General features: G+C 43.6%; 1 protein-coding gene across 1 annotated transcript; it reads left to right on the forward strand.

Annotated features, from left to right (window-relative positions):
* The first annotated feature begins 642 nt into the window (after positions 1-642).
* Positions 643-11,640, forward strand: BARX1 (BARX homeobox 1). Its single transcript, XM_039331720.1, has 4 exons — positions 643-1,202; positions 7,903-8,191; positions 8,868-8,952; positions 10,949-11,640. The coding sequence occupies exons 1-4, from the start codon at positions 977-979 to the stop codon at positions 11,111-11,113; spliced, it is 765 nt and encodes a 254-aa protein (XP_039187654.1). The 5' UTR covers positions 643-976; the 3' UTR covers positions 11,114-11,640.
* Positions 11,641-72,089: the final 60,449 nt, after the last annotated feature.

Consider the following 72,089-nt stretch of genomic DNA (forward strand, 5'->3'; position numbering starts at 1 on the left):
CGCTCACAAATGAAGCTTCCCTTGATGGTCAATAAAGGTAGGAAAGAAGGAGAAAGGAAGAACCTCATCAGGGCGAATAGAGAGTTGTAGCCTATAAAGATTATCTTGTTTTAAAGCGCTCTCTCTAAACGCCAGTCCAAATAAATCTGCACCTCAGCCTCGTAATTCAGAGGCACTCGAGTAAAATGCCCCGTTCAAAGGGCCGGGGGTTGGGTTTTTCGCGTTTGGGACTTCGGGGACCCGAGAGGCAGTTTGTAAGACGATTCAACAAGCAGGCAGCAGATAGTGGAGACAAAGGCAGGACCGCTCGCCTTTTCATCTCTGGCCTTGGCAGTGAGGACTTGGTTATCCCCCTTCAGCTCCTCGGGATCCACCGCTGCCTCTCTCCCTTCCCCGAGACTGTCCGGGCGCTCGGCCGGCAGGCAGGGCAGACCCGGGACTTCTCTCGTTGATGGAGTTGCGAAAGGGGGCGGGCGCGCTTCAGCCGGCCAGCCCAGCCACCAATCCGCTTGGTTTCGCGCCGGTTCAAGAGGGTTTTGCCAGGTACTCCCCGCCCCTCGCCGTACGCCCCCCCCCCCGCGTCGACATCCCAAGCCCCCCGCGCTCCGAGCAGCGTCACTCTTATAATAGGCTGTTGTCTGGAGTGGCGCTGGGGTGGAGGAAGAAGCTGCTCCTCCGAGGCCGCGCCTTCGAGCAAGCCGAGGCAGCAGGCTTCCCTGCTTAGCCAGGCGACGGTGGACGAGCGGCGGCGAGGGCAACAGCAGCGGCGGCGGAATCCAGCTGGTGGCAGAGCGGTGGGTGGAGATCCCCCGGAGCATTAGCCGAAGGAGCGGCGCTCTCCAGCGGCGAGCATGGTGGCCCCGGCCTGCCCGAGGCCTCCGAGTGTCCCGGCCGAAGCGCCAGATGAGAGGCTGCTCTGAGCCGGGAGTAGCGGAGTTGACTTGGCAGAAGGAAGGGAACTCTCCCGACAGGAACAATGCAGCACCCCTTGGATCTGGGCGCCGCCGCCGCCGCCGCCGCCGCCGCCCACTATTTCCCCGCAGATCCTTTCGTTGACCACCGGTCGCATCGCTATCGGAGCTTTATGATCGAGGAGATCCTGACGGATCACCCGGATGCCAAGAGCGCGGCGCCAGCCGGGGAGCTGCTCAAATTTGGCGTGAAGGCTCTACTGTCGACCCGACCCTACCACAACCCCTTAGGTAGGTCTTTCTTCGCTTGGGCGCTGCCTCTCTTGGTGGACCTGTGTGTATGTGTGTGTGTGTGTCTGTGTGTGTGTGTCTGTGTGGATGGGAGGGGGCAAACACCAGGTCTTCTTGGAGGGAGGGGCTAAGGCGGAAATCAATCCTCACAGGGCTTGCGGGAAAGAATATTCGCCCCCCAATCAGCCGTTCCTCCTCCCACCCAGCCCTGAAACCAGTGGTTTGGCTCCCATTGATCTAGAGCAGGGGTTCTCAACCTTGGCAACTTTAAGACTGGCCAAGCTGGCTGAGGAATTCTGGGAGTTGCAGTCCACAAGTCTTAAAGTTGCCAAGGTTGAGAACCCCTGATCTAGAGAGCAATTCCGGCTCCCTTCTCCCTCTCCCACCCCACGTACCCTGCCTTTGGGGTGTCGCCCCCGAGCTTATCTTCTCTGCAGCTGGAGACAGAAGCTTCCTTCTTTTCAGGAGCCCCCCCCCTACTCAACTGGGAGGGCCGGGCTGCAGCTGCGATCCTGCAACCAGCTGAGAGTTGATCTTGGGGGAAAACGCGGGGGTCTTTAGTGCTCTGCTGGGACGGAGGATCCGGTAACACCCCTTGCGGCTTTTTAGTTTAAATTGCCTGTCGCGGTGGAACAGACAAGAAGCATGGAGTAATTCTCTGAAAAAGAGTGACAAATATGCTTAGTGGGTTTAAACGAGGACAGCCTCATTCCTCCGAGCATTCTCTTTTCCACAGAGAGTAATATTTTCCTTACCATTGATTCAAAGCCCATGGAAAATCTCAACTCTTTCACGGCCTCTCCCTCACCGCCTTAAAAAAAAAAAAAAAGGCTTCGGGCTAGTTCTGTTCGGAATAAGGCAGTATCGACGGTCTTGCATAATATCATTCTAGACCAGGGGTTCTCAACCTTGGCAACTTTAAGACTTGTGGACTTCAACTCCCAGAATTCCTCAGCCAGCTGGCTGAGGAATTCTGGGAGTTGAAGTCCACAAGTCTTAAAGTTGCCAAGGTTGAGAACCCCTGTTCTAGACTCTGTCTTAAAACTTTCGGGATAGAGCGACGGCTCCAAGTTGACAGCTTTATCCGAGCTTGCAGGGAAAAGGTTTAAAAACAAAACAAAACAGAGAAAGCTTATATAGAGGTCCAAGGACCCCAACCCAGCTGGGGAGTGGAAAGCGACCAGATTGAGCCAAGCTGCGCCAGACTTCCTTCGGATGCAACTTCGGGGAGGTCGGTCTGCCGGGGCCTTTTCTGAGACGCGAAGCTGAGAGAGGCTTCTCAGGAACGAAATCCCTTCTCAAATTGATCTGGACCAGCAGAGGGAAGGGGGTCCCCGCCCCAATTCACGTTTGGAGCAGCGGCTGGGATAGGGAAGACCGAAGAGGCTTGGGCAGTCATATTGACACCTTTGAAAGTCCTGTGATCTCCTGGACCGGGTTTTTTTTTCCCAGGGAACACCTCTTTGGCCGTCTCTCTGCTTCGAATCTCCCCAAACTGCTGCAGAAGAAGGCCCCCAGAGGCCTGCCGAGAACTGGAGGAGTCCTCGGAAGGTGGCCCTGACTTTAGGGCAAACTAGGCCATTCCCTCAAGAGCAACCGGTGGGCCCGGACAAGGCTTGGAGGAGGGGGAGGGAGAGAGAGGGAGAGGGAGAGAGAGAGAGAGGGAGAGAGAGAGTAGGTGGTGTGTGTGTGTGTGTGTGTGTGTGTGTGTGTGTCTTTCTGGCCGTTGCACTCCCTCCCGTCCGTCGGATCTGCTCGTTGCCTTGGAAAAGCTAAGATGCTAAGAGCCTCTCAGCTGGGTCTTCTTGGCTGCCTGCTCCTTATCACCTGGTCCTCCCCATGTCCGAACCGTGAGTTGTACCTCGAAGAGAAACGGGAAAGCACAAGGATGTCTAGTCCGATCCTTTGGGCGGGTAGTTGCATTTGTCTGAGGTGAGCCTGAGCTGCAGCATCAGTAATCGGGTTCTTTCCCACCCTCCATTCAGCTGGGGGCCGAGAACCGCGGCTGGTTTGGTTTCAGCTGGTCCTCTCTAAATCGGGACCTTACACGCTTACATCTGACAAAGCCAGTCATAAGCGAGAGACAAGGGCAGATCCGGAACCGGCTGAAATCCGTCCAGCCTTGGTTGGAACCAGACTCTTTTCACAAGGTTTATAAAGCGAAATCCAAGGCTCAGTTCTGGGGAGTCGCTTGTTCCCTGCTTTTGCTTTGTTCCAATTGGAGAATGGCCCTGCAGCAGCCACGAACCGGGCCCCTTGTCCCTTCCCTTGAGGGGGCTGCTCATCCAGAACTCGTTTTAGCTTGACGGGGGAAAGGCGAGGAGCGCGCGCCGTGGAGGAGATTGCTCCGGATTTGGTTCAGATGGAGGATAGTGAGAGCAACCAATGTGCAAAACAAGTGAAAAGACCCGTTCAGATAAAAGGCCATTTTTCCCCACTACTAACACGGCTAGTACCGTCCTATTGTTATATCAGTAACGAGGACAGGGCCAAATCGCCAAAAGGTTGGCCCAGTGATATTATTTGTACAGCCCAAACGCGAAAGTGACAAGCCGCTGTAAAGAAGTGGTGTTCTATTCTTCTGTCTTTTTCTTTTTTCCATTTTGAAAATATCACCTCCCGGAAATAAGATGCGAATAGGTGGAGGCGCTTAGCATTAGATAAACGTTCTGCCTTTGAGAGCATTTCTGGAGAGCCTTTGCATTCCTGCTTTGGGATATGCTTTACGCAGAACCTATTTTCTCTTCTTACCCCATAGCCTAAATCCTTGCAACAATTCTCCATCCTGTCTTTATGTCAGAGCAAACGGCACTGGATATTAATGAACAGCCCCCTTAAGCCCCCCGCCAAGCTTTGCTGCTAAGAAAGGGTTGGACTGATAGCCAGAGGCAAAAAATGCGACCCTGAGAGGAAGAATTGCTGTAAGCTGGTTTCTGCAATGAAGGCAGAAAGATTGTGGGTCTACAGGGAGATTCTCCAGCTCTCTATTGATTAATCAATGGCGAGAATCCAGAGCGGAAATTCCAGAGCAAGACATTAGCAGATTTTGCCACTGGAACAAATCCGGCTGGATCTCCGCTCTGTTTTACATCGCCTTGCCGCTAATTTATCGTTGTCAACTTGAGTATCGCCTTTCAGAAGCCTTCAGGGGAAGTAAAATGGAAGTATTTCCGTGAAATGATTTTAAGCTATGCCTGTTCTTTAGAATATATAGCTAAGCAGGCTGAGGTTAGGATTGGAATTCGCCTGAATTTTGGAACTAGGGTTCAGGAATTAGTGTTCAACTTTCCTTGAGGCTTCTTGACCTTTCAAATGATAAGCACTCCAGAGTTTGACTTTTTTTTTTAATCAAAGAAAGAAAATAGATATTGATTGGATGTTTCCACGATCTATCTCTTTCCTCCTGACTTCCAAAAGATGTAAAAGAGTCTGAGTTATTGTGTCCTTGCTTTTTGTTACTGTTGGCTTGGTAAGTTGGTGAAACTAATGCGGCTTCTTTCTTCTACGTTATGAAGTCTTTGGGGGAAATTCCTCAAATTTGTTCAGTTCTGTGGGATTTGCTTCTGCATAAACTTGCCTGAGAAGACTCAGCACCAAGTAATAGGGCAAAAGAGTTCATACTGGATGTGTTCCACGTTCCAGGGATTTTAATAGGTATATTTTAAATGCACATAAAAGCGAACTGAATTAGAGAACTTGAATAGAACCCGTATTATTATGGTGTTATATGTTTACAAAGGAAGGACTCACTGGAGAAGGGCCTGATGCTGGGAAAGATTGAGGGCAATAGAAGAAGGGGACGACAGAAAATGAGATGGCTGGATGGAGTCACTGAAGCAGTAGGTGTGAACTTAAATGGACTCCAGAAGATGGTAGAGGACAGGAAGACCTGGAGGAACATTGTCCATGGGGTCGCGATAGGTCGGACATGACTTCGCAATTAACAACAACAACAATGTTTACAACAACGTGAAGTCACAGTTGCCAATTCTTCAGCTGGTGTTGACCTTCATAGGCATCAAGTTCTTCCCAAGAACCCAGGATGCCATTATGTATGGGCTAGTATATGTGTATATCCAAGCCTTTTGCAATTGATTGATGGACTACAAACCCAATAAATTGAACTGAACTGAATTAACTGATGGAAATTTTACCAGTGTGCAGATTTTCTAAGAGTTGCCCAAGATTTTTTTTTTTTTTTGTATAACACCCAGTGTGCTGATATAGTCAGTTGCCTAGTCAGCCAGTTATTTAGACTGGATTGGCATTTTTATCCATCTATCAAGGCCTTCCCAAGGATTTGGAATATTCTTATTCTTATTTTATAGCAATGGTTGGTGCAAAATTAGGAAACATGGTTTAATGCAATAATACAGATTTGAGCCCCTTTAGCGTGCAGTATTGTGAAACATTGAGAAGTAAATCTGTATGTTTTCAGTTGTACCTCAATTGAATGAAAATGTGTACAATTGCATGTTGTTACAAATGTACTTTTTTATATCCTGCTGCACCCAAAAGCAATTTATTTATTTCTCATTTCACCTAAAGATCACAGTACAGCTCTGATTATTTCTAAATTTATTTATACAATAGAATTGAAAGCTATCCTTAAGAAGCAGCTGAAAAGTTTCAGAACTGGAACTATATATAATTGTCATATATTTATGATATACGCTTGTGTCTGTACATTTGTTCTACAGTAAAAGGATTTATGCTTCAGTTTAAAAGATAAGATTTATAGGTTGCATATATAGCTGTAAAAGAAAATACGTGATTATCCATTTCCACATATATGATGAGAAAATGGTAAATACACATTTAATGTTGTGGGGTCCTTTGTGCTCTCTGAGCTTGGTTGTTTTCTTGTAGACATTTCATTACCAAACTAGGTAAAATCTAATTTCATTTTTGCCTAATTAAAAAAAATAAAGAGCGCTAGCTGCATTTTTTGAAAATTATTTTGGTACTTTTTTTTTTTTTTAGCAGCAGGGCTTGCTTGCTTGCTAGCTTGCTTTCCAAAAGACTAATCTGTTGCTGCTGGGACCAAAAGAAAGACGAAGAAAGAATTTCATAATTTCTGGGAGCAGCTTAATAAAATAATACCTTTAAGGAAGCCAATATTGACCGCTGTCTTAATGCCTCGCAGACGCACTTCAAAACCCCAAAACCTCAACAAAAACAGAGTCAATCCCACACTGGAAATAACTAGGCTTTCCTGACATCACAGGAGCTTATTTACAACCCTGGAAGGGTACCATTAATTTCCATAATCAATGGAAAATTTCACCGTATTGATTTACGATGGAAAGGCTCCCTTGAAGTTACCGGCTGCTGAATCCCTTGGAAATGCTTCCAACTAAAGAGGCCTGGATCGCAGCTTTAGGTCCTCGAAATTTGCGGTCAAGCAGCATCCGTGGGATTGCGCTGTCCTTACCACCCCTGTTCCAGAAGAAGCGCTTCCGACCCCCCCACCCCCACCCCGAAGAACTCGCAAGGGGGCTCCGCAAGGAGGCTCCGTTCACCTTCAACCCATAGATAGCCCTTCAAGTTTAACCCCAAACCTCAAGGGTGTTGCTTTACCCGCACCCCTGGGTCCCTGCAGCGTTGATTGCCGGCAGAAAAAGGCGCAGGGATTTGCTTGCAATGAGCACCGGGTTTTGGTTTTTTTTTTTTTTTTTTTGCAGCCAACTACAATTCCTCAGAAAGAAATCCTGTTCTTAACCAATAGAGCCAAGACCTTTAGAAGGTGGCGCTTGCAGCTTTGGGACACCCCACCCCCACCCATGACCTGATGTCAGCCTTCCTCAGTAGGAAGGACTAAATAGGCCACCACCTTGAGACTTGTAGAGTTTGAAGTAATGGGAAGGGATGCATGCAAAGGCACCAGATTGAGCCCAGAAAGGCACAACAGGCAGGCTTGGATAACTTTGTCGCTGTTCCCGAGTTTCTTTCCTACAGGGCAGCTCTTAAACCTGGAAAAAAAGAATGTGTGTGCCTCTCCTCAAACTCTTGCTTACACCGGTCAGAGGCTTGCGAGGTCAAAGGGAAGTCCTGCCGAAATCGGACAGCCCCCCCCTTTTTTTTTTTAAAAAAAAATCCGGCTAGTGGCTACCATTACTGTAGCCGTCACAGCAAACCCCAGACCAAACTTAACTGGGAAAAAAAAAAAAAAACATCTGTCCCAACCGGCTGCTGCCATAGTCCAACTTGTCCAGAAGGTGCCGTCCTGCAAAAGGGAGGCCCTTGCCCTCTTCTCCCCACTCCACCCCCGTTCAGCTGGTTTCTAAGGGGCTGCCAGAGCCCCGAGGGCATACAGAGGGCTGAGAATGGTGTGTGTGTGTGTGTGTCTGTCCCAGGAAACAGAGGCGGCTTGATGCGCCTTCTCGCAGCCTCTCTACCGTAGAAGCCCCATTGAGAAAGCTGGGGGTGAGGAAAGGCAGCGTCAGGGTCGCAGCTATCTTGTAGCTCAGTCTGTAGAGTCCACCGCTCCTGAAGTGAAACAGAAACGGGGGCTTCGTTTTGCCCTAGCTAGCCTCTCACAGGTTTTATTTCCCTCCCTCCCCCCCTCCCCCCCCTCTCTCTCTCTCTCACACACACACACACCGGGGTGGGGGGGGGTGAGGTGGGGATTTCTCTGTTTTTACCCGGCGTCTATCCTGTGTGTCACCCCCTCTGTCTCTCTGCTTTCCTCTCTCCCCAGCGGTGCTGAAGGCGGAGCAGGCGGCGGTCTTCAAGTTCCCGCTGGCGCCGTTGGGTTGCTCGGGTTTGAGCTCGGCGCTACTGGCGGCCGGCTCCAGCCTCCAAGGCGGTTCCGGATCCCCGCACCTGCCGCTGGAGCTGCACCTTCGCGGGAAGCTGGACCCGGGAGCCTCCGAGGGGGGCGGTAAAGCTAAGAAAGGCCGTCGGAGCCGCACAGTCTTCACCGAACTGCAGCTGATGGGCCTGGAGAAGCGCTTCGAAAAGCAGAAATATCTCTCCACTCCCGACAGGTGGGCATCCCCCGGAGGTCAGATTCCCGCGGGGGGAGGAATGGGGGGGCTTACTGTGTGGATGTGCGAGCTCGCAGGAGAGAGATCACGAGAGGGGTTACATCGAGGAGAGTTTTTTTTCCCCCAGATCTGCAAGGGGAGGATCTGGGAGGGGGAGATGGACACGACCAATCTACCAGCCGGTGGTCCAGTAGTGTATCATGGAAGAGAAAGTGTGTGTGTGTATCCGCACTTCCGACAATGGAGTCCTGAGTGAAAACCGGGGCCTTCTCTCGCATGGGGGGGGGAGTGGTAGAGGGCAGGAGGATTAAGGTTCCTTAAAGGGTTGAAAAAAAGCGAAGGTAGTCTGTTTATCTGCCCCCCCCACACACACGCATACACACACCACTCACTCGCTCACTCACTCACCTCTTCCTGGGATCTTAAGCTGAACCAGACAAGCACTTCCTGAGCAAGAAGCATAGCCAGGAGCTGCTAATCAAACTGCAACCTGTGCTCCACTTTCCTGGAAGCCAGCCGGCCTCTCAGGGCTGCTCCCCACTCTTCTTTTTAGGCTCCGGGCAGGAAGGAGAGCCGAGGGCTCTGCCTTCAGTGGGCCAGACACTCTTAAGAGCAGGCCATGTGGGAGAGGCAAGCAGAGCGGACCAACAATCAATGGTCTTTCTCCTCCCTGTAGGATAGATCTGGCGGAGTCCCTGGGCCTGAGTCAATTGCAGGTGAAAACCTGGTACCAAAATAGAAGAATGAAGTGGAAGAAAATAGTAAGTGTGCTGTTTTGAAGTTCAGACTATGAAATTTTCACCCAGCCTTTATTTACACAGCCAAACTGAGGAAGTCTACCCTCCTATCAATGGGATGTTCTCGAAAAATAGACCTAGGGCTTCAATCCCTCTCAGGGATCCCTTCCTTTGGGGCACAACTCCCATCATTCCCAACCGATATGGGCATTCTGCATTGGAAAAGCAAGCTGGCTGCAGGAGGAGTTCTTCTGGGAATACAATACAGAGGCAGGATTTCTCCTCCCTTCCTGGGCCCAGGCCTCCAGCCTTTGCCTATGGAAGCTGTCCCTCTACAGCAGTTAAGATTTCTGCTGGGTCCATAAGTAGCCCACCAAATGTGCTTTTTAAAAGGCAAACAGACTTTATTGGGATTTTGTTTTTGTTTTCTCAGAAACTTTCCTTTCTGAGAAAAGAGAGCCTTATGAAAGTTCAGAACAGAAGAAGCTTCTTGGATGAGAAGTGAAACATTTTCAAGGTAAAAAATAAGAAAGTCCAGCGGCCTTTGGAAAAGCACCTTTGGGCCAACCGTGACCTGGATGGTTGAGAATCTCCATAGACATTTAGCCGGGCAGAGCTATTTTTTCTCATCTCAAGGTCCAAAGCCCAAAGATTAAAGCCTGCTTGTAGTCCGTCACAAAAATAGGGGAGAAGGCTTTCGATAAAGCGGGAGCCAGCTGGTTTTGTGAACAATACAAGCCATGGCATGCTCAAGCCACAGACATGGGGCCAGGAGGAGACTTAGGGAACAGGGGTTATCCTGCCTTGGAGCTTTCATCTAGAGAGGGAGTCAAGCACTCTTTGGAGGCAAAAAGAAGATTCCACTGAACTCAGTGGGGGTTTTGATTAGCCCCCCCCCAAAATCCAACATTTTCTGACCAGAGCTATTAAGGCCAGACAGCCCTGTCTGCTTTGGCTGAGGGTGGTAAGAGATGGGGAATCTATCCCAAAGGCGCTTTTTCAAGAGGCAACTGGACTTTCTTGTTTTTCTTTGAATAGAGTAGAGTAGAGTAGAGTAGAGTAGAGTAGAGTAGAGCTGGAAGTGACCTTGGAGGTCTTCCAGTCCAGTCCCCTGCTCAAGCAGGAGGACATTTGAAGCGTTTCACTTCTCATCCAAGAAGCTTCTTCAGCTCTAAAGAAGTCTCTTGGATGAGAAGCGAAACGTCTTCAAAGGCAAAACAAGGTCCATTCGCCTCTTGAAAAAGCGCCTGTGGGATGATGAGAATTGTGGCCCAACGTTGCTGAAGGGCAGCGGTTGGAAAAAACTTTTTCCGAAGGAGCTAGTCTGTAACTAACCCGGCTGCATTCTTTCTGTTCAGGGAGAATCCCTGGTTTGAAAGGCAACGCCAGTCCGTTTCCTTCAAAACAGCGTTTAGAGAGTAGCAGCTGATTTTCCCAGCAATACCCGGGAGGAGGAAAGGCAGCCGCTTTCCTTAACCGGCACGTCCTGAACCCTGAACACAGCGTAACCTATGCTCTCGTCGTTTCAAAGTAACCGCTCGTAGCCCGTTTGCCACAGATGAAACGGTTGCTTATTTACCCCCCGTTTTTAATCCCATCCGCGTGGAAGTGAATTTGACTGAAACGGCGCCTTTGTTTTTCCACCAGCCTGAAATGCGAGGGAAGGGGGGGGGGAGGAAGGAGTCCAACGAAAGAGACTTTTCTCCACTTCAAGGTGTCTTGCTAGGTAGAGGCTGACCAGCTCGGCGTTTGCCTTTCAAGCTCGAGTTCAACACTCAGGCACCTTCTCCGCAAAGGCGCGCAGGAGGAAATAGAGGCCAAGGCGGCTTGGCTGGCCTGTTGCGCGGCGCTAAGCGCAACGGCGCCTTTTCCTTGGGCGCGGGGGCGATTCTGCATTTCCCAACCCTCCCAGAAAGCTTCGTTCCTCAGCGTTAACTGTGGTGGTGTTTGGAGTTGGTCTAAGTCAGACCCTTTGTGACCTTTAAGTGTGGGTTGTTTTGTTTGTTTTTTGTTTAAACAGGTTTTGCAAGGCGGAGGCCTTGAGTCTCCCACCAAGCCCAAAGGTCGCCCGAAAAAAAACTCCATCCCCACCAGCGAGCAGCTGACCGAGCAAGAGCGAGCCCGCGAAGCCGAGAAGCAGCCGGCGGAAAACCTCGACTCTCCCTGCCAGGTCATCCAGGAATAATAAAGGAGCGCCGCGTGCCCGCGGACTAACGATCTGGCGCCCGGATTGCGGATGCTGGACTGCTGGCGCCCGAACCTCCCGGCTTGGCCCGGAAGGGGGACTGGGACCTGCGGCCCTCAAGACTGAACCTCAGCCTCACGGGGCCTCCCTGAGCGACGAGGCCCCGCCGGCTCGCAATACTACCCCAATGGGTCGCCTGCCTTGAGCGCAGACGGCGGGGGTCCACTGAAGCCCCTGGGTTGCAGAGGTCCTGCAACCCTTTCGCCGCCGTTTAAGGAAGTTACCGCGTGGAAGAAGGCGACGAGGACGATCCGGGGATGGAGGCGACGGTGGACTCCGATTCCCAGTTGATTCCGTTGTAGGATTTCCCAGGCGTCTGAGCCCTTCCGCCCTCTCCCTGCGTGCGCCTAAGGAAGAGCCGCCCCCTGTTCTTGGGGGTTTGACCGTGGCTGTTCCCGCGCTGTGTAAGAGAAGGGAGGGGGCGGGGAGCGTCTCCGAACTATCCGGCTAACTCAGGGGTAGGCAACCTCGGCTCTTTTATGACTCGCGGACTTCAACTCCCAGAATTCCTGAGCCAGCTTGGCTGGCTCAGGAATTCTGGGAGTTGAAGTCCGCGAGTCATAAAAGAGCCGAGGTTGCCTACCCCGGGGCTAACTCATTTTACAACCAGTTTGTATGAACGTAAAGATATTGATTTTATTTCAATAAAGTATTTTATGAACGATGGGCCTCAGAGGCGTGCTGTGCGTTCGTTTCCCGGGATTATGCCGAATGCCGCCGTTTTCCTCCGCACGCCTCCTCGCGAGGAGGCCCCGCTGCGATCAAGGGAGCTTCCTCCGAGGTAAGCCCGCAAGTAAGTTCCTATTGGGAAACCAGCCCGATCGCAAAACGAGAATCGAGCACTTGCGAAAGGAAATTTAGCTGAAAGTTAGGCGCGCTGCCCCAAGCTCTGATCTGGGGTCCTTATCTGGGGTCCTTATCTGATCTGGGGTCCTTCTCTGCTTAAAGAGGCTGCTTAAGATCAACTTGGTCTGCGCTGCTCCGAATTGATTCAGAGCTGGGCTGGTAAGGATCTGAATGGGACGCGTTCAGAACATTCTAAGGCTTTAAGCTAGACCAGGTTAAAAAAAAAAAAAAACCTGGAAAACAAGAGTGAGAGCCTGCTTTTGCCTCCTTGCCAAGACAAGCGCAGGGACGTGCCCAGGAGAACCAGGGAGGCGCGCTCCACTTGTAGGAGACTTGGCTTTTCTCATTAAACCCACGGAGTTGCAGTTCAGCAAAACATACCACTGAAACAACCCCGGAACAAGATCCAAGCAGCTTTTACCCGGTGTATCTCTGTTACACCACCCCCTCCCCCGCCCTAAAGTTCTGCCCTGAAAAACAGTGAAATGTCGCCGGTTTGGGAACCTATCTTTCCCTTCTGCCCCTTGAGCGGAGCAGCTAAACCTCGTGAGAGCTCAGATCCCCAAAAGGCCACTAAACAGAAGTAGAAGCTAACAGGGCCCGCTGTTTTAAGAAGGGGCGTCACTTCTGGATTCAGTGAGAAACAAGTTTGATAGCGTTCAGGAACTGTTCTTAAATACATGCATTTAGGGCAGAGGTAGGCAACCTTGGCTCTTTTATGACTCGTGGACTTCAACTCCCAGAATTCTTGAGCCAGCTTGGCTGGCTCAGGAATTCTGGGAGTTGAAGTCCACGAGTCATAAAAGAGCCAAGGTTGCCTACCCCTGATTTAGGGTAATACTCATCACGAGAACTCTCTCTTTTCCTAAAACAAAAGAAATGGACTTCCGAGTAAAGAACCCCCAAGGCCATCAGACTGAAATCAGTAAGGCAAGCGGCTCGGGAATAAAACGTGGTCAGTTTTCCGAAAACTGGTTTGCTTTTGAGCGTTTTGAAACTTCCGCGTAAAGACAAAGCAGAATCTGCTTCAGTTGGTGCTTCACTTTTTAAGTGGAGGGCGGTAAATTTCAGCGGTTAGCTTTCCACGTTCGTGGACCTCTTCTTCCGTTTGCTTTGGTCACCTTCGCTTATAGTAATTGAAAAAAAAGCAGAATTGGCTAAAACCAGTCTCCGCGCTTTGCTCCCCTGCTCTGCAGAGCACACCGCGGCCAAGGGGCAGAGTTCATATAGAGACGATGGAAAGCCATTTAGACGTGGTCTAATGGATAAACTGCAAGTTAATTGAATTTATAGAAGAGGTTTAACTAATGGTGTAGTCGTGGAATGTATGGATCCAATGTATGAATGTATCCGATCACTAGCAACCCGCCTAAAACTTTAGCAGGGCCGCTCGAACTGTATATCCAGATGGATGATTCTAAGTAGCAGCAATTGGGTATTTTTTTTTTAAAAAAACAAATGGGGTGGGGCTTGTATAGTTTCCGTTTCTTCTTTCCAGCTCCTAGGAGCAGAATTAAGGCACTCCTTCCCTCAAGCCATCTCATTACCTAGCCCTGTAGCCTAATTTGAAGCTTGCAGGAATCCTATTTCCCATTTTAAGGCAGCCTGGGTGGCTTTCAACATTCCCTCTCCTTTTGGATTCTTTGTGGCTTGGTCTAATGCAAAGTTTTGGGAGAGACTGGAGTCCGCACATCCTTTTGTGACCCCCCAGTGGGCCCAAGGAAGGGGTCACCCTGAGCTTTACTTCCAATAAACCTACCCTCACCTTTAAAAAAACAAAACCTCCCACGGGGCAAAACCGAGAAAGGCACAGAGAGTCTTTTGGGAACTAGGGCGAGACAATCCTAAACACAAACACAAAAGCAGCTGAGCTGAAACCTTGCATTCTCCTGCAGTAAGTATGATTGCAGGGGGACCAGGCTTACTTCTTTCGTGAGCATAGGGTCCTTTCATCCTATATAGATTCTATAGTATAGAAAGAGGAGGCCCTTATTTCCAAGTATTTTGTAGTAGCCAAGATAAGCCAGAGACCAGCGGATTTATCGCGGTATAAAACATTTTCTGCTAACTTGGGCAGAAAGTTCCCGGTGTGCTAACTAAGCCCTCAGGGAGACTTTAGGTGTTGTACTTTGGAGGAAGCCCCCCCCCCAGCAAACGGGGCTTGCTCCCAATAAAGCAACAGAGAATAAAGACTCCAAAGAACTGAACGTCGACCGCTCGCCTTTGAGCCTAGAAAGGAAGAAGGTCGGCCATGGTATTGTTCGCGGAGGAACTGCAGTTTGTTTCTTGGTTCTATCTGCCTTTATGAGGCATGGCTTGTCCCTGGTTGTTTCTCAGCTGTAGCACCCCAGCTCGCTTATTCTAACTGGCCACATGCTGGGATAACACAGGGAGACAACAACCTCACGGTTTCCCTCCCTCTCTTTTGCAGACGTTCAAAATGCCGCCCACCAAGTTCCTCGTATTACCCTGGCTATCCTTTATTAACTCCAAACTTCTCTAGTCTGGTGTGCTGGACTTCAGTACGGCAGCTGAGAGTGTTGGGAGTAGAAATCTAGCGTATTCTAGGAGGACCGTAGTGTGTTGTTAGTCTCGAATATAATTTTAATTTATTTTTATCCCGCCTTTATTATATATTTTTTATAAACAACTCAGGGCAAGAAACATGCCTAATACCTCTTCCTCCTATTTTCTCCACAACAATATCTCTATGAGGTGGGCTCGGCTGTGAGAGGCTGGCCCCAATTCAATGCCTTCATGCCTAAAAAGGGACTAGAACTTGGAATCTCCCGGTTTCTAGCCTGCTGCTTGTAGACGAGACATGAAACGGGACGGTAGCCCCGGATACCTGAAGTTTGAGACTGGCGCAAATCCCCCCTCCGGTCTAATCTTCCCCCTTTGAAATGGGTGGCTTGAAATATCCGTGGCTGTAGGTCAGTGTTTCTCAACCCTGACAATTTTAAGGCATGTGGACTTCAACTCCCAGAATTCCACAGCCAGCAATGCTGGCTGTGGAATTCTGGGAGTTGAAGTCCACATGCCTTAAAATGGTCAAGGTTGAGAAACACTGCTCTAGGTTATCTAAGCGACGGGTGATTCCACAACCCACCTCCACCCCCCCCCCAAATAATCTTTCCAACAGCAGCCCAGGGTTTGGGGGAGCTGGCAAAGCCTCTCCGAAGACTTTCTGCAGGTTCGCTGTCTCCACTATCTAAACCCAGTTTGCATATTGAAAAAAGATGGAGCAGCCTATCCTGAAGGAAAAGAAGACTTCTCGGAACCAGCGGGGGAGTAAAACATGTGAAATGGGCTTCAGTTCTTAGCGCTGTCCTTGGAACGGACTCGAAGGCCTGCGGAAATCAACTCTTAGCCTGGGACTGCCCCGGTTATTGTTTGGACTTGCGCCTTAATCTTACACACGGAGGCTTAATATTTATTCGGGGTATGTCCCACTTTAATTTCACGGTGCTCTCATTTATGCATTCATAAACTTTACTGGCAATCCCGATCCCAAATCGCTCTTTCCACAATTTTATTCAGGCAGGAGCCTTCAAAACAGGTTAGCTGAGAAAGAGGTTTGGAGAGGGGGTTGGACTAGATGACCTCTTCCAACTCTGTTATTCTGTATTCTAGATAAGGTCGCTCAGACCTGGAGAGGCGGGTGCTGGGTGCTGGACGGCAGCAGCGAGATTGCGAAGAGGGGGGCGGCGACTAGAGGGCAGCAAACGGGAGAGAGAAAATATCCCCTTGGCTGCCATCTAGAGGTCATTCCGATTTCTGCAGCCCTACTCAATGTAACCTTTCCCGTCGGTGGAGAATTTAGGATTTCAGGGCTCAGTCTGAACGCGAGAGAGGAGAATGAAAACAAGCGGGGCGTGTTCGAACGGCCCTCTTAGCAGGCAGCCAGTCCTCAGCTGGCTATTCTTCTCAATAAGTCGTTAGAAAACTAACAGGAGATGGTGTTGGGTTCGGAAGGACGTCGCCTTTGAAGCTCGCGTTTTGGCGACCGTCAAGTCTGGAGTAAGCTGCCGCCGCCGCCGCCGCCTTTAAAAGAGTAATTTGCTTTGCGATCCATCCAGACACGTATTTGTCCTTGGCCCGAGGGGACTTGAACGTCAGAGCTAAGCAGCGGAGGATCGCCTCCAAAGAAGCGCGCAAGTGACTTGGGAAGTCGCAACGAAGCGGTAGGCCTGGAATGTGGACCTCCTCCTTCTCTTTTAGCTTTCGGAGGACGCTGGACCCGTTCAGACTTTCAGTCCGCTCCAGATGGTTTCCCTCGTTAAGTTGCTGTCCTGACCCCGAGTTTTCTCCAGTATGGGCAGAAGAAGCCGCTGAACTTTCAGAGGAGCTGCGTCCTGCCGGCCGGATCGACGATTAGAAAGCGCCGCACTCTTCCGCAGCAGCGGCAGTCGCTCCCTTTCCTGCCTTAACCCTGGGAAAGGCCTGCCTTCTCTACTATCGGCCCCAAGGGCCTGCGCCTAAGAACCGGGAGGTCGCCCAGAAGCCCTTTGTATCGTACTTATCGCTAGAGCAGGACTGACCCAGAAAAAATGGCGGTCCGAGCGCGCCTGTTTTCTCCCGCCAGAAGCCTCACCGCTTAGGATTCGCTTGTTCCCGGCCACATTGGAGGCACATTTCTTAATTCAGGAAACGGATTTTGTCTAAGCACATCTGTCTTGCCTCATTGTAGTTACTGAGATCTTTATTTGGATTCCCTTTACTACATTTAAAAACACTTAAAGGCGCTTTATTATTAACAGAGCCATTTGCTGGGCGAGAACAGACCGGCGGTTCCCGCCTGTGAGAAGGTGCGCCATTAAAGCCGGGAGGGAAGTAGAGTGGAATCCTGCCCTCCACAGAAGTGACAGACCGAGTGACACTTGATTCGTGGCATTTGGAAGGGGTAAATTGATACAAAGGTGGCGGTCCAAAGGGATTTCTGAACAAAATGTGCTCTCGGAGGAAGACGTTTTGCAAAGAGGCTTGTTGGAGGGTTGGGACGAACAGCTCAAACAGCAAAGTTAGTTTGACGCAGTTATGGAGTATGTAATAATGTGTAATTGATTCAATATAGCGTATTATAATATATTTTCATTGAAAGCAACTGAAGCACTTTCCAATAACAAGTTTTATGAACCGGTTCTTCAAAACTAAACAATGGAATGGAGGGCAGGGGAAAGGTGACAGGAGAAAAAGTTGCTGACAAGAAGAATAATATCAATAATAACAATTACAATATTCAGATAGTGATAGAAAAGTTCTGAAATTGATTTGTGCCCCAAATAAAAAAGGCAGCCTGGCATAAAGCATACTAAGGCGATTATTTAATCTGCTGTAATTTGAACTGAAATCTCTTGACTTTTGTAGGGCAAAAAGGAGAAATAAAAGGTGGTAGGTATTGTATGAGCAAACCATAAATGCACATCAAGCTGCAACCCCAGTTTTGCCTAGTAACTTGTGCAAATTCAGCCCATGTGATGTATTCAATTCCCCCCCCCCTCCTGTTCTATTCAATTGTGTCTGATACTGCCTGAAGAAGTCCCTGAAGTTTTCTTGGCAAGGATTTTCAGAAGTTGTTTGCTATTGCCTCTTTCCTGGGGGGGGGGGGGGAAGAGAGAGAGAGAGAGAGAGAGAGAGACTGGCCCAAGGTCACCCAACTGGCTTTGTGCCTAAGGTGGTTTAGAAGTGACGGTTTCTGGGTTTCTAGCCTGATGCCTTAACCATTACATCAAATTGGCTCTTATTGTTTCATTGGGCTAACTGAATTAATCCTGATTCAGTTAAACAAGGGCAAGCTTTTACAAAAGCGTTTTGGTGGAAGCCAAACGGGAGAGCAATAACCAAGAGGTCTGAGTGCTGTTGTTTCCACTTTCATTGTTGTTAATCTTGACTCCCACTGCCTGAAGTTTTCAAGTTTCCAAAGTGGTTTGCTCTTGCCTCCTACCTAAGTTTCAGAGAGAGTGACAAGCCCAAGGGAATTCAGCTGGCTTTTTGCTTGGGTATGATTAGAACTCATGCCTCCCCACTCCTAGCCTTGTGCCTTTTATCATTATACCAAACTGGAAACTAACAAGGTTGGAAACAGCATTTGGCATCCCCGAGAACAGGTCTTGAATACGCAACACAGGTCTTCATGGCGACAGAGTAGCTTGGTCAGAATGGAATGAAAGTCCCAGGTACAAAGTGGCCTTGTGCAAAAGCAGCATGTAAAAAGAGTGAGCTTTTTGTTTCACAAAACTATATCTACCTGAGAATGATTTCTCTGTGACTTGATGACTTTCCAAATGCTATTTGGTAAGCTACTATTTATTATTGTTTTGTTTCCAAAACTAAAATGGTTAGTTGGGTAAATCCTATGTACAAAACAAGACTTACATTAGAATTGTGTTAATATAATAAATATATTAAAGATGAACAAGTTCCACCCTTCCTCCCACATGTATCGTCTATTTTTGATCTTTCTAAAGGCTTTCTGAAAGTTGCTGGTGTTTCTGCTAAGGGCAGAATAAGAACTTTCCCATTAATTTGGAGAAAAGTCCTCTCAGGCAATCACGCACACTTAGCATGATCATTTTCTAATCTGCTTGTCATACTCCAGGCAAAAAGATTTATTTTATAGAACTTTTTAAAGCATGAATTCAGTCCATGGCTCTGTTCATTGACATAGTTATCTGAATCGTGACTTATTGAATGAGTTCAGTTTTTTGGGTTATCAAAACAGAAAAATAAACTGACCAGACTGGCTGCATTGGCACAACACATTAAGCTACAGCATGATTTGCTAAGTGCAGCTAAATCTTTTAAAAGTTCATTGTGGGGAACTATTTTTTCCCCCTATACATGCTAGCTTCCTGTATAAACCTTTTTTTGGAGAAGCATATTTCTCTTATTTACCTGAGTCTGGTTCATCTCAAACATTGAAAAGATACCCTCCTTTTCTCATCTGGAATTCATGTTGGAATTATTGAATTATCTGGCCTGTTAGGCTGAGTCATCAGCTGCAGTAGGCCAAGGTATGAGGAAGTCGAGAGTAAAAAAGATTGTATTTTGGTGTTTTGTTGGTGCCGTGTGTAATAGCTGTATAGTAGCGTGTGCAAAACAAAGTTAGCACGTGTAATATGCTAATATGCTGTGTTATAACAAATGTGGTTGGTGTAAGGTGGTCACCAGGTGCATATAAACCCGCCTTCTGATAACACAATAAAAGGGATGCTTCGGCTTTGTTCGAGGCTCCCATCCCGAGGAAACCACATGTACGTGTCTGTTCTTCAACACCCATGGGAGACCGCTGGGCGCGTGAAAACCCACAACTGGTGACCCCGACATGATTCAAGTTTCTGAGCACGTCTCTTGGTACTGCAACTCAGGGCCGGTCGTCAGGATAGACGAAGCACCCTCCCAAAATATTACGTCTCTTGGTACCCTCTTACTCACTCAGCGGAAGAGCTTACTGCAACTCAGGGCCGGTCGTCAGAGCTAGACGAAGCACCCTCCCAAAACATTACCGTGAGTATGGACAGGATTCTCTAAGCCTCAGGTTGCGCACCTCCCAGAACTTAGGGAATTGACCAAGTCATCAATAATTGTTTTGAAAAACAATGGGAAAGATTTGCTGCTTCCCACTAAAAGGGATTTGATCCTTCTCTTAAAATATGTATATCTAAATTGCCTTGCATAGCCCGAAGGAGGATCCCTAAAAATGTCTGTGTGGGTTCAATTAGGAAAGTATTTTCATGAATGACCAGGATGTGTAAAACTGTGACTGTTAACTGTTTCAAATCCAAAGGAAAAAGAATTTTAAAGTCTGCTAGAAATTCTGCTTAAAATAAGCCACAAAAAGGAAAAAACCTCACTCTGTTTGTCTGGCCAACAAACAGAATGAAGAAAAAGAAATGTGTTTGTTTGTTTGTTTGTTTGTTTTCCTCTTTCTCTCTGTGTACTCTCAAGAACAGCCTTAAGTTACTAGGAGGGATTGTTTTAAGTTTATCTGTTGGAAAAGTTTCACTTGCATTTACTGTATGTGTTTTATCTATCCTTTTTTCGTATCCTATCACTTATTGGTGATGCTACTATGAAACTTTTCTTATCCCAAATATATAAGCATTTCTCAATCTCTAAAATAATGTGATCTATTTTAGAATAAATGTTCTCCTACCCTTGGCAAGTTGCACACCTTAAAATATTAGGCTTTTAAAATTATTTGGAGTTTTCAACATTTTCAAACTGCCTGCAAGCTACCCCCCTTCCAATTCTTTTCCTGTCCTTTGTTCTCCATACCTTTTGTCTGCCTCTCCTGGTAGAGTCCACCCAGAAAGGGGGGGAGACCTTGTTCTTGTATCTTTCAGCCCTGAAACCCTCTCCCAAGCCTTTGGAAGCAGAACACACAGACCCAGATGCTGCCTCCATCCATTTGAGCCATGGAATTGAGTTTTGAATCCAGCCATCCACTAAAAAGCCACCATGCAATCTGAGTGGAAAATCTTCCCAAGTCCTACCATTTACCCAGATGCCTGTGAGAGCTGCAGAAGGAAGGTGGTGCCATGTGAAGCCTCAGAAGAGAAAATTAAGACTGTGGGGGGAGGGCGGAAACTCATTGTAAACTTTTCTTTCTTGCCCCATTTGTATTGTAACAAGCCAGTTGAAGGTATTAATGGAGAGATGGCATTTAGGAATAGGTGGCAGAACAAGTACTGAACACCTTGGACTTCTATCTGGTGGGAGGGAAAATTTATCCAGAATGTTTGTATTGACTATTTGTAAAAGTGCACACACACACACCATTCAGAATCATACTTGAGTCTATCCCCTCCACCTACCTTTAGTAAAGTTCCCCCCAGGCTGATTTTTGCTCTATTGCACCAAAGCTTTGTGGGACCAACTTCCAACAGATAACAAGGGGGAGGGAACTAGGCCCCCTCAGGTGATTTGCAATTCATATGCCCTGACTAAGGAAGCAACAGGAAAAATCCCAAACTTCAGCCCTGAATATCTTGCACTGGTGAGCTCAGATTGGGATTCCTAGAACTCATTATGTGCAATTTAAAGAAAATTTAATAGACTGGCATATTGGACATTACAAACCTGGATGCATTGAATTAAGAGCTAAGGCAGGAAACAACCCTTGAAATTGGGCAGCCAGTGGTCATGTATTAAGGAAAACCATGGCTGTGAAGAATTTTGGGAGGTATGCAAACCTGACTGGAAGCTAAAGGTGACATCCAACATTTGAAAATGATTGGCACAGAATATTGGATACTATAAATTTCTTTTCCACCTAACAAAATTTTGCCCTGACTTTTAGAACTTTATGGGTACAAGCTCCCCTTTTGGGAGCCACTTAAGGGATCTTTTTCTGCTGCCTCCATTAATGTCTTATTTTTCTTTTTCTTTTTTTTGCTTAACAGTTTAAAAGCTTGCCTACCAAGTCTCCCTGACTAAATCAATTTTAATGTCATACATTTACACACTTAAGGCACAAAGTGGGGATATTGATGGAAGTTAGCCCCCCCAGAAGGAAATATTAAAAGGGCAGAAAAATATATTTTTCCTCAAAAGGACTTTTTAAAACCTAACCTGGCCCCAAATCTATCTCTCTGCCCCAAGCAAGAGCTAGGCCCATACAAATGCAAATGTAACACCATCAGAAAGTTGAAGCCAGAGCAATCAAGAAGACAAAAGAGAAGATCTGCATACCCCACCCAAACTCTGGGAGTCAGCCCCATCACCTGGGAAGCAGGATATGATAATAGAATTAAACCACAGACATCAAGGCCTAGACAAATACTCAGAAACAGCCTCAAGGTTCATGCCACAGGAACAGCCTACTGCCCCCATGTGCTCTCTCTCTCTCTGCCCTTCTCTCTCCTCTGCACTTTCCTGAAGAACCATCTTTCTGCAATAAACTGTAATCTTCAGGAACTGTCACCTACCAACAGGTCAATTTAGTAACTACACCTATCACTGCAGTTCAGTTACCCTTGCTAACCAAACCGGCCTTCACTTTGCCAAGCGACACTGAGGATGACTTCCTATAAAACGCTACCTCTTTATTTTAAATAAAACAGAAAAGTAGGAGATGTTGGAATTATTGAATTATCTGGCCTGTTAGGCTGAGTCATCAGCTGCAGTAGGCCAAGGTATGAGGAAGTCGAGAGTAAAAAAGATTGTATTTTGGTGTTTTGTTGGTGCCGTGTGTAATAGCTGTATAGTAGCGTGTGCAAAACAAAGTTAGCACGTGTAATATGCTAATATGCTGTGTCATAACAAATGTGGTTGGTGTAAGGTGGTCACCAGGTGCATATAAACCCGCCTTCTGATAACACAATAAAAGGGATGCTTCGGCTTTGTTCGAGGCTCCCATCCCGAGGAAACCACGTGTACGTGTCTGTTCTTCAACACCCATGGGAGACCGCTGGGCGCGTGAAAACCCACAACTAATTCAGAGATTTTTGGGAGAACAATTTAACTGGGTATGCCGCATATACTAAACCGTAAACTAGCCAAGTGTGATTTCACAGAATGTGTTTCACAAGATCATGCTGGCTAGTTTAAGGATGAAGGTGTGCAAACAAAAAAAAATGGACTGAGTAAATCAGGAATACATTAGTCCCAATCAAACATCTGTCACAAATGAAGCCAATGTGGTATATGTGTCTTTAGGCCAGGCATCCCAGTGCTTCATAGATATTTTCTATGTGTGATTTTGAGACCTGCTCTCATTACATGCCAACATTTTCTAAGAGCAACATCTATGCCAACATGTTCAAACTGTTCTTAAGGAATTCTCCCATGAATGCAGCTGAATGTTCACTGCAGCTGCTGACAGATTCATGAAGTAGGTCTATTAGATTTCAGCACCCGAAACACTTTTACTGCACATGTCTTTGGCTGCAGTGGAAATTTCTCCCTTTCTTTCAACATTTTTAATCCCATTCATGAGGATGATCCATTCCTTTGCAGCTTGCCTACTGTGTGCCCTTGCTTCATTCATTTTAACTGTGTGCCATCAAATTGGCATCAACCCTTAGCACAGTGTTTCTCAACCTTGACAATTTTAAGGCATGTGGACTCCCAGAATTCCATAGCCAGCATTGCTGGTTGAGAAACACTGCTTAGCAGCTCCATATTTTTTTTCCATGACTCACGAAATGGTCATTCAGATCTTCCAATGGTGCTTCCATCATCTCTGTAACTATCCACCTTGCTACTGGTCATCTTCTCCTTCCTGGCACCTTTCCCAGCAGGAGAGAGATAGGTAACATATCTGAAGCAGGATAATTGGAGCCTGTGTCTCATTAAGTAAAGTCTCAAAACTTCCTCTCCTTGGCTGCTGAGGGATTTCCCCAGCTCCTTCCCTTCCCCAATGGTTCTTCCCTTCCCCAACTCCATGCCTGGAAGGAAAGAACTTTTGTAGCCAAAGACTCCTGTTTCACCTGGGCTCACAGAACTGTACCTTCTATCTTTTGAAGTGGTAAGGCCTCCTCCCTGTGTCAAGAGGTTAGAGATTGAAGTACCCAGCAGTTATTGAGAGAGATCTACACTGGTTCGTTGTTTATCTACCTAATGTCCACTTCACCCAAAAGACACAACGAATGAGGTTTTTTCCAGGAGTACTAGATCTGTAGGACTGACCCTCCAGGGCAGCAGAATTTCCAGTCTGTAGGCAAATGGTTCACACTAGTGACCAGTCATTCACCTAGGTGGAAACCTGAATCAAGCAGATCACCTTTTCTGCCAGGGACAATTCATATCACTCCTGGGTCTTTTCCCCCACGGGTGGCAGGAATCATGTTCATTGTTCCAAGGTAAGGGAGGTTTTCTTTGGAGTAATAATAATAATAGTAATAGTAGTAGTAGTAGTAGTAGTAGTAGTAAAGTTGGAAGGGATCTTGGAGGTCATCTAGTCCAACCCCCTGCTCAGGCAGGAAACCCTACACCATTTCGGACAAATGGCTGTCCAGTCTCTTCTTAAAAACTTCCAGTGTTGGAGCATTTACTGCTTCTGGAGGCAGGTTGTTCCACTGATTAATTGTTCTAACTGTCAGGAAGTTTCTCCTTAGTTCTAGGTTGCTTCTCTCCTTGATTATTTTCCACCCGTTGCTTCTTGTCCTGCCTTCAGGCGCTTTGGGGAATAGCTTGACTCCCTCTTCTTTATGGCAGCCCCTGAGATATTGGAACACTGCTATCATGTCCCCCCTTGTCCTTCTCTTCGTTGCTTCCTTCAAACCTCACAAAATATGAGACAGAAACATTAGAAAGAGAGAGAAAAAGAAAAAGAGAAAGAAAGAAAAGAAAAGAAAGAAAAAAAAGAAAGAAGACATTTGAGGAGAATGCCACATTTTTCATTTTCATTAAAATTATCTTTTGCCTCTACTCTCAGGTTACAAAAAAAAAAAAGTCTCCAGCCTCAAGGAAGGTATTTCAGCTTCAGTCTTTTTGTGGGTATGGATTTTTCCCCCTTTTCCTGTTCGATTTGAAATTATAGTGTGGCTGAGGAAACAGACAACTATCTTCCTTGTCTAAGGAAAAATACCAACAATAATAAAGCAGAAACCTACTTGGTGGAAAATAAGAAAGAGAGTGGGTTAGGTAGAGGGGAGAGAGAGAGAAACTGTAGTAGGTGAAATGTATATGACCTTCCTTGCCAGCAAAATCAATGGGAAACTGCAAGTTGTGATCATACGAAGGCCTCACTTAAAGACAGCACTGACCCTGCTAAAACTGCCATTGCTTTGCAGCATGTTCATATGAGTTTTCAACTTACAACCATGTCATTTAATGATGGAGTTGCCCTCATTAAGGGAGGACTGCCTGTAAAGAAAATTTCATAAGCATTTCAATGTTTTAAAAATATCCAATATTTTTGCTAGATTTCCTGCTCTTAGGATAGGCCTTTAGGGCAATGATCCTGGAATCCACCCAGCAGAAAGATCAAGGGATCTTCTAAGCAAAACAGAAATAAAACAGTGGGCTCAGAAGCTCAGGAGTGTCTGGACTGTTTAGCATTTGGAGGGCATACCTGAAAAAACATACCAGAAGGAATATACACCAGTTATGAAGAAAGCAGCCCAATCTTCTGTCCCACCATTTTGATTTTATTTTTCAGGCTTAAGGTTACAGTCCTTATCTGAGACTAAGTTCAATTGAATGTTATTTCTAGTGCTTATCCAATCAGATAGGCTTAAGATACAGAAGGATCTTGCCAGACTTGAACATTGGGCGCTATTTAACAAAATGAAATTCAATGGTGAAAAAGTAAGGTTCTACATTTAGGTAAGAAAAACCAAATGCACAGGTATAGTATAGGTGGTACCTTGCTCAATAGTAGCAACTGCGAGAGGGATCTCGGAGTCTTAGTGGACAATCAGTTAAATATGAGCTAGCAGCATGCTGCAGCTGTCAAAAAAGCCAACACAGTGCTAGGCTGCATTAACAGAGGGATAGAATCAGTGGTGGGATTCAGCTAGTTCGCACCATTTCAGCAGAACGGTAGCTAATTTTTTGTTGCCCAGGTCCAGAATGGACTTCCAGAGCGGCATCCAAACAGAGAACTTCTACTCCATTGAGCCTCCGCGCTATCAGCCCCCTCTATCACAAAGAAGGGCAGTGTGGACAACTGTGGGATCTGGCAAGGTGAGAGCTGTGAACCACAAATACAAAGCTTTTGCTGTGTCCCTGCACAACAGATACAATGCCCTTGCTGACCTTAATAGGGACATTAAGGAGACAGGTAAAGGTATTTCTGATGATAAATAAGCAGGGGATCTTGGTCCGAGATGAAGAACTTGTTTTCAACAGGGAGAAGCGCAAATCAGGTATTACACATCAGTCATGCAAGAACAGAAAGGCACCCCAAAAGAGAAGCCACCTTCTGATTGGTGGTTGGTGATTCAATTATAAGGGATGTAAATTTAGGAAAGGACACAGAGGTTTTGAAAGAGGTCAGGTGTCTTCCAGGTGCTACTGCCAGTAGGGACAAGAAGCGTATTTGTAAAATAATCAAGAATGCCAGAAAGGACTGTGATGTGGAGGCTATTTTACATCTTGGCACTAACAATCTGTCTCAAAAAGATGTACTCTCTGTGCAGAATGATTTCTAGAGCCTGGGGCAGGAACTTAGCAGAATAGGCTGTAGGCTTATTTTTTCAGAGGTCTTACCAGTGTATAATGACCAAAATGGAAAAGGCCAGTGTATAGCACAATTCAATATATGGCTAAAGGAGTGGAGTAAAGGGGAAGGCTTTGGATATATTAATCATGATGTCAGCAGCTGGTCCCATGAAAAAATGTACAAAAGAGATTAATTTCTTTCCCAATGGTTTCCATTCTGGCTATACACAAGGTCTAAAAAATACTCAAAATTTCCCACACCTCATACAATGCAAATTCCACCAAAGTAAAAAGAAGTAAAAGTAAACAAAACTGATTAAGGAAAGTGCCAATGATGATTCCTTATTTTCCAAGAAGGTGGTGGTGGTGGTGGTGGTGAAGGAAGGGAATCCTTGAGGCTGAACCATTAGACAGAGCTGTAGACATGGTCCCATAGATTTGCATAGATCTATACTGTTGTAAGTAGTCAGGGAGCCATTCCATTAAAGTGCTAATTTCACTTAACCTCTTTTTCTCTTTTCAATTACATAATATACATTCCCAAGTGACCCACAAATTAATTGACTGCTCAAAGGCCATTACTCCCTTTCCTGAATTACAACTCCCAAGCCCTCAGAGTCTCCAATAATGCATATTTAGGAATGCAGTGTTATGTAGGCTATGTATAAATCTTTAGCAGGATAGGATAAAGATGAAAAATAGGGCTAGCTTGGAGGGCTAAGAAACCACTTGCCTTTTCTTGTCTCATACTTTCTTTATTTGGATAATTTTAAGTTGCTAGCTTTTTAACTTTTATTCAGAAAGACCCATAAATAAGTTTAACTCTCAACATTGGGAATTATTGCTATTCAAATAGCATTTGATGAACTACACTAGGTTATATGAAATAGTTCCTGTACTTTAGAATAGAATAGAGCTGGAAGGAACCTTGGAGGTCTTCTAGTCCAGCTACCTGCTCAAGCAGGAGAACCTATACCATCTCAGACAAGTGACTGTTCAGTCTCTTCTTAAAAACCTCCAGTGATGGAGCACTGATGATTTCTGGAGGCAAGCTGTTCCACTGGTTAATTGTCCTCACTGTCAGGAAGTTTCTCCTTAATTCCAGGTTGCTTCTCTCTTTGATGCATTTCCAACCATTGTGTCATAGTTCTGATAGATGAGACCAGTAGAAGTAAGAACTCTGAGGCATTTGCTTTCCTCAAAGAACACATTTAATGGCTACATAGTATCGGCACGAACAAAGGTGAAACCAAGACTGAAAGTTCCCCCCCCCAAGGTTACAATGTAATAAGTTGAACTTTCCACCCTTGTGATATGTCATAAATCACAATCCCCAATTAACTACTTTGGCGGGCTTTCAGCGGAAGCTTCAGCCCGCCAAAAGACATTTAGCTTGACCTTGGTTCCCACAGGAAAGTTATTGCTATGACTAAACTATAAAAATACATCTCCCACTCCCATTGTTGTGGAAACCAAAAACAAAGTGAAGATGGCTGCAGACAGAATCATTTGAAAGTTGACAGTTCGATCCTCTAAAGAAGAGAGAAATCCTGTAGGTAGAAAAGGAGTTAGAGTCAGGAATCACCCCTAGGCTTATTTGGATGTTTATCATAAAATTTATATATTAATCAATCAGCCTTTACATTAGCACTTTTTACCCAGATGGCCTCTGATAGTGGGTAACCTTTCCACTGCACCAGATACTGTAACTTTTCCTTGTACAAACTTGAATCAGGGATTCATTTTATTTCATAATGAGTCTCTCCCTCCACGACAAAGGGACCAGGTGCCTGCTTTGGAGGGGGTCACAATGAAGACTCTCTGTGTGGCTTCAATAGGCTGCAGTGGAACACACGGTGAACTTTCCTTAAAAGAGGAGGGAGCTTTAGTTCCACAGTGACTAGGTTTATAATCCACACTATGGGGAAAGGTCCAAGGAATTTTGGTCCCAATTTTTTACTAGGCAACGTGAGTCTTAAATATTTTGTAGAGAGGTAAACATTTTCACCCACATGAAATGGCCTCTGGGGGCCCTTCTCTTGTCTGCCTGCTCTTTGTAAATTTGTGAGGCTTTTGTTAGAGCCGCTTTCACATTGTCCCAAACAGTTTTCCAAGAAGTCACCCATTGATCTAAAGTTTGAGAAACAGGAGGGTCCTACGGAAGTTCAGGCATGGGAATAAATTCCCCAACAGTAGCTATTTTAAATGGAGTGAGTCCAGTGCTGCTATATATTGTGTTATTGTAAGCCATCTCAACAAAGGGGAGGAGGCCAACCTATGTTGTTTATTGGTAGTCAACATAACATCTAATATATTGTTCCATTGTAGAGTTAGATTTTTCAGTAGCCCCATTAATAGATGGATGAAAAGCTGATGACAGTCCCTGTGTGGACCCAATAAGTTTCAGAAAGTCTCTCCAGAACTTGGCAGTGAATTGCACCCCCCCCTATCTGAAATAATCTGCTTTGGAGCTCCATGGAGCCGATAGATATCTTTGAGAAACATTCTTGCTAGTTTCTTTGCAGAAGGAAAACCGGTGCATGCAATGAAATGAGCTTGCTTAGAAAAAAGGCCAATCACAGTCCACATTACCATATTACCCCTACTTTTAGGTAATTCCACAATAAAATCCATGGCAATCTCGTCCCAGGGTTGGGAAGGATCTGCGACTTGCTGCAATAATCTAGAGGGCTTACCTGGATGTTTTTTCATTGATGCACAAGTTGCACAGCTTTTCACATAATTCTCAACATCTTTCTTTAGCCCTGGCCACCAAAACTGCCGTCGAATTAAATGTAAAGTCTTTAGGTATCCAAAATGGCCTGCTTGTTTGCTATCATGACTGTGTTGGAGGGCCTGAACTTTAAGGGTCTCAAGCAGATCAAGTTTTGACCCCTTCCAAGCCAACCTTTCCCGACAAGTCAGTATGGTTTTATTTGCCAGGAACCAGGAATTGGTTTTTAACTCCTCCTTTAGCCTCTTCGTTAATGGGCTATCAGGTTCAGTTGACATTGCCTGTGATGGGCCCCCTGTAGTTACTTGAGAGATTGATTCTGGCTGCGAAATGATGGAGTTCACAATCTCCTCTTGACAGCTTTTGTATTGGGGCAGTCTGGACAGGGCGTCAGCTAGGAAGTTTTTCCCTCCCAGAATGTTTTTTAGTGTGAAGTTGAAATGGTTAAAATACTGCACCCACCGAACTTGTTTAGGAGATAACTTATGGGGTGTTTTCAGTGCCTCTAGATTTTTGTGATCAGTCCATACTTCAAAAGGCAAGTTGCTCCCTTCAAGGAAATGACACCATGTAAGCAGAGCCCACCTTACCCCAAAAGTTTCTTTCTCCCAGACCGCCCACCTTCATTCAGTGTCCTTTTTGAAGGTGTAGGCACAGGGCTGCAAATCCCCATTTTTGTTCTTTTGCAAAAGAACAGCCCCTACAACCACATCGCTGGCATCAACTTGAATGATGAATTGTTTTTCAGGATTGGGATGTTTGAGAATGGGTTCTGCTGCAAACAGCTCCTTTAAGTTCTCAAAAGCAGTCTGGCATTCTATGGACCATGGCAGGGGCTGGCAGGGTTGCGGCTTCCCCCCATTTTCCCCATTTTTAACAGTTCAGTAATTGCAAAGCAATCTCAGCAAAGAAGGGGATGAATTGCCGGTAGAAGTTTGCGAATCCCAAAAAACTCTGGAGTTGTTTATGGGTCCATGGGAGCTGCCATTCTAGCACAGCTTTCACTTTAGCTGGATCCATCTCAGTGCCTTCACTGGAAATCCAATATCCTAGATAAGCCAGGGGTGTCTGATAGAAATCATATTTTGAGAGCTTAGCGTAAAGTTTAATGCTCAGCAGTTTTCTGAGCACTTCACGTACTAATTTGACATGCTCCTCCATGGTCTCTGTGTAGATGAGGATGTCATCAAGGTAAACTAAAACTCCCTTATACAGGTGATCACGCAATACTTGCTTAATCAAGTGCATGAACACAGCAGGGGCCCCCTGCAGGTTGAAAGGCATAACATTGAACTGGAAACTCCCCAAGGGGCTGTTAAAAGCCATTTTCCACTTGTCTCCTTCCTTGATTCTTACTCGGTAATACACCTCACTTAGGTCTAATTTGGTAAAAACATTTCCTTTTGTCAAATGAGCTAACATATCCTTCATCAAGGGAAGGTACATATTCTCCATGCTGACACAGTTTAACCCTTTAGTCAATTCACAGACTTATCGACCCATCTTTCTTTTCCTTAAACAGCACTGAGCGGCTACTCAGGATTTTGCCGGCTAAGTTCTTATCAATGTATATTCTCAGTCCTTTCAGTTCATGGGGGTCATTGAATACATTTTTAGCTTAGATAATTTGGCTCCCAGTAAAATCTCAATGGCACAGTCAGTGGGGGGGTAGGACATCACATTCCGCCTCGCTGAATGCTTTTGCTAAGTCTCTATATTCACTTGGGATGATTGGTTCTCCTGGCAGGGAACTCACAGCAGATTTCGAGGTCTCCAGGGGTTGCCCTTGGCTCTCAACTGGGTTACTGATTGGTCCCATTGCTAATCTTAAAGCCCTCACTCCATTCTCCCATCAGATCATAGGGTGCCATTTGTCAAGCCAAGGCAACCCCAGAATCACTGTTTCTGTCATTTTGGGGATCACCACAAAACAGATTAACTCCCAATACTCCCCTATCTCTAGGTGCACGAGTTCAGTTAAGCGGGTGGCAGGGGCTCCTTCTATGAGAAATCCATCAGCCTGCTTGAACCTCATGGATAGAGGCAGTAATTTTGCCCTAATGCGCAGTTTTAGTACGGTAGGGAGATTGATCAAACATCGGGTACATCCTGAATCAAATAAAACATTCAAATCCATTTGAGCCCCTGATTTTGGCACCAGTAGTTTGGCCGAAAGGGCAAAAGGTGGATAGGTTGACTCACCATCGGGTTGTCTTCCCCAGTGTCATCACTGTCATATGGATCAGGTGTGGCAGGCATTCTGCTAGTTCCTCTTGTTTCTCCTGGAGAGAAGAGGTGACTTATACGGCTTGCCCCTGGCTGACCCAATTTGACTTTTCTCATGCTGGCCAAGGTTGTCTCTTTGGCTTTGTGGGAGCTGTGGTTGCACTTTTCGGTGGAGGAAAAGGAACTGGACAGTCTGCAGCTCGATGCCCAAGTTGCTCACACCTGAAGAACTTGATTGGAGATCCAGTGGAAGCTCTAATGGATCCGCTCACTGTGGGGGGCATTGTGACGGTGGGCGTCGCACCAGATCTTGCCTTGGTCGGGGTCCTGAAACAGCAGCGTTGTGGTACCGGGTCAGTTCGATGTCCAAATTTGTAGCCAAATGGTACCAATCATGGAGTTGATCAGATGTTGCAGATGCGCATCTGAAACAGATTGCGATCCAGCCCCGCTTTGAAGTAGTGGATCAATGACTGTTCAGACTACTGCCTGATCCGTCCAGCCACACTTCAAAATTATTCTATGTATTCTCTCTCAGGCCAACCCCTTTTCGGCTTGTACTGCCTGGGATTCATTTTCAAATCTGTCTCTCAGTCCACATGTGAATAGATCGAAATTCCATAGCTCTTGGGCCTGCTCCCCACATAAGGCAGCCATCCACTCCACAGCCTCCCCTTCCAAATTTGTGGCTATGAAACCAGTCATTTGGGCTTCATCTAAATATGCCCGGTCATAATGATTTACATGAGACCACACCTGGTTCTGGAAAATAGTCACTTTCTTGGGGTCTCCATCAAAAGTGGGCTTGAGATGGATCTTGAGGTGGCTCTACAGGATAGCAATCCCAGAGAGCCTGCAGTAAGCCAGGCAACTGGGATTGGGGTTGCTGAAATACCCCTCTGCGGAAGACACTTGGTGGTGCCCCTGGACTGGCAGGACACCGATGGTGATCAGAACTGGCACTGTGCCAATAAGGGTTGGGACCAGCTGGGCATTGGTGGCAATCTGGACTGGCCGGATGCCACTGGTGTTCGGGGCTGGTGTGGCACTGATAGCAGTCAGGGCTTATCAGGCATCGGTGCCAGTCTGGGGTAGTGGGGCATCAACATTGATCGGGGCTAGTAGAATGCTGGTAATAATCAGGACTAACCTGTTGTTGGGTTCAGTCCGGATTGATGTGGTGATGGTAGCAGTCAGGACTCCACTAGTGCACTGGGCTCGAAGTTAGGTCAGACTTCGGCAATGGGGAGGTGGTCTGTTCCCCCACTATGGGACTGGGACTTCATTGGGGTGGCAGAGACTCACAGGACTAACTGTCTTCTCGCCCACCTGAGATCACTTGGCATTGGCCTGTCCTTCACCCATCTCCAACCTGTCAAACTTCTCCCTCAGATGTTCCACTGAGTGGCTGTGGATCACAGTTAGGTACTTTCACTCTCCAGACTTGTCCCAAGCAGCCAGTCATTTTGCTTTCATTGTTACAGGTGAGTGGAAACCCTGTAATGAGATCAGTGTGTTCTTAAGCAGTAGGGCAGCTTCTGACCGGCAGGTCCCTCTGATGACGATTGCTTCCTCCTCTGAGTCAGCTTCTCTAATGGGACTTCACTGGCCTTTGGTCTCACTCTGGCTGTCAGGACCACACTCTCCACCAAAGTAGCAGCCTGCATCCCATCTGCTGACACCACTCCTAGGCTTGAGATTGATTCCCCTTTCTTTTCCATCTCTGCATCTTCCCTGAGTATTTGTCATCCTCCCAAGGTTTGGATAGGTTACTGGGGCTCGGGACCCCATGGATTAGTGAATTTTGGAGTCTTGGTTTAATGTCATGGTTCAGATAGATGAGACCAGTAGAAATAAGAACTCTGAGTCATTTGCTTTCTTCAAAGAACACATTTAATGGCTACATAGAATTGGCACGAGCAAAGGTGAAACCAAGACTGAAAGTTTCCCCCCACTTTTACAATGTAACAAGTTGAACTTCCCACCCCTGTAATATGTCATAAATTTCCTACTTTGGCGGACTTTCCAGCAGAAGCTCCAGCCCACCAAAACTCATGTAGCTTGACCTTGGTTCCAACAGGAAAGTTATTGTTATGACTAACCTAGAAAAATACATTTCCTCCCTCCCATTGTTGTGGCAACCGAAAACGAAGTGAAGATAGCTGCAGACAGAATCGTTTGAAAGTTGGACTTCCGGTTTCTGATGTGGCTGCCATGGATTTCTGGAAGGCGAGCTCCGTCTTCAGTTTTGCTTTGCTGGGGGACCCTGGAAAGGGTCAAAAGTTGCCCTGTAGGGGTGACCAGTAAAGAGGGGATCCCTGCTTGATCTCAGGAGGGTGGTAGCCCTTCTGTTCGATCCAGGGTAGCTCTCCAAACTGGCGGATGAAAAACTGGCCATAGCAATATGGCTTGTCACTAGGCTGCAGACAGCCGAAATCACACTTATCACCAGGCAATTATAAAGCTGCGCAGATGAGACTGGGTGAGATCTACCTCTCTTAAATCCTAACTATCTTTTTTACCTGCATAAGCTGCTTAAAGTACTTTACCCCCTGTGGAGAGGGAAGGGAGATTTTCCCCTCCCTCTAGAAACAGTGGTGACTGACTATCAGGGGAGTTTAAAATGTTGCAAGAATAACTTGATCCTAATTGGAATTTTATTTTTTAAAGTTTGTGGACTAAAAGATTTTTTGTTCTTATTGAAGATCTGGGTTTTTACTTATAAAAAAGAAGCAAAACTGAAAAGATTATAAAAACTTTGTATTTAAAAGAACACTTTAAATGGTAGGGGTGACATCTTTTGGCTAAACCTGATATTACAATTTGTTATTCCTTAAAAGAGACTTGGCCAACAGCCCAGACAATAGATAAGATTTATGTAACCTTGAAATATCAGCTGTGAGAAGCCCAGCTGCATTCCATACTCAGTGACGATTTTTTTTTTTGCATTCTCTGATTGTAAAGCTTTTAACCTAATACACTACTGAGAGAATATGGATGAAGATCAGGAACAGATTCTCTATGTTGAAAGCAATTCATCAAACTATTCTTACAGCTACTGATGAAATAAGAGGTTACAGAAAAGAACAAGATGTCAGCACAGATATATGAACTCAAACTTTGACTACAACTAAAAAAATCAACTAAACAGAATATAACAGAAAAAGTGGAACAATTAAATATTATGACAGAGGATTCAACTGATCAATAAATACAGTCAATGGAAAACCCAGAAAAGGGACTGACAATATGGAAAAGGGAAAAGACTTTCTATATAAATCAGAAGAAACCTGAGGATTGAGAAGAAGAACAGACTGAAGAGAAGATGAACAGTTCAGGTCAACTACATAGAGATGGAAAAATATAGAGATAATTTGTTAGTCCTCTCAAAAAAAAATGGTGACCGGATGGTTTTTTTTCTATGTCAAACAATATACATAATAGATTTATTTGATGACTCAAAAGCATGGACATGGAAGACGATTTGGCAAAGAAAGAAAGCTAGACTGAAGAAAATTGGGATTTTGACTTATTAGTGAAAATTAAAATAGAATATACTCAAATAGATAAGATATGTACTTTGAATATTAGTTATTGTTATGAATTGAGATAAAACGTTGGTCATTTAAAACTTGGAAGTATAAACATTAACAGTTAAACTTCAACATTGATTTGCTTATAAAGGTTAAATGTAAAGGTAATTAAGATACATATAAACTAAAAATTTATCAATGAATGTAATAAATATGTTCTTATTTAGCGGTAATAATAAAAATTATTAACTTAAATATGAAATAGTAGATGTGAAGAGAAAAAGAGAGGAAGTATTAAATGTTGAAATAAGAGAAATTTTGGTTACTATATATAAGATATTTGGAAATTATCAGAAAATAAGAAAATTATATTGTATTATTAATTAGTTGATGTAAGATGGTGAGAATTCAAATAGATAAGACATGTATCCTGAACATTAGATCTTGTGATGAATTGTTATAAAGGGAATTGGGATTATTTAAAACTTGGAAATTATAAATATTAAATGTTAAATTTAAGTATTAAGGGGAAACTAAAAATTGGGAAAAACTAACCAGGACATTGAATGTCTAAAATGATTGAATGTTAAAACAACTAGGATATGTATAAACTAAAAATTATTGATAAATGTAAGAAAGTTATTTTTACTTAACTGATATAATAAGAATTGTACTAATTTAAATATGAGACAGTAAATACCAAAGGAAAGAGAAGAAATATTTAATGTAATAGTTTGAGACCTGTACTAAAGATATTTGTATGTTATTGAATTATTGACCAACTCAGCCGCCACGTTGCTTTTCAAATATTTAAATGTAAAACTAAAAAACCAATAACATTTTCTAAAAAAAAAAAAAATCATTTGAAAGTTAACACATTGTTTATAGTTTTAGTTATAATGGAAATGAGGGAATGGAGGAAGAAGTGCATGCAAAAAATATCTCAGCATCTTATACACTAGAGCAGTGGTTCTCAACCTTCCTAATGCCGCAACCTTTTAATACAGTTCCTCATGTTGTGGTGACCCTCAACCATAAAATTATTCCAGGGTCATGTGATCACCTTTTGCAACCTTGTGACAAGCAAAGTTAGTGGGGAAACCAGATTCACTGAAGAACCATGTTACTAATTTAATCTCTCTCCCTCTTTCTTTCTCTCTGTCCCTCTCTTTCTCTGTCTCTCCCTTTCTCTTTCCCTCTCTCCTTTTCTTTCTCCCTCCCTCTCTCTCTTTCTCTCTCCCCCTTTCTCCCTTTCTTTCTCTCTCTGTCTCCCTTTCTCTCTCCCTCTTTTTCTTTCTCTCTCTCTCCCTCTTTCTCCTTCTCCTCTCTCTCTCCCTCTCTCTATTTCTCTTTCCCTCTTTCTCTTCCTCTCTATATTTCTCTCTCCCTCTCAAAGATTCTTAAAATCTTTAAAAGTTATGCTTGGGTGGAAGACTTTTTCTTTTACAGATGGGATGGGTGGGCCCAACATTTGCGGACAGGCAGGACCCCGCCTGCCTCCCCATCACCCTCCACGCCAGCCAACTCCCTTGCCAAACCTCCCAGCTGACAAGTGTAAATTTGGGGGTTGCCATCTAACGGGTGCAGAGTTCAATGCTGCGGCAGCCTCCCCTTCGCCTTCCTCACCAGCCAAAGCATTGCCAGATGTTCCAGCTGACAGGTGCAGGTCCGAAGGTTGCCAGCTGACAGGTGCAGGAGGTCAGCACCGCGGCAGCCTCCCAGCTGCCTGCTTCTTAGGCTGGAGCAGTTGCCAGGGCTTGCATGGTCACCAGCAGTGGGGAGCGAGTCAGCGGCCATTGGGGACCATGCCAGTGGTCCTGTGCCATGGAGGCTTGAGGTACAGAGGCGCAGGATGCGGAGCAGCGCGATGTCATGGGAGGCAGCAGGACAGGGGGGAGGGGTTACCTGATCCTGCCAGCTGAACTCTGGAAGCCTGCCTGAATGAAGAATTTTAGGGGGTGTTGAAAGGGAGGGCTGTATTAAGACCATAGATGGCTGCGTAAAGAGAGTGAAAGGGAGGTGAATTTGGGGTGGAGCAGAAACCACGGGGGGAAGGCGTTAGGAAATAAGCAACAAGGTACATGGTGCCTTGCAAGGGATTCCCAAGCATTCTGTAATTGATTTTCCTCTCTCCTCTGTGCGAGAAAAACTTTTGCGGTGTAAATCTGAAACCAGGTGTTCCTGTGAGGTAGCGCAGGAGGTCCTTGGGAAAGGCGAGTACAAACTTGGTGTTTCCTCTCTCCCAATCCCCTTCCTCTTCTTCACCCCCTTCCCCAGCCTGCCTGCAATCTTAGCTTGAGGCTCCGTGGATTTTGTTTGCTTAGCCTAGCCAAGCTTTCTTCTGTCCACCCCGTTTCCAGGAGTGCCGAGGAGGTACAGCAGAAACACATGAATTGGGATTGTGGCGCCCTTGGGAAGCTGATCACGCTTTGAACCTTAGGAGAGAGGAGGAGTCCCTTCCTCCTTCCCTCCCTCTCTCCCTGTCAAGCCCCCGTGGGCTCGACATGAATGGGCAGGGGAGGGGTTGAGGACAACATGCGGGGCGGCAAAGGAGACCAGCGGCCGGTGCTGTTCTACCTGGCAGCGTGGGTGTCGGCTCCATGGGCATCCCGACCAACAGCTGAGTGGCTCCAACTTCTGGCTGCTGAACACCTGAGTCCTGGGAGGCAATGTGAGGCCCTGAGGGGTATTGCAAGCTCGCGGGGGGGGGGGGGGAAGGAAAAGAAGATGGAAGAGAATGAGGCTGCAACAGAGAGAGTAGTGTCTCGATTCCTAAGACCATCAGAAATATGTGTTTTCCTATGGTCTTAGGTGACCCCTGTGAAAGGGTCATTCGACCCCCAAAAGGGTCGCGACCCACAGGTTGAGAACCGCTGCACTAGAGGATCCTTCCTAGTTTTCTGGAAAGTAAAAGTAAAGGAAGAGGAAGTGCTTTGAGATTCATAAGACAGGAGAAGGAGATAGCCTCCAATGATTTCTGTAGAGCAGTAATAGTAATGTTTGGGGTTTTGTTTTGTTTTAAAAAAACCCAAGGTATCTTCATTTGTGATTTGACCAGGGGTATCTGAAGGGTGTAGTCAGTGGTGGGATTCAGCCAATTCACACCACTTTGGAAGAACTAGTACCTAATTTTTTGTTGCCCAGGCCCAGAATGGACTTCCAGAAGCAGCATCTACACAGGGAACCAGTTATTCACATATTTGAATACCACCACTGGGTGCAGTAAAAATGTCAAGAAAAGAGCGGCAATGCTGTGATCAAAGCTCTGTCTGTTTTCCAAGATGATAAAAATACTTTTAGAAGACTTTATTTTATCTTCTAAAGAAGACTTTGTGTTCATGAATAAAGATCAATGTGGGCTTTTACCCCGAAGACATTTGAAAGATAACATTAGAAATGTATTGGACATTGTGGAATATATAAAACATCATAAAGAAAAGCAATCTGTATTGATCTTCCTAGCTGAAGAAAAGCCTTTGACAATTTGAACCGGATTTTCTTGTTTAAAATTTTGGAAGATAATGGACTTTGGTGAGCATTCTATTAAATTTATACTTCGCAAAAGGCAAAGATAATAATAAATAGAGAATTAATAAAAGTTTAAGAGATACTGAAAGGGACAAGACAAAGATGCCCTTTGTCACCATTGTTATTCATCTTTGGAAGTATTCAAGAGACATAAGGCAAGATAAAATAATTTCTGGAGAGAGGATGACAAAGGAAACATATGAATTAAGTGCATTTGCAAATGGTTAGGTGATAATTCTGAAAAATCCTTTGGAAAGAACAGAAATATTAGGGAAAATTAAAGGATATATAAGTGTTGCAGAATATGGAATTAAGCCAGATTTTTTCTGAAAATGCCTTTATACGCCTTAGCACCAGAAATAGTTTATAGAAAAAAAACAGCAAGCAAAGAGGGATAGTTAATTTAGTGCGGGTTGTTACAACAAAAGCATGGAGAATATAAGATGAAATAAGAGATTAATTGACTGCAGTTGGATTTAGCTTTCAATGGTTTTTATATGCAGAGTTAAGAGAAAGATTTAAAGTAGATAACAGAACATTTATAAGCAGTGCTTTTTTGTAAAAAAAAAAAAAGGTGCCGGAACTCACACACGTCATACAACCCGCCTTGTCTACCCTACAAGGTTTACCTTTGTAGTTGAAAAAAAAAAACCCTTCAATTTTTAGTGTATCTAAAAGACTAGGATTTTGTTCAAGGTAAGTTAATACTATTAATATTACCATGTACTGTGTGGCTTTAAATTACAAGAAGGCATTTTATTAATCTTTTGGGACATTTACCGCTGGCATACCCATTTAGTTTAATGAGTGGAAATGTCAACTTTCTATGTGGAATGAAATTGGCCCAGTAAAACAAAATTTGGTTGCTTGTAAAAGATTGAACTTTTTTTTAAGAAGTTGTCAAACAAGGTGGAAAAATTTACATTTGGAATTTAATATGGATATTGACTTAAAACAAATTAAAGTTGAAACTTTGTCAGTGAACAGATTACTTTTAATTAAACTCAATTTCATAAATAGATCTGATTAAACCTCATACTGTAGGTCTACCTTTACATCTGACCAATACATAATATATATTATTATTAATAATAATACCTACAAATCACAAGACATTGGCTTTATTTTTATTCTTCCCCTCTGCAATTTGAATATAAAATATAAAAGACTAAAAAAAGATTTTCGTAGACATCCCAGCCTTAGAACTACCCAAGGAACCGAAATAGTAAAGTTTCGCTGTTGGGCAAGCTTCCATTCCAGCCGCCTTTCTTTCCTCTTGCTTCATCTCTTTTTAACCTCACACCCCAACTTCTGTAAGGGAAAGCAAAGGACTCATTTACCCTCTCCATGTTTATGTTTCTCCCACCGCCACCATCGGCTGCCACACCAATCAGCCAATCAAGCCATGCTCTGGCTGTGGTGCTCCGGCACCTCATGGCTCCTCCTAGAGGAGGCAGACAGCACTGGAGGGACCCCACTTGCACCATACCACCAGCGGGGCATTTTCAAAAACAAACGAGGCTAGGAAGGGAAACAATAAGAAAAGAACGCAACTCTGGAAAATCCATCAAAAAAAGATGCCGGAACTCTGTTCCGGTGCGTTCTATGACAAAAAAAGCCCTGTTTATAAGTGAACAGAATTTGAAACTAAACTATGAACAAACCATGAACATAGGGTGGTGGTTAAGATTTATTAAATTTGTTCACACTTTGGATGAAAGTTGGAAATTATTTCTTTACATATTTCTTTTATTATATTCTTTTCTTCTGATTCTCTCTCTCTCTCTCTCTCTCTGTTTTTACATTTTTTACTCTCAAAGATGGTTTTTCAAAAGGCAACTGGACTGTTTTGTCTTTGAAGAAGAAGACGTTTCGCATCTCTTGTGATAAACTGAGGCAGTGGTGGGATTCAAATATGTGAACAACCAGTTCTCTGTGTGGATGCCGCTTCCGGAAGTAACAAAAAAATTAGCTATCAGTTCTGCCGAAGTGGTATGAACCGGCTGAATCCCACCACTGAACTGAGGCAGCTTCTTGGATAAGAAGTGAAAAATCTTATTCTTCTTTCTCAAGTTTTGTTTCGAAAAAACATCTTTGAGACAACTATGACCTGGATGACTGAGAATCTTCATAGACATTTTTTTACTTATTTCTGTTCCATTTTCTTTGTTTAAGATTGTATTAAATTTTACTATTTAATCATGTTTTAAAATAAAAGTTTATTAAGTATCCTATATAATATGATAAAATGGACTAAGAACTTTGGATGTAATATACTGATGGAACAACGGAAAAATGTGTGGCTGAAAGAATTGAAATTTACATTAAGCTATAATTTAAAACAGAACTTTTAAAGTGTAAAATATAAATGCACTTGTAATTGCTGTTAAGATTGGAAACTGCTTCATATAACTTTTATTTTCTATTTCTTTGTTTGTACCTTTTTCTCTTATTACTTTACTTTATTTGTCTTACTTTATTTTTCAAAAAATCTATATTTTTATTCTTTTAAAATTATTTAATTATCTCTCTCTATATCTCCACCTGTTTTATATATGTTTTGCACATGCAAGGTCCATAAGAAATGGACAGCTTCAATCACATCATTATGGCTGCCATCTTGATCTTTTGATCATACTTTATAGACGACCCTGGATTTAAAAAAAAGTATGAGAAACCAGGAAAGTGACTGATGTTGGGAATATTATTGTACACAAGATGTAAACATATTCACTGCACAGCTCTCAACTATCTGCGGGAACACCACAATCAAATCATGAGGATGTTCTTCAATTCCTTCTGTAACAGAACTGTAGAATATTTGGCCTAGAAGATTCTATTACTTGTTCTGATTCCATGTAGTTTTTGCACTAGGAGGTAATCTGCTTATACACCGTTGGAATAAACAAAGAAAGGTGTTCTGTTGTTAAGATAATATGCCTCAAGATCTACTTCCAGCACCACCAAGGACAAAATATAGGCTGAATGTTCTTTCACTTTCATTAGCAAGCAATCACATTTTTGTGCATGTGTAAAACAGGTTAAAAAACAAACCATACCAGTTTTTTCCAAGCTGATTCTGGCTGCAAACTGAGTTCAGCTGGAGAGCACCAGTTTAGGGAAAATATCTGATGTCTGAATCATCAAATCAGAATCCAAATATAGTGATGCAACTTGTAAGATAATTTGGAAATCTTCCTTTCCTAACCTGCAGGGGAGTTAAATTGACTTCATTAATTAAAAAGATACTAAATCTACTTTTCTGAAAATACATCAAATCCAGTTTACTTCTACAAATAGAACTTTCTCTCCATTCCCAGCACTATCATGTGTCAAGTACAAACAAGACTTCAGTTAGTTACATTGTTGGTATATGAGTATTCATTAGATCCTTGTAGGGCTTTTTAAAATAAAGATTCCATTTAAACCAGAAAGCCGCAAATTGGTGGTTACCAATTTCACGCCAGAGATTTTGGCCCATGACTATATTTCCTTACTTTAAAAGCGCACAAAACTGGCTTTTTTTTGTATAACAACCATAAGGGTTCCTTTCTCTGACCCGCTGTTTATATAACTTATTTTTCCCAGTGATATTTTTATTAATGGGCATTTGGTCAACATGACCTTGACTGTCCCACAGAGTCTCTCCAGGAGGGGTTTTATTAGATTATATTGACTTTATACAGCACACTGTATAAAATATTCTCCAAAGTCCATACAAAGGGACCCATGTCAGAAATAAGACACTGCTTTTCTTGAGCAGAAACTATGGGCTCCCTCTAGATCAGTGGTTCTCAACCTTTCTAATGCCGTGACCCCATAATACAGTTCCGCATGTTGTGGTGACCCCCAACCACTTATACATGACTGAGTGCCAGGGGCGTGGCCAAAGAAAAGGGGAAAAAAATGGCGGACAGCCTTGTTTGGCGACCCCTGTGAAATGGTCATTCGACCCCAAATGGGGTCCCGACCCACAGGTTGAGAACCAATGCTTTAATGGGATTTTCTCATGTATTTTATCAGGAAAAAAAGATAGGTCAGTGTAGAAAAGTAAGTGCCCTCCTAACCACACCCAAGCACTCCGAGTTTCTTGGCGATGTCCATTTTCCTCTCCGAGTTTATTCTGACCCAACCCTAACCCTAAGTGGAATTTTCCTCCAATGGGATTTTCCCATGTTTTTTACAGGAAACATAGATAGGGCAGGCTAGAAAAGTAAATGCCCTCCTAACCATACTCAAGCACTCCAAATTTGTTGGCGATGTCCATTTTCCTCTCTGGATTCTTGCTGACCTAACCCTAACCCTAAGTGGAATTTTCCTCAAATCAGATTTTCCCATGTATTTTATCAGTAAAAAAAAAAAAAATAGGGCAGCATAGAAATGTAAGAGCGCTCCTAACTATACCCAAGCACTCTGAATTTCTTGGCGATGTCCAATTGTCTCTCTGAGCTCATGGTGACCTAACCCTAACCCTAAGTAGAATTTTCCTCCAATGGGATTTTCCCATGTATTTTATTAGGAAAAAAACATAGGGCACCATAGAAATGTAAGTGCGCTCATAACTATATCCAAGAACACTGAATTTATTGGTGATGTCCACTTTTCTCTCCGAGTTCATGGTGCCCTAACCCTAACCCTAAGTGGAATTTTCCTCCAATGGAATTTTCCCATGTATTTTACCAGGAAACATAAATAGGGCAGCCTAGAAAAGTAAGTGCCCTCCTAACCATACCCAAGCTCTCCGAGTTTCTTGGCAATGTCCATTTTTGTCTCCGAGTTCATGGTGACCTAACCCTAATTGGAATTTTCCTCCAATGGGATTTTCCCATGTATTTTACCAGGAAATATAATTAGGGATCTGCCTAGAAAAGTAAGTGCCCTCCTAACCATAACCAAGCATTCCGAGTTTTTTGGCGATGTCCATTTTCCTCTCTGAGTTTATACTGACCTAACCCTAAACCTAAGTGGAATTTTTCTCCAATGGGATTTTCCCATGTATTTTAGCAGGAAATATAAATAGGGCAGCCTAGAAAACTAAGTGCCCTCCTAACCATACCCAAGCTCTCCGAGTTTCTTGGCGATGTCCATTCTTGTCTACGAGTTCATGGTGACCTAAACCTAACCCTAAGTTGGATTTTCCTACAATGTGATTTCCCCATGTATTTTACAATGAAATATAGATAGGGCAGCCTAGAAAAGTAAGTGCCCTCCTAACCATAACCAAGTACTCCGAGTTTGTTGGCGATGTCCATTTTCCTCTCTGAGTTTATACTGACCTAACCCTAACCCTAAGTGGAATTTTCCTCCAATCGGATTTTCCCATGTATTTAACCAGGAAATATAAATAGGGCAGCCTAGAAAACTAGGTGCCCTCCTAACCATACCCAAGCTCTCCGAGTTTCTTGGCGATGTCCATTCTTGTCTACGAGTTCATGGTGACCTAAACCTAACCCTAAGTTGGATTTTCCTACAATGTGATTTCCCCATGTATTTTACAATGAAATATAGATAGGGCAGCCTAGAAAAGTAAGTGCCCTCCTAACCATAACCAAGCACTCCGAGTTTGTTGGCGATGTCCATTTTCCTCTCTGAGTTTATACTGACCTAACCCTAACCCTAAGTGGAATTTTCCTCCAATCGGATTTTCCCATGTATTTAACCAGGAAATATAAATAGGGCAGCCTAGAAAAGTAAGTGCCCTCCTAACCATTCACAAGCACTCCGAGTTGTGGGCAATGTCCATTTTCCTCTCCAAGTTTATGCTGACCTAACCCTAACCCTAAGTGGAATTTTCTTCCAATGGGATTTTCCCATGTATTTTAGCAGGAAACATGGATAGAGCAGCCAAGAAAAGTAAGTGCCCTCCTAACCATACCCAAGCACTTCGAGTTTGTTGGCATTGTTCATTTTCTTCTCCAGGTTCATGGTGACCTAACCCTAACCCTAGGTGGAATTTTCCTCCAATGGGATTTTCCCATGTATTTTACCAGGAAACATAAATAGGGCAACCTAGAAATGTAAGTGCCCTCTTAGCCATACCCAAGAATTCAGAGTTTGTGGGCGATGTCCATTCTTGTCTCCGATTCATGGTGACCTAACCCTAACCCTAAGTGGAATTTTCCTACAATGTGATTTCCCCATGTATTCTACAATGAAATATAGATAGGGCAGCCAAGAAAATTAAGTGCCCTTCTAACCATAACCAAGCACTCCAAGTTTGTTGGCGATGTCCATTTTCCTCTCTGAGTTTATACTGACCTAACTCTAATCCTAATTGGAATTTTCCTCCAATGGGATTTTCCCATGTATTTTACCAGGAAACATAAATAGGGCAGCCTAGAAAAGTAAGTGCCCTCCTAACCATACCCAAGCTCTCCGAGTTTGTTGGCATTGTTCATTTTCTTCTGAAGGTTCATGGTGATCTAACCGTAACCCTAGGTGGAATTTTCCTAAAATGGGATTTTCCCATGTATTTTACCAGGAAACATAAATAGGGCAGGCTAGAAATGTAAGTGTCCTCCTAGCCATACCCAAGCATTACGAGTTTGTTGGCGATGTCCATTTTCCTCTCTGAGTTCATGGTGACCTAACCCTCCAATAGGATTTTCCCATGTATTTTATCTGGAAAAAAAGATAGGGCAGCCTAGAAATGTATGTGCCCTCCTAACCATACCCAAGCACTCCGGGTTTTTTGGCGATGTCCATTTTTGTCTACGAGTTCATGGTGACATAACCCTAACCCTAAGTGGGGTTTTCCTCCAATGGGATTTTCCCATGTATTTTACCAGGAAATATAAAAAGGGCAGCCTAGAAAAGTAAGTGCCCTCCTAAGCATTCCCAAGCACTCCGAGTTTGTTGGCGATGTCCATTTTCCTCTCCAAGTTTATGCTGACCTAACCCTAACCCTAAGTGGAATATTCCTCCAATGGGATTTTCCCATGTATTTTATCAGGAAACATAAATAGGGCAGGCTAGAAATGTAAGTGCCCTCCTAGCCACACTCAAGAAGTACGAGTTTGTTGGCATGTCCATTTTCCTCTCCGAGTTCATGGTGACCTAACCCTAACCCTAAGTGGAATTTTCCTCCAATGGGATTTTCTCATGTATTTTACCGGGAAACATAAATAGGGCAGCCTAGAAATGTAAGTGCCCTCCTAGCCATACCCAAGCACTCAGAGTTTGTGGGCGATGTCCCTTCTTGTCTCCGAGTTCATGGTGACCTAACCCTAGTCCTACGTGGAATTTTCTTATAATGGGATTTTCCCATGTATTTTACCAGGAAGCATAGATAGGTCAGTCTAGAAAATTAAGTGCCCTCCTAACCATATCGAAGCACTCCGAGTTTCTTGGCGATGTCCATTTTTCTCTACGAGTTCATGGTGACCTAACCCTAACCCTAAGTTGGATTTTCCTACAATGTGATTTCCCCATGTATTTTACAATGAAATATAGATAGGGCAGCCTAGAAAAGTAAGTGCCTTCCTAACCATACCCAAGCATTCCGAGTTTTTGGGCGATGTCCATTTTCCTCTCTGGGTTTATACTGACCTAACCCTAACCCTGAGTGGAATTTTCCTCCAATGGGATTTCCCCATGTATTTTGCAATGAAATATAGATAGGGCAGCCTAGAAAATGAAGTGCCCTCCTAACCATAACCAAGCACTCCGAGTTTGTTGGCGATGTCCATTTTCCTCTCTGAGTTTATACTGACCTAAAACTAACCCTAAGTGGAATTTTCCTCCAATGCGATTTTACCTTGTATTTTAGCAGAAAATATGGATAGGGCAGCCAAGAAAAATAAGTGCCCTCCTAACCATATCGAAGCACTATGAGTTTCTTGGCGATGTCAATTTTCCTCTCCGAGTTCATGGTGACCTAACCCTAAGTGCAATTTTCCTCCAATGGGATTTTCCCATGTATTTTACAATGAAACATAGATAGGTCAGTCTAGAAAAGTAAGTTTCCTCCTAACCATACCTAAGCACTCCGAGTTTGTTGGCGATGTCCATTTTCCTCTCTGAGTTTATACTGACCTAACCCTAACCCTAAGTGGAATTTTCCTCCAATGGGATTTTCCCATGTATTTTACCAGGAAACAAAGATAGGGCAGCCAAGAAAAGTAAGTGCCATCCTAGCACTTACATGTTGGTGATGTCCATTTTTGTCTACGCGTTCATGATGACCTAACCCTAACCCTAAGTGGGATTTTCCTACAATGGGATTTTCCCATGTATTTTACCAGGAAATATAAATAGGGCAGGCTAGAAAAGTAAGTGCCCTCCTAAGCATTCCGAAGCACTCCGAGTTTGTTGGCGATGTCCATTTTCCTCTCCAAGTTTATGCTGACCGAACCCTAACCCTAAGTGGAATATTCCTCCAATGGGATTTTCCCATGTATTTTATCAGGAAACATAAATAGGGCAGGCTAGAAATGTAAGTGCCCTCCTAGCCACACTCAAGAACTACGAGTTTGTTGGCATGTCCATTTTCCTCTCTGAGTTCATGGTGACCTAACCCTAACCCTAAGTGGAATTTTCCTCCAATGGGATTTTCCCATGTATTTTACCAGGAAATATAAATAGGGCAGCCTAGAAAAGTAAGTGCCCTCCTAACCATTGCCAAGCACTACGAGTTTGTTGGTGATGTCCATTTTCCTCTCCAGGTTTATGCTGACCTAACCTTAACCGTAAGTGGAATTTTCCTCCAATGGGATTTTCCCATGTAGTTTACCAGGAAACATAAATAGGGCAGGCTAGAAATGTAAGTGCCCTCCTAACCACAACCAAGCACTCCAAGTATCTTGGCGATGTCCATTTTTGTCTACGAGTTCATGGTGACCTAACCCTATCCCTAAGTGGGGTTTTCCTACAATGTGATTTCCCCATGTATTTTACAATGAAATATAGATAGGGCAGCCTAGAAAAGTAAGTGCCCTCCTAACCATACCCAAGTATTCTGAGTTTTTGGGCGATGTCCATTTTCCTCTCTGAGTTTATACTGACCTAAACCTAACCCTAAGTGGAATTTTCCTCCAATGGGATTTTCCCATGTATTTTACCAGGAAACAAAGATAGGGCAGCCAAGAAAAGTAAGTGCCCTCCTAGCACTTACTTGTTGGCGATTTCCATTTTTGTCTACGCGTTCATGGTGACCTAACCCTAAGTGGGATTTTCCTACAATGTGATTTTCCCATGTGGAATTTTCCCCATTTGGAATTTTCCTCCAATGGGATTTTCCCATGTATTTTATCAGGAAACGTAAATAGGGCAGGCTAGAAATGTAAGTGCCCTCCTAGCCACACCCAAGAACTACGAGTTTGTTGGCATGTCCATTTTCCTCTCCGAGTTCATGGTGACCTAACCCTAACCCTAAGTGGAATTTTCCTCCAGTTGGATTTTCCCATGTATTTTACCAGGAAATATAAATAGGGCAGGCTAGAAATGTAAGTGCCCTCCTAACCACACCCAAGGACTCAGAGTTTGTCGGCGATGTCCCTTCTTGTCTCCGAGTTCATGGTGACCTAACCCTAGTCCTACGTGGAATTTTCTTATAATGGGATTTTCCCATGTATTTTACCAGGAAGCATAGATAGGTCAGTCTAGAAAATTAAGTGCCCTCCTAACCATATCGAAGCACTCCGAGTTTCTTGGCGATGTCCATTTTTCTCTACGAGTTCATGGTGACCTAACCCTAATCCTAAGTGGGATTTTCCTACAATGTGATTTCCCCATGTATTTTACAATGAAATATAGATAGGGCAGCCTAGAAAAGTAAGTGCCTTCCTAACCATACCCAAGCATTCCGAGTTTTTGGGCGATGTCCATTTTCCTCTCTGGGTTTATACTGACCTAACCCTAACCCTGAGTGGAATTTTCCTCCAATGGGATTTCCCCATGTATTTTACAATGAAATATAGATAGGGCAGCCTAGAAAATGAAGTGCCCTCCTAACCATAACCAAGCACTCCGAGTTTGTTGGCGATGTCCATTTTCCTCTCTGAGTTTATACTGACCTAACACTAACCCTAAGTGGAATTTTCCTCCAATGCGATTTTACCTTGTATTTTAGCAGAAAATATGGATAGGGCAGCCAAGAAAAATAAGTGCCCTCCTAACCATATCGAAGCACTACGAATTTCTTGGCGATGTCAATTTTCCTCTCAAAGTTCATGGTGACCTAACCCTAAGTGCAATTTTCCTCCAATGGGATTTTCCCATGTATTTTACAATGAAACATAGTTAGGTCAGTCTAGAAAAGTAAGTTTCCTCCTAACCATACCTAAGCACTCTACGTTTGTTGGCAATGTCCATTTTTCTCTCTGAGTTCATGGTGACCTAACCCTAACCCTAAGTGTAATTTTCCTCCAATGGGATTTTCCCATGTATTTTACCAGGAAATATAAATAGGGCAGCCTAGAAGAGTAAGTGCCCTCCTAAGCATTCCCAAGCACTCCGAGTTTGTTGGCGATGTCCATTTTCCTCTCCAAGTTTATGCTGACCTAACCCTAACCCTAAGTGGAATATTCCTCCAATGGGATTTTCCCATGTATTTTAGCAGGAAACATGGATAGGGCAGCCTAGAAAAGTGCCCTCCGAATCATATCCAAGCATTCCAAGTTTTTTGGCGATGTCCATTTTCCTCTCTGAGTTTATACTGACCTAACCCTAACTCTAAGTGGAATTTTCCTCCAATGGGATTTTCCCATGTATTTTAGCAGGAAACATGGATCGAGCAGCCTAGAAAAGTAAGTGCCCTCCTAGCCACACCCAAAAACTGCGAGTTTGTTGGCATGTCCATTTTCCTCTCCGAGTTCATGGTGACCTAACCCTAACCCTAAGTGGAATTTTCCTCCAATGGGATTTTCCCATGTATTTTACCAGGAAATATAAATAGGGCAGGCTAGAAATGTAAGTGCCCTCCTAACCACACCCAAGCACTCAGAGTTTGTGGGCGATGTCCATTTTTCTCTCCGAGTTCATGGTGACCTAACCCTAACCCTAAGTGGAATTTTTCCTCCAATGGGATTTTCCCATGTATTTTACCAGGAAATATAAATAATGCAGCCTGGAAAAGTAAGTGCCCTCCTAAGAATTCCCAAGCACTCCTGGTTTCTTGGCGATGTCCATTTTCCTCTCCAGGTTTATGCTGACCTAACCGTAACCCTAAGTGGAATATTCCTCCAATGGGATTTTCCCATGTATTTTACCAGGAAACAAAGATAGGGCAGCCTAGAAAAATAAGTGCCCTCCTAACCATTCCCAAGCACTTCGAGTTTGTTGGCATTGTTTATTTTCTTCTGAAGGTTCATGGTGATCTAACCGTAACCCTAGGTGGAATTTTGCTACAATGGGATTTTCCCATGTATTTTACAAGGAAACATAAATAGGGCATGCTAGAAATGTAAGTGCCCTCCTAGCCATACCCAAGCACTACGTGTTTGTTGGCGATGTCCATTTTCCTCTCTGAGTTCATGGTGACCTAATCCTAACCCTAATTGGAATTTTCCTCCAATAGGATTTTCCCATGTATTTTATCTGGAAAAAAAGATAGGGCAGCCTAGGAATTTAAGTGCCCTCCTAACCATACCCAAGCACTCCGAGTTTCTTGGCGATGTCCATTTGAGTCTATGAGTTCATGGTTACCTAACCCTAACCCTAAGTGCAATTTTCCTTTAAGGGGATTTTCCCATGTATTTTATCAGGAAAAAAAGATAGGTCAGTGTAGAAAAGTAAGTGCCCTCCTAAACACAACCAAGCACTCAGAGTTTCTTGGCAATGTCCATTTTTGTCTACGAGTTCATGGTGACCTAACCCTAACCCTAAGTGGGATTTTCCTACAATTTGATTTCCCCATGTATTTTACCAGGAAACATGGATAGGGCAGCCTAGAAATATAAGTCCCTTCCTAGCCATACCCAAGCACTACGAGTTTGTTGGCATGTCCATTTTCCTCTCTGAGTTCATGGTGACCTAACCCTAACCCTAAGTGGAATTTTCCTCCAATGGGATTTTCCCATGTATTTTACCAGGAAACAAAGATAGGGCAGTCTAGAAAAGTTAGTGCCCTCCTAACCATTGCCAAGCACTCTGGGTTTGTTGGTGATGTCCATTTTCCTCTCCAAGTTTATGCTGACCTAACCCTAACCCTAAGTGCAATATTCCTCCAATGGGATTTTCCCATGTATTTTAGCAGGAAACATGGATAGGGCAGCCTAGAAAAGTGCCCTCCGAACCATACCGAAGCATTCCAAGGTTTTTGGCGATGTCCATTTTCCTCTCTGATTTATACTGATCTAACCCTAACCCTAAGTGGAATTTTCCTCCAATGGGATTTTCCCATGTATTTTACCAGGAAACAAAGATAGGGCAGCCTAGAAAAGTAAGTGCCCTCCTAACCATACCTAAGCACTCCAAGTTTGTTGGCGATATCCATTTTCCTCTCTGAGTTTATGGTGACCTAACCCTAACCCTAAGTGGAATTTTTCTCCAAAGGGATTTTCCCATGTATTTTACCAGGAAATATAAATAGGGCAGCCTAGAAATGTAAGTGCCCTCCTAACCATGTATTTTACCAGGAAACATAAATAGGGCAGCCTAGAAATGTAAGTGCCCTCCTAACCATACCCAAGCACTCTGAGTTTCTTGGCGATGTCCATTTGAGTCTATGAGTTCATGGTTACCTAACCCTAACCCTAAGTGCAATTTTCCTTTAACGGGATTTTACCATGTATTTTATCAGGAAAAAAAGATAAGTCAGTGTAGAAAAGTAAGTGCCCTCCTAACCACACCCAAGCACTCCGAGTTTCTTGGCGATGTGCATTTTTGTCTACGAGTTCATGGTGACCTAACCCTAACCCTAAGTTGGATTTTCCTACAATGTGATTTCCCCATGTATTTTACAATGAAATATAGATAGGGCAGCCTAGAAAATTAAGTGCCCTTCTAACGATAACCAAGCACTCCAGGTTTGTTGGTGATGTCCATTTTCCTCTCTGAGTTTATACTGACCTAACCCTAATGCTAAGTGGAATTTTCCTCCAATGGAATTTTCCCATGTATTTTACCAGGAAATATAAATAGGGCAGCCTAGAAAAGTAAGTGCCCTCCTAACCATTGCCAAGCACTCCGAATTTGTTGGCGATGTCCATTTTCCTCTCCAAGTTTATGCTGACCTAACCCTAACCCTAAGTGGAATTTTCCTCGAATCGGATTTTCCCATGTATTTTACCAGGAAATATAAATAGGGCAGCCTAGAAAAGTAAGTGCCCTCCTAACCATTCCTAAGCACTCCGAGTTGTGGGCAATGTCCATTTTCCTCTCCAAGTTTATTCTGACCTAACCCTAACCCTAAGTGGAATTTTCTTCCAATGGGATTTTGCCATGTAGACAAAAATGGACATCGCCAAGAAACTCGGAGAGCTTGGGTGTGGTTAGGAGGGCACTTACTTTTCTACACTGACCTATCTTTTTTTCCTGATAAAATCCATGGGAAAATCCCATTAAAGGAAAATTGCACTTAGGGTTAGGGTTAGGTAACCAAGAACCCATAGACTCAAATGGACATTTCCAAGAAACTCGGAGTGCTTGGGTATCGTTAGGAGGGCTTTTACTTTTCTAGGCTGCCCTATTTATATTTCCTGGTAAAATACATGGGAAAATCCCATTGGAGGAAAATTCCACTTAGGGTTAGGGTTAGGTCACCATGAACTCGGAGAGGAAAATGGACATCGCCAACAAACTCGTAGTGCTTGGGTATGGCTAGGAGGGCACTTATATTTCTAGGCTGCCCCATATATGTTTCCTGGTAAAATACATGGGAAAATCCCATTGGAGGAAAATTCCACTTAGGGTTAGGGTTAGGTCAGCATAAACTTGGAGAGGAAAATGGACATCGTCCACAAACTCTGAGTGCTTGGCAATGGTAAATAGGGCACTTACTTTTCTAGGCTGCCCTATCTTCGTTTCCTGGTAAAATACATGGGAAAATCTCATTGGAGGAAAATTCCACTTAGGGTTAGGCTTAGGTCAGTATAAACTCAGAGAGGAAAATGGACATCACCCAAAAACTCGGAATGCTTCTGTATGGTTAGGAGGGCACTATTTTTCTAGGCTGCCCTAACTTTTTTTCCTGATAAAATACATGGGAAAATCCCATTGTAGGAAAATTCCAATTAGGGTTAGGGTTAGGTCACCATGAACTCGGAGAAGAAAATGTACATCGCCAACAAACTCGTAGTTCCCTCCTAGCCATACCCAACAACTATGAGTTTGTTGGCGATGTCCGTTTTCCTCTCCGAGTTCATGGTGACCTAACCCTAACCCTAATTGGAATTTTGGTCCAACAGGTTTTTCCCATGTATTTTACCAGGAAACATAGATACGTCAGTCTAGAAAATTAACGGCCCTCCTAACCATACCTAAGAACTCTAAGTTCGTTGGCGATGTCCATTTTTCTCTCCGAGTTCATGGTGACCTAACTCTAACCCTAAGTGGAATTTTCCTCCAATGGGATTTTCCCATGTATTTTACCAGGAAATATAAATAGGGCAGCCTAGAAAAGTAAGTGCCCTCCTAAGCATTCCCAAGCACTCCGAGTTTGTTGGCGATGTCCATTTTGCCTCTCCAGGTTTAGGCTGACCTAACCCTAAGTGGAATATTCCTCCAATGGGATTTTCCCATGTATTTTAGCAGGAAACATGGATAGGGGAGCCTAGAAAAGTGCCCTCCGAACCATACACAAGCATTCTAAGTTTTTTGGCGATGTCCATTTTCCTCCCTGATTTATACTGTCCTAACCCTAACCCTAAGTGGAATTTTCCTCCAATGGGATTTTCCCATGTATTTTAGCAGGAAACATGGATAGGGCAGCCTAGAAAAGTGCCCTCCGAACCATACCCAAGCATTCCAAGTTTTTTGGCGATGTCCATTTTCCTCCCTGATTTATACTGTCCTAACCCTAACCCTAAGTGGAATTTTTCTCCAAAGGGATTTTCCCATGTATTTTACCAGGAAAAAAAAGATAGGGCAGCCTAGAAAAATAAGTGCCCTCCTACCATTCCAAAGCACTTTGAGTTTGTTGGCATTGTTCATTTTCTTCTGAAGGTTCATGGTGATCTAACCGTAACCCTAGGTGGAATTTTCCTACAATGGGATTTTCCCATGTATTTTACCAGGAAACATAAATAGGGGAGGCTAGAAATGTAAGTGCCCTCCTAGAAATACCCAAGAACTACGAATTTGTTGGCGATGTCCATTTTCCTCTCCGAGTTCATGGTGACCTAACCTAAACCCTAATTGGAATTTTCCTCCAATAGGATTTTCCCATGTATTTTATCTGGAAAAAAAGATAGGGCAGCCTAGAAATGTAAGTGCCCTCCTAACCATACCCAAGAACTCCGAGTTTCTTGGCGATGTACATTTTCCTCTCTCAGTTTATACTGACCTAACCCTAACCCTAAGTGGAATTTTCCTCCAATGGGATTTTCCCATGTATTTTACCAGGAAACAAAGATAGGGCAGCAAAGAAAAATAAGTGCCCTCCTAACCATTGCCAAGCACTCCGAGTTTGTTGGCGATATCCATTTTCCTCTCCAAGTTTATGCTGACCTAACCCTAACCCTAAGTGGAATTTTCCTCCAATGGGATTTTCCCATGTATTTTACCAGGAAACATATATAGGGCAGCCTATAAATATAAGTGCCCTCCTAGCCATAACCAAGCACTTCGAGTTTGTTCGCGATGTCCATTTTCCTCTCTGAGTTTATACTGACCTAACCCTAACCCTAAGTTGGATTTTCCTACAATGTGATTTCCCCATGTATTTTACAATGAAATATAGATAGGGCAGCCTAGAAAATTAAGTGCCCTCCTAGCCATACCCAAGCACTACGAGTTTGTTGGCGATGTCCATTTTCCTCTCCGAGTTCAGGGTGACCTAACCCTAACCCTAATTGGAATTTTCCTCCAATGGGATTTTCCCATGTATTTTATCAGGAAAAAAAGATAGGGCTGCCTAGAAAAATAAGTGCCCTCCTAACCATAACCAAGCATTCCGAGTTTTTTGGCGATGTCCATTTTCCTCTCTGATTTTATACTGACCTAACCCTAACCCTAAGTGGAATTTTCCTCCAATGGGATTTTCCCATGTATTTTACCAGGAAACAAAGATAGGGCAGCCTAGAAAAGTAAGTGCCCTCCTAACCATTGCCAAGCACTCTGAGTTTGTTGGCGATGTCCATTTTCCTCTCCAAGTTTATGCTGACCTAACCCTAACCCTAAGTGGAATTTTCCTCGAATCGGATTTTCCCATGTATTTTACCAGGAAATATAAATAGGGCAGCCTAGAAAAGTAAGTGCCCTCCTAACCATTCCTAAGCACTCCGAGTTGTGGGCAATGTCCATTTTCCTCTCCAAGTTTATTCTGACCTAACCCTAACCCTAAGTGGAATTTTCTTCCAATGGGATTTTGCCATGTAGACAAAAATGGACATCGCCAAGAAACTCGGAGAGCTTGGGTGTGGTTAGGAGAGCACTTACTTTTCTACACTGACCTATCTTTTTTTCCTGATAAAATCCATGGGAAAATCCCATAGAAAGGAAAATTGAACTTAGGGTTAGGGTTAGGTAACCAAGAACCCATAGACTCAAATGGACATTTCTAAGAAACTCAGAGTGCTTGGGTATCGTTAGGAGGGCACTTACTTTTCTAGGCTTCCCTATCTTTGTTTCCTGGTAAAATACATGGGAAAATCCCATTGGAGGAAAATACCACTTAGGGTTAGGGTTAGGTCAGTATAAACTCATAGAGGAAAATGGACATCGCCAAAAAACTCGGAATGCTTGGGTATGGTTAGGAGGGCACTTATTTTTCTAGGCTGCCCTATCTTTTTTCCTGATAAAATACATGGGCAAATCCCATTGGAGGAAAATTCCACTTAGGGTTAGGGTTAGGTCACCATGAACTCGGAGAGGAAAATGGACATCGCCAACAAACTCGTAGTGCTTGGGTATGGCTAGGAGGGCACTTAATTTTCTAGGCTGCCCTATCTATATTTCATTGTAAAACACATGGGGAAATCACATTGTAGGAAAATCCAACTTAGGGTTAGGGTTAGGTCAGTATAAACTCAGAGAGGAAAATGGACATCGCCAACAAACTCGAAGTGCTTGGTTGTGGCTAGGAGGGCACTTATATTTCTAGGCTGCCCTATATATGTTTCCTTTTAAAATACATGGGAAAATCCCATTGGAGGAATATTCCACTTAGGGTTAGGGTTAGGTCAGCATAAACCTGGAGAGGAAAATGGACATCGCCAACAAACTCGGAGTGCTTGGCAATGGTTAGGAGGGCACTTACTTTTCTAGACTGCCCTATCTTTGTTTCTCGGTAAAATACATGGGAAAGTCCCATTGGAGGAAAATTCCACTTAGGGTTAGGGTTAGGTCACCATGAACTCAGAGAGCAAAATGGACATGCCAACAAACTCGTAGTGCTTGGGTATGGCTAGGAGGGGACTTATATTTCTAGGCTGCCCTATATATGTTTCCTGGTAAAATACATGGGAAAATCCCATTGGAGGAAAATTCCACTTAGGGTTAGGGTTAGGTCACCATGAACCTGGAGAAGAAAATGAACAATGCCAACAAACTCGGAGTGCTTGGCATTGGTTCGGAGGGCACTGACTTTTCTAGGCTTCCCTATCTTTGTTTCCTGGTAAAATACATGGGAAAATCCCATTGGAGGAAAATTCCACTTAGGGTTAGGGTTAGGTCAGTATAAACTCAGAGAGGAAAATGGACATCGCCAACAAACTCGAAGTGCTTGGTTGTGGCTAGGAGGGCACTCATATTTCTAGGCTGCTCTATCCATGTTTCCTGCTAAAACACATGGGAAAATCCCATTGGAAGAAAATTCCACTTAGGGTTAGGGTTAGGTCAGAATAAACTTGGAGAGGAAAATGGACATTGCCCACAACTCGAAGTGCTTCGGAATGGTTAGGAGGGCACTTAATTTTCTAGGCTGCCCTATCTTTTTTTCCTGATAAAATACATGGGAAAATCCCCTTAAAGGAAAATTGCACTTAGGGTTAGGGTTAGGTAACCAGGAACCCATAGACTCAAATGGACATTTCCAAGAAACTCGGAGTGCTTGGGTATCGTTAGGAGGGCATTTTCTTTTCTAGGCTGCCCTATTTTTTTTTCCTGATAAAATACATGGGAAAATCCTATTGGAGGAAAATTCCAATTAGGGTTAGTGTTAAGTCACCATGAACTCGGAGAGGAAAATGGACATCGCCAACAAACTCAAAGTGCTTGGGTATGGATCGGAGGGCACTTTCATTTCTAGCCTGCCCTATTTATGTTTCCTGGTAAAATACATGGGAAAATCCCATTGGAGGTAAATTCCACTTAGGGTTAGGGTTAGGTCAGCATAAAGTTGGAGAGGAAAATGGACATCGCCAACAAACTCGGAGTGCATGGCAATGGTTAGGAGGGCACTTACTTTTCTAGGCTGCCTATCTTTGTTTCCTGGTAAAATACATGGGAAAATCCCATTGGAAGAAAATTCCACTTAGGGTTAGGGTTAGGTCAGAATAAACTTGGAGAGGAAAATGGACATTGCCCACAACTCGGAGTGCTTGGGAATGGTTAGGAGGGCACTTACTTTTCTAGGCTGCCCTATTTATATTTCCTGGTAAAATACATGGGAAAATCCGATTGGAGGAAAATTCCACTTAGGGTTAGGGTTAGGTCAGCATAAACTTGGAGAGGAAAATGGACATTTCCAACAAACCTGGAGTTCTTGGTTATGGTTAGAAGGGCACTTAATTTTCTAGGCTGCCCAATCTTTTTTTCCTGATAAAATACATGGGAAAATCCCATTAAAGGAAAATTGCACTTAGGGTTAGGGTTAGGTAACCAGGAAACCATAGACTCAAATGGACATTTCCAAGAAACTCGGAGTGCTTGGGTATCGTTAGGAGGGCATTTTCTTTTCTAGGCTGCCCTATCTTTTTTTCCTGATAAAATACATGAGAAAATCCTATTGGAGGAAAATTCCAATTAGGGTTAGGGTTAGGTCACCATGAACTCGGAGAGGAAAATGGACATCGCCAACAAACTCGAAGTGCTTGGGTATGGCTTGGAGGGCACTTACATTTCTAGCCTGCCCTATTTATGTTTCCTGGTAAAATACATGGGAAAATCCCATTGGAGGTAAATTCCACTTAGGGTTAGGGTTAGGTCAGCATAAACTTGGAGAGGAAAATGGACATCGCCAACAAACTCGGAGTGCTGGGCAATGGTTAGAAAAGCACTTACTTTTCTAGGCTGCCCTATTTATATTTCCTGGTAAAATACATGGGAAAATCCCATTGGAGGAAAATTCCACTTAGGGTTAGGGTTAGGTCAGTATAAACTCAGAGAGGAAAATGGACATCGCCAACAAACTTGGAGTTCTTGGTTATGGTTAGAAGAGCACTTAATTTTCTAGGCTGCCCTATCTTTTTTTCCTGATAAAATACATGGGAAAATCCCATTAAAGGAAAATTGCACTTAGGGTTAGGGTTAGGTAACCAGGAAACCATAGACTGAAATGGACATTTCCAAGAAACTCGGAGTGCTTGGGTATCGTTAGGAGGGCATTTTCTTTTCTAGGCTGCCCTATCTTTTTTTCCTGATAAAATACATGAGAAAATCCTATTGGAGGAAAATTCCAATTAGGGTTAGGGTTAGGTCACCATGAACTCGGAGAGGAAAATGGACATCGCCAACAAACTCGAAGTGCTTGGGTATGGCTCGGAGGGCACTTACATTTCTAGTCTGCCCTATTTATGCTTCCTGGTAAAATACAAGGGAAAATCCCATTGGAGGTAAATTCCACTTAGGGTTAGGGTTAGGTCAGCATAAACTTGGAGAGGAAAATGGACATCGCCAACAAACTCGGAGTGCATGGCAATGGTTAGGAGGGCACTTACTTTTCTAGGCTGCCTTTTCTTTGTTTCCTGGTAAAATACATGGGAAAATCCCATTGGAGGAAAATTCCACTTAGGGTTAGTGTTAGGTCACCATGAACCTGGAGAAGAAAATGAACAATGCCAACAAAGTTGAAGTGCTTGGATATAGTTAGGAGAGCACTTACTTTTCTAGGCTGCCCTATCTATATTTCATTGTAAAATACATGGGGAAATCACATTGTAGGAAAATCCAACTTAGGGTTAGGGTTAGGTCAGTATAAACTCAGAGAGGAAAATGGACATCGCCAACAAACTCGAAGTGCTTGGGTATGGCTCGGAGTGCACTTACATTTCTAGCCTGCCCTATTTATGTTTCCTGGTAAAATACATGGGAAAATCCCATTGGAGGTAAATTCCACTTAGGGTTAGGGTTAGGTCAACATAAACTTGGAGAGGAAAATGGACATCGCCAACAAACTTGGAGTTCTTGGTTATGGTTAGAAGGGCACTTAATTTTCTAGGCTGCCCTATCTTTTTTTCCTGATAAAATACATGGGAAAATCCCATTAAAGGAAAATTGCACTTAGGGTTAGGTAACAAGGAACCCATAGACTCAAATGGACATTTCCAAGAAACTCGGAGTGCTTGGGTATCGTTAGGAGGGGATTTTCTTTTCTAGGCTGCCCTATCTTTTTTTCCTGATAAAATACATGGGAAAATCCTATTGGAGGAAAATTCCAATTAGGGTTAGGGTTAGGTCACCATGAACTCAGAGAGGAAAATGGACATCGCCAACAAACACGAAGTGCTTGGGTATGGCTCGGAGGGCGCTTACATTTCTAGTCTGCCCTATTTATGTTTCCTGGTAAAATACAAGGGAAAATCCCATTGGAGGTAAATTCCACTTAGGGTTAGGGTTAGGTCAGCATAAACTTGGAGAGGAAAATGGACATCGCCAACAAACTCGGAGTGCATGGCAATGGTTAGGAGGGCACTTACTTTTCTAGGCTGCCCTTTCTTTGTTTCCTGGTAAAATACATGGGAAAATCCCATTGGAGGAAAATTCCACCTAGGGTTAGTGTTAGGTCACGATGAACCTGGAGAAGAAAATGAACAATGCCAACAAAGTTGAAGTGCTTGGATATGGTTAGGAGGGCACTTACTTTTCTAGGCTGCCCTATCTATATTTCATTGTAAAATACATGGGGAAATCACATTGTAGGAAAATCCAACTTAGGGTTAGGGTTAGGTCAGTATAAACTCAGAGAGGAAAATGGACATCGCCAACAAACTCGAAGTGCTTGGGTATGGCTCGGAGGGCACTTACATTTCTAGCCTGCCCTATTTATGTTTCCTGGTAAAATACATGGGAAAATCCCATTGGAGGTAAATTCCACTTAGGGTTAGGGTTAGGTCAACATAAACTTGGAGAGGAAAATGGACATCGCCAACAAACTTGGAGTTCTTGGTTATGGTTAGAAGGGCACTTAATTTTCTAGGCTGCCCTATCTTTTTTTCCTGATAAAATACATGGGAAAATCCCATTAAAGGAAAATTGCACTTAGGGTTAGGGTTAGGTGGAACCCATAGACTCAAATGGACATTTCCAAGAAACTCGGAGTGCTTGGGTATCGTTAGGAGGGGATTTTCTTTTCTAGGCTGCCCTATCTTTTTTTCCTGATAAAATACATGGGAAAATCCTATTGGAGGAAAATTCCAATTAGGGTTAGGGTTAGGTCACCATGAACTCAGAGAGGAAAATGGACATCGCCAACAAACACGAAGTGCTTGGGTATGCTCGGAGGGCGCTTACATTTCTAGTCTGCCCTATTTATGTTTCCTGGTAAAATACAAGGGAAAATCCCATTGGAGGTAAATTCCACTTAGGGTTAGGGTTAGGTCAGCATAAACTTGGAGAGGAAAATGGACATCGCCAACAAACTCGGAGTGCATGGCAATGGTTAGGAGGGCACTTACTTTTCTAGGCTGCCCTTTCTTTGTTTCCTGGTAAAATACATGGGAAAATCCCATTGGAGGAAAATTCCACTTAGGGTTAGTGTTAGGTCACCATGAACCTGGAGAAGAAAATGAACAATGCCAACAAAGTTGAAGTGCTTGGGTATGGTTAGGAGGGCACTTACTTTTCTAGGCTGCCCTATCTATATTTCATTGTAAAATACATGGGGAAATCACATTGTAGGAAAATCCAACTTAGGGTTAGGGTTAGGTCAGTATAAACTCAGAGAGGAAAATGGACATCGCCAACAAACTCGAAGTGCTTGGGTATGGCTCGGAGGGCACTTACATTTCTAGCCTGCCCTATTTATGTTTCCTGGTAAAATACATGGGAAAATCCCATTGGAGGTAAATTCCACTTAGGGTTAGGGTTAGGTCAACATAATCTTGGAGAGGAAAATGGACATCGCCAACAAACTCGGAGTGCATGGCAATGGTTAGAAAAGCACTTACTTTTCTAGGCTGCCCTATTTATATTTCCTGGTAAAATACATGGGAAAATCCCATTGGAGGAAAATTCCACTTAGGGTTAGGGTTAGGTCTCCATGAACCTGGAGAAGAAAATGAACAATGCCAACAAAGTTGAAGTGCTTGGATATGGTTAGGAGGGCACTTACTTTTCTAGGCAGCCCTATCTATATTTCATTGTAAAATACATGGGGAAATCACATTGTAGGAAAATCCAACTTAGGGTAAGGGTTAGGTCAGTATAAACTCAGAGAGGAAAATGGACATCGCCAACAAACTCAAAGTGCTTGGTTGTGGCTAGGAGGGGACTTATATTTCTAGGCTGCCCTATATATGTTTCCTGGTAAAATACATGGGAAAATGCGATTGGAGGAAAATTCCACTTAGGGTTAGGCTTAGGTCAGCATAAACTTGGAGAGGAAAATGGACATTGCCAGCAAACTCGGAGTGCTGGGCAATAGTTAGGAGGGCACTTACTTTTCTAGGTTTCCCTATTTATATTTCCTGGTAAAATACATGGGAAAATCCCTTTGGAGGAAAATTCCACTTAGGGTTAGGGTTAGGTCACCATGAACCTGTAGAAGAAAATGAACAATGCCAACAAACCTGAAGTGCTTGGGTATGGTTAGGAGGGCACTTACTTTTCTAGGCTGCTCTATCCATGTTTCCTGCTAAAATACATGGGAAAATCCCATTGGAAGAAAATTCCACTTAGGGTTAGGGTTAGGTCAGCATAAACTTGGAGAGGAAAATGGACATTGCCCACAAGTCGGAGTGCTTGGGAATGGTAAGGAGGGCACTTACTTTTCTAGGCTGCCTATTTATATTTCCTGGTAAAATACATGGGAAAATCCCATTGGAGGAAAATTCCACTTAGGGTTAGGGTTAGGTCAGTATAAACTCAGAGAGGAAAATGGACATCGCCAACAAACTTGGAGTTCTTGGTTATGGTTAGAAGGGCACTTAATTTTCTAGGCTGCCCTATCTTTTTTTCCTGATAAAATACATGGGAAAATCCCATTAAAGGAAAATTGCACTTAGGGTTAGGGTTAGGTAACCAGGAACCCATAGACTCAAATGGACATTTCCAAGAAACTCGGAGTGCTTGGGTATCGTTAGGAGGGGATTTTCTTTTCTAGGCTGCCCTATTTTTTTTTCCTGATAAAATACATGGGAAAATCCTATTGGAGGAAAATTCCAATTAGGGTTAGGTCACCATGAACTCAGAGAGGAAAATGGACATCGCCAATAAACTCGAAGTGCTTGGGTATGGCTCGGAGGGCACTGACATTTCTAGCCTGCCCTATTTATGTTTCCTGGTAAAATACATGGGAAAATCCCATTGGAGGTAAATTCCACTTAGGGTTAGTGTTAGGTCACCATGAACCTGGAGAAGAAAATGAACAATGCCAACAAACTTGAAGTGCTTGGGTATGGTTAGGAGGTCACTTACTTTTCTAGGCTGCCCTATCTATATTTCATTGTAAAATACATGGGGAAATCACATTGTAGGAAAATCCAACTTAGGGTTAGGGTTAGGTCAGTATAAACTCAAAGAGGAAAATGCACATCGCCAACAAACTCGAAGTGCTTGGGTATGGCTCGGAGGGCACTTACATTTCTAGCCTGCCCTATTTATGTTTCCTGGTAAAATACATGGGAAAATCCCATTGGAGGTAAATTCCACTTAGGGTTAGGGTTAGGTCAACATAAACTTGGAGAGGAAAATGGACATCGCCAACAAACTCGGAGTGCATGGCAATGATTAGGAGGGCACTTACTTTAATAGGCTGCCCTATTTATATTTCCTGGTAAAATACATGGGAAAATCCCATTGGAGGAAAATTCCACTTAGGGTTAGTGTTAGGTCACCATGAACCTGGAGAAGAAAATGAACAATGCCAACAAACTTGAAGTGCTTGGGTATGGTTAGGAGGGCACTTACTTTTCTAGGCTGCCCTATCTATATTTCATTGTAAAATACATGGGGAAATCCCATTGTAGGAAAATCCACTTTAGGGTTAGGGTTAGGTCAGTATAAACTCAGAGAGGAAAATGGACATCGCCAAAAAACTCAAAGTTCTTGGTTGTGGCTAGGAGGGCACTTATATTTCTAGGCTGCCCTATATATGTTTCCTGGTAAAATACATGGGAAAATCCGATTGTAGGAAAATTCCACTTAGGGTTAGGTTTAGGTCAGCATAAACTTGGAAAGGAAAATGGACTCCGGCAACAAACTCGGAGTGCTTGGCAATGGTTAGGAGGGCACTTACTTTTCTAGGCTGCACTATTTATATTTCCTGGTAAAATACATGGGAAAATCCCATTGGAGGAAAATTCCACTTAGGGTTAGGGTTAGGTCACCATGAACCTGGAAAAGAAAATGAACAATGCCAACAAACCTGAAGTGCTTGGGTATGGTTAGGAGGGCACTTACTTTTCTAGGCTGCCCTATCTTTGTTTCCTGGTAAAATACATGGGAAAATCCCATTGGAGGAATATTCCACTTAGGGTTAGTGTTAGGTCACCATGAACCTGGAGAAGAAAATGAACAATGCCAACAAACTTGAAGTGCTTGGGTATGGTTAGGAGAGCACTTACTTTTCTAGGCTGCCCTATCTATATTTCATTGTAAAATACATGGGGAAATCCCATTGTAGGAAAATCCAATTTAGGATTAGGGTTAGGTCAGTATAAACTCAGAGAGGAAAATGGACATCGCCAACAAACTCGAAGTTCTTGGTTTTGGCTAGGAGGGCACTTATATTTCTAGGCTGCCCTATATATGTTTCCTGGTAAAATACATGGGAAAATCCGATTGGAGGAAAATTCCACTTAGGGTTAGGTTTAGGTCAGTATAAACTTGGAGAGGAAAATTGACTCCGGCAACAAACTCGGAGTGCTTGGCAATGGTTAGGAGGGCACTTACTTTTCTAGGCTGCCCTATCTTTGTTTCCTGGTAAAATACATGGGAAAATCCCATTGGAGGAAAATTCCACTTAGGGTTAGGGTTAGGTCACCATGAACTCAGAGAGGAAAATGGACATGCCAACAAACTCGTAGTGCTTGGGTATGGCTAGGAGGGGACTTATATTTCTAGGCTGCTCTATATATGTTTCCTGGTAAAATACATGGGAAAATCCCATTGGAGGAAAATTCCACTTAGGGTTATGGTTAGGTCACCATGAACCTGGAGAAGAAAATGAACAATGCCAACAAACCTGATGTGGTTGGGTATGGTTAGTTGGGAACTTACTTTTCTAGGCTGCCCTATCTATATTTCATTGTAAAATACATGAGGAAATCACATTGTAGGAAAATCCAACTTAGGGTTAGGGTTAGGTCAGTATAAACTCAGAGAGGAAAATGGACATCGCCAACAAACTCGAAGTGCTTGGGTATGGCTCGGAGGGCACTTACATTTCTAGCCTGCCCTATTTATGTTTCCTGGTAAAATACATGGGAAAATCCCATTGGAGGTAAATTCCACTTAGGGTTAGGGTTAGGTCAACATAAACTTGGAGAGGAAAATGGACATCACCAACAAACCCGGAGTGCATGGCAATGGTTAGGAGGGCACTTACTTTTCTAGGCTGCCCTATCTTTGTTTCCTGGTAAAATACATGGGAAAATCCCATTGGAGGAAAATTTCACTTAGGGTTAGTGTTAGGTCACCATGAACCTGGAGAAGAAAATGAACAATGCCAACCAACTTGAAGTGCTTGGTTATGGTTAGGAGGGCACTTACTTTTCTAGGCAGCCCTATCTATATTTCATTGTAAAATACATGGGGAAATCGGATTGAAAGAAAATTCCACTTAGTTTTAGGGTTAGGTCAGCATAAACTTGGAGAGGAAAATGGACATCGCCAAGAAACTCGGAGTACTTGGCAATGGTTAGGAGGGCACTTACTTTTCTAGACTTCCCTATTTATATTTCCTGGTAAAATACATGGGAAAATCCCATTGGAGGAACATTCCACTTAGGGTTAGGGTTAGGTCACCATGAACTCAGAGAGGAAAATGGACATGCCAACAAAGTCGTAGTGCTTGGGTATGGCTAGGAGGGGACTTATATTTCTAGGCTGCTCTATATATGTTTCCTGGTAAAATACATGGGGAAATCCCATTGGAGGAAAATTCCACTTAGGGTTATGGTTAGGTCACCATGAACCTGGAGAAGAAAATGAACAATGCCAACAAACCTGAAGTGGTTGGGTATGGTTAGTTGAGAACTTACTTTTCTAGGCTGCTCTATCCATGTTTCCTGCTAAAACACATGGGAAAATCTCATTGGAAGAAAATTCCATTTAGGCTTAGGGTTAGGTCAGAATAAACTTGGAGAGGAAAATGGACATTGCCCACAACTCGGAGTGCTTGGGAATGGTTAGGAGGGCACTTACTTTTCCAGGCTGCCCTATTTATATTTCCTGGTAAAATACATGGGAAAATCCGATTGGAGGAAAATTCCACTTAGGGTTAGGGTTAGGTCACCATGAACCTGGAGAAGAAAATGAACAATGCCAACAAACCTGAAGTGCTTGGTTATGGTTAGGAGGGCACTTACTCTTCTAGGCTGCTCTATCCATGTTTCCTGCTAAAATACATGGGAAAATCCCATTGGAAGAAAATTCCACTTAGGGTTAGGGTTAGGTCAGCATGAACCTGGAGAAGAAAATGAACAATTCCAACAAACTTGAAGTGCTTGGGTATGGTTAGGAGGGCACTTACTTTTCTAGGCTGCCCTATCTATATTTCATTGTAAAATACATGGGGAAATCACATTGTCCAACTTAGGGTTAGGGTTAGGTCAGTAGAGCTGCCAACTCGAAGTGCTTGGGTATTTTACATTTCTAGATAAAAATACATGGGAAAATCCCATAGGTTGGGTTAGGAGGTCAACATTCCAATTGAAGGGTATAGGAGTTAGGCTGCACCATGTAACATCAGTAGGAGGAGGGTTAAATAAACTCAGACATCGCCAACAAACTCGTAGTGGCTTGGGTATGGCTAGGAGGGGAGGTCTTAAACTTGGATTTCTAGGCTTCTCTATATATGTTTCCTGGAGGAAAATAAAATACATGGGAAAATTCCACTTGGAGGAAAATCTCCACTTAAATGGGTTAGGGTTAGGTCAGCATAAACTTGCAGAGGAAAATGGACATTGCCAACAAACTCGGAGTGCTGGGCAATGGTTAGGAGGGCACTTAATTTTCTAGGCTGCACTATTTATATTTCCTGGTAAAATACATGGGAAAATCCCATTGGAGGAAAATTCCACTTAGGGTTAGGGTTAGGGTTAGGTCACCATGAACCTGGAGAAGAAAATGAACAATGCCAACAAACCTGAAGTGCTTGGGTATGGTTAGGAGGGCACTTACTTTTCTAGGCTGCCCTATCTTTGTTTCCTGGTAAAATACATGGGAAAATCCCATTGGAGGAATATTCCACTTAGGGTTAGTGTTAGGTCACCATGAACCTGGAGAAGAAAATGAACAATGCCAACAAACTTGAAGTGCTTGGGTATGGTTAGGAGGGCACTTACTTTTCTAGGCTGCCCTATCTATATTTCATTGTAAAATTCATGGGGAAATCACATTGTAGGAAAATCCAACTTAGGGTTAGGGTTAGGTCAGTATAAACTCAGAGAGAAAAATGGACATCGCCAACAAACTCGAAGTTCTTGGTTTTGGCTAGGAGGGCACTTATATTTCTAGGCTGCCCTATATATGTTTCCTGGTAAAATACATGGGAAAATCCGATTGGAGGAAAATTCCACTTAGGGTTAGGTTTAGGTCAGTATAAACTTGGAGAGGAAAATTGACTCCGGCAACAAACTCGGAGTGCTTGGCAATGGTTAGGAGGGCACTTACTTTTCTAGGCTGCCCTATCTTTGTTTCCTGGTAAAATACATGGGAAAATCCCATTGGAGGAAAATTCCACTTAGGGTTAGGGTTAGGTCACCATGAACTCAGAGAGGAAAATGGACATGCCAACAAACTCGTAGTGCTTGGGTATGGCTAGGAGGGGACTTATATTTCTAGGCTGCTCTATATATGTTTCCTGGTAAAATACATGGGAAAATCCCATTGGAGGAAAATTCCACTTAGGGTTATGGTTAGGTCACCATGAACCTGGAGAAGAAAATGAACAATGCCAACAAACCTGATGTGGTTGGGTATGGTTAGTTGGGAACTTACTTTTCTAGGCTGCCCTATCTATATTTCATTGTAAAATACATGAGGAAATCACATTGTAGGAAAATCCAACTTAGGGTTAGGGTTAGGTCAGTATAAACTCAGAGAGGAAAATGGACATTGCCAACAAACTCGAAGTGCTTGGGTATGGCTCGGAGGGCACTTACATTTCTAGCCTGCCCTATTTATGTTTCCTGGTAAAATACATGGGAAAATCCCATTGGAGGTAAATTCCACTTAGGGTTAGGGTTAGGTCAACATAAACTTGGAGAGGAAAATGGACATCACCAACAAACCCGGAGTGCATGGCAATGGTTAGGAAGGCACTTACTTTTCTAGGCTGCCCTATCTTTGTTTCCTGGTAAAATACATGGGAAAATCCCATTGGAGGAAAATTTCACTTAGGGTTAGTGTTAGGTCACCATGAACCTGGAGAAGAAAATGAACAATGCCAACCAACTTGAAGTGCTTGGTTATGGTTAGGAGGGCACTTACTTTTCTAGGCAGCCCTATCTATATTTCATTGTAAAATACATGGGGAAATCGGATTGAAAGAAAATTCCACTTAGTTTTAGGGTTAGGTCAGCATAAACTTGGAGAGGAAAATGGACATCGCCAAGAAACTCGGAGTACTTGGCAATGGTTAGGAGGGCACTTACTTTTCTAGACTTCCCTATTTATATTTCCTGGTAAAATACATGGGAAAATCCCATTGGAGGAACATTCCACTTAGGGTTAGGGTTAGGTCACCATGAACTCAGAGAGGAAAATGGACATGCCAACAAAGTCGTAGTGCTTGGGTATGGCTAGGAGGGGACTTATATTTCTAGGCTGCTCTATATATGTTTCCTGGTAAAATACATGGGGAAATCCCATTGGAGGAAAATTCCACTTAGGGTTATGGTTAGGTCACCATGAACCTGGAGAAGAAAATGAACAATGCCAACAAACCTGAAGTGGTTGGGTATGGTTAGTTGAGAACTTACTTTTCTAGGCTGCTCTATCCATGTTTCCTGCTAAAACACATGGGAAAATCTCATTGGAAGAAAATTCCATTTAGGCTTAGGGTTAGGTCAGAATAAACTTGGAGAGGAAAATGGACATTGCCCACAACTCGGAGTGCTTGGGAATGGTTAGGAGGGCACTTACTTTTCCAGGCTGCCCTATTTATATTTCCTGGTAAAATACATGGGAAAATCCGATTGGAGGAAAATTCCACTTAGGGTTAGGGTTAGGTCACCATGAACCTGGAGAAGAAAATGAACAATGCCAACAAACCTGAAGTGCTTGGTTATGGTTAGGAGGGCACTTACTCTTCTAGGCTGCTCTATCCATGTTTCCTGCTAAAATACATGGGAAAATCCCATTGGAAGAAAATTCCACTTAGGGTTAGGGTTAGGTCAGCATGAACCTGGAGAAGAAAATGAACAATTCCAACAAACTTGAAGTGCTTGGGTATGGTTAGGAGGGCACTTACTTTTCTAGGCTGCCCTATCTATATTTCATTGTAAAATACATGGGGAAATCACATTGTAGGAAAATCCAACTTAGGGTTAGGGTTAGGTCAGTATAAACTCAGAGAGGAAAATGGACATCGCCAACAAACTCGAAGTGCTTGGGTATGGCTCGGAGGGCACTTACATTTCTAGCCTGCCCTATTTATGTTTCCTGGTAAAATACATGGGAAAATCCCATTGGAGGTAAATTCCACTTAGGGTTAGGGTTAGGTCAACATAAACCTGGAGAAGAAAATGAACAATGCCAACAAACTTGAAGTGCTTGGGTATGGTTAGGAGGGCACTTACTTTTCTAGGCTGCCCTATCTATATTTCATTGTAAAATACATGGGGAAATCACATTGTAGGAAAATCCAACTTAGGGTTAGGGTTAGGTCAGTATAAACTCAGAGAGGAAAATGGACATCGCCAACAAACTCGAAGTGCTTGGTTGTGGCTAGGAGGGCACTTATATTTCTAGGCTGCCCTATATATGTTTCCTGGTAAAATACATGGGAAAATCCGATTGGAGGAAAATTCCACTTAGTTTTAGGGTTAGGTCAGTATAAACTTGGAGAGGAAAATGGACATCGCCAACAAACTCGGAGTGCTGGGCAATGGTTAGTAGGGCACTTACTTTAATAGGCTGCCCTATTTATATTTCCTGGTAAAATACATGGGAAAATCCCATTGGAGGAAAATTCCACTTAGGGTTAGGGTTAGCTCAGTATAAACTCAGAGAGGAAAATGGACATCGCCAACAAACTTGGAGTTCTTGGTTATGGTTAGAAGGGCACTTAATTTTCTAGGCTGCCCTATCTTCTTTTCCTGATAAAATACATGGGAAAATCCCATTAAAGGAAAATTGCACTTAGGGTTAGGGTTAGGTAACCAGGAACCCATAGACTCAAATGGACATTTCGAAGAAACTCGGAGTGCTTGAGTATCGTTAGGAGGGGATTTTCTTTTCTAGGCTGCCCTATCTTTTTTTCCTGATAAAATACATGGGAAAATCCTATTGGAGGAAAATTCCAATTAGGGTTAGGGTTAGGTCACCATGAACTCAGAGAGGAAAATCGACATCGCCAACAAACTCGTAGTGCTTGGGTATGGCTAGGAGGGGACTTATATTTCTAGGCTTCTCTATATATGTTTCCTGGTAAAATACATGGGAAAATTCCATTGGAGGAAAACTCCACTTAGGGTTAGGGTTAGGTCAGCATAAACTTGCAGAGGAAAATGGACATTGCCAACAAACTCGGAGTGCTGGGCAATGGTTAGGAGGGCACTTAATTTTCTAGGCTGCACTATTTATATTTCCTGGTAAAATACATGGGAAAATCCCATTGGAGGAAAATTCCACTTAGGGTTAGGGTTAGGTCACCATGAACCTGGAGAAGAAAATGAACAATGCCAACAAACCTGAAGTGCTTGGGTATGGTTAGGAGGGCACTTACTTTTCTAGGCTGCCCTATCTTTGTTTCCTGGTAAAATACATGGGAAAATCCCATTGGAGGAAAATTCCACTTAGGGTTAGTGTTAGGTCACCATGAACCTGGAGAAGAAAATGAACAATGCCAACAAACTTGAAGTGCTTGGGTATGGTTAGGAGGGCACTTACTTTTCTAGGCTGCCCTATCTATATTTCATTGTAAAATTCATGGGGAAATCACATTGTAGGAAAATCCAACTTAGGGTTAGGGTTAGGTCAGTATAAACTCAGAGAGGAAAATGGACATCGCCAACAAACTCGAAGTTCTTGGTTGTGGCTAGGAGGGCACTTATATTTCTAGGCTTCCCTATATATGTTTCCTGGTAAAATACATGGGAAAATCCCTTTGGAGGAAAATTCCACTTAGTGTTAGGGTTAGGTCAGCATAAACTTGGAGAGGAAAATGGACATCGCCCACAAAGTCTGAGTGTTTGGCAATGGTTAGGAGGGCACTTACTTTTCTAGGCTGCCCTATCTTTGTTTCCTGGTAAAATACATGGGAAAATCCCATTGGAGGAAAATTCCACTTAGGGTTAGGGTTAGGTCACCATGAACTCAGAGAGGAAAATGGACATGCCAACAAACTCGTAGTGCTTGGGTATGGCTAGGAGGGGACTTATATTTCTAGGCTGCTCTATATATGTTTCCTGGTAAAAAAATGGGAAAATCCCATTGGAGGAAAATTCCACTTAGGGTTATGGTTAGGTCACCATGAACCTGGAGAAGAAAATGAACAATGCCAACAAACCTGAAGTGGTTGGGTATGGTTAGTTGGGAACTTACTTTTCTAGGCTGCCCTATCTATATTTCATTGTAAAATACATGGGGAAATCACATTGCAGGAAAATCCAACTTAGGGTTAGGGTTAGGTCAGTATAAACTCAGAGAGGAAAATGGACATCGCCAACAAACTCGAAGTGCTTGGGTATGGCTCGGAGGGCACTTACATTTCTAGCCTGCCCTATTTATGTTTCCTGGTAAAATACATGGAAAAATCCCATTGGAGGTAAATTCCACTTAGGGTTAGGGTTAGGTCAACATAAACTTGGAGAGGAAAATGGACATCGCCAACAAACCCGGAGTGCATGGCAATGGTTAGGAGGGCACTTACTTTCCTAGGCTGCCCTATCTTTGTTTCCTGGTAAAATACATGGGAAAATCCCATTGGAGGAAAATTCCACTTAGGGTTAGTGTTAGGTCACCATGAACCTGGAGAAGAAAATGAACAATGCCAACAAACTTGAAGTGCTTGGATATGGTTAGGAGGGCACTTACTTTTCTAGGCAGCCCTATCTATATTTCATTGTAAAATACATGGGGAAATCCCATTGGAAGAAAATTCCACTTAGGGTTAGGGTTAGGTCAGCATAAACTTGGAGAGGAAAATGGACATCGCCAAGAAACTCGGAGTGCTTGGCAATGGTTAGGAGGGCACTTACTTTTCTAGACTGCCCTATTTATATTTCCTGGTAAAATACATGGGAAAATCCCATTGGAGGAACATTCCACTTAGGGTTAGGGTTAGGTCACCATGAACTCAGAGAGGAAAATGGACATGCCAACAAACTCGTAGTGCTTGGGTATGGCTAGGAGGGGACTTATATTTCTAGGCTGCTCTATATATGTTTCCTGGTAAAATACATGGGAAAATCCCATTGGAGGAAAATTCCACTTAGGGTTAGTGTTAGGTCACCATGAATCTGGAGAAGAAAATGAACAATGCCAACAAACTTGAAGTGCTTGGGTATGGTTAGGAGGGCACTTACTTTTCTAGGCTGCCCTATCTATATTTCATTGTAAAATACATGGGGAAATCACATTGTAGGAAAATCCAACTTAGGGTTAGGGTTAGGTCAGTATAAACTCAGAGAGGAAAATGGACATCGCCAACAAACTCGAAGTGCTTGGTTGTGGCTAGGAGGGCACTTATATTTCTAGGCTGCCCTATATATGTTTCCTGGTAAAATACATGGGAAAATCCGATTGGAGGAAAATTCCACTTAGTTTTAGGGTTAGGTCAGTATAAACTTGGAGAGGAAAATGGACATCGCCAACAAACTCGGAGTGCTGGGCAATGGTTAGTAGGGCACTTACTTTAATAGGCTGCCCTATTTATATTTCCTGGTAAAATACATGGGAAAATCCCATTGGAGGAAAATTCCACTTAGGGTTAGGGTTAGCTCAGTATAAACTCAGAGAGGAAAATGGACATCGCCAACAAACTTGGAGTTCTTGGTTATGGTTAGAAGGGCACTTAATTTTCTAGGCTGCCCTATCTTCTTTTCCTGATAAAATACATGGGAAAATCCCATTAAAG

Source organism: Crotalus tigris, unplaced genomic scaffold, assembly GCF_016545835.1.
Source record: "Crotalus tigris isolate CLP2741 ecotype Arizona unplaced genomic scaffold, ASM1654583v1 scf7180000024437.13266115, whole genome shotgun sequence".
Taxonomy (NCBI): Eukaryota; Metazoa; Chordata; class Lepidosauria; order Squamata; family Viperidae; genus Crotalus; species Crotalus tigris.

What these genes read in the sequence shown, in the direction of transcription:
- BARX1 (XM_039331720.1), top strand. Translation starts at nt 977, where the DNA reads ATGCAGCACCCCTTGGATCTGGGCGCCGCCGCCGCCGCCGCCGCCGCC. An exon ending in ACCCTACCACAACCCCTTAG is followed by an intron (nt 1,203 to 7,902) that starts GTAGGTCTTTCT and finishes CTCTCTCCCCAG; the next exon opens with CGGTGCTGAAGGCGGAGCAG. An exon ending in TATCTCTCCACTCCCGACAG is followed by an intron (nt 8,192 to 8,867) that starts GTGGGCATCCCC and finishes TCCTCCCTGTAG; the next exon opens with GATAGATCTGGCGGAGTCCC.